The sequence below is a fragment of the Phocoena sinus genome, chromosome 20 (assembly GCF_008692025.1).
Source record: "Phocoena sinus isolate mPhoSin1 chromosome 20, mPhoSin1.pri, whole genome shotgun sequence".
Lineage (NCBI taxonomy): Eukaryota > Metazoa > Chordata > Mammalia > Artiodactyla > Phocoenidae > Phocoena > Phocoena sinus.
The window spans coordinates 25,873,288-25,945,376 of NC_045782.1; the positions used below are offsets into that span (position 1 = coordinate 25,873,288).

At 39.7% G+C, this 72,089-nt stretch overlaps 1 protein-coding gene and 1 long non-coding RNA gene across 5 annotated transcripts; both read left to right on the plus strand.

Annotated features, from left to right (window-relative positions):
- Nucleotides 1–7,933: 7,933 nt before the first annotated feature.
- Nucleotides 7,934–35,522, plus strand: PCTP (phosphatidylcholine transfer protein). Of its 4 annotated transcripts, XR_004347668.1 has the most exons (7): nt 7,958–8,123; nt 21,009–21,126; nt 29,016–29,888; nt 31,683–31,828; nt 32,063–32,216; nt 33,098–33,165; nt 34,280–35,522. XR_004347668.1 is itself a non-coding variant. In XM_032617666.1 (6 exons), exons 1-6 carry the CDS (start codon nt 7,983–7,985, stop codon nt 34,343–34,345), a joined length of 642 nt encoding a protein of 213 aa, XP_032473557.1. In that variant the 5' UTR covers nt 7,934–7,982; the 3' UTR covers nt 34,346–35,522. The 4 variants fall into 4 exon arrangements, 2 of the variants coding, with proteins under 2 accessions (XP_032473557.1, XP_032473556.1); XM_032617666.1 differs by lacking the exon at nt 31,683–31,828 and having other exon boundaries at nt 7,934–8,123; nt 21,012–21,126; nt 29,016–29,095; nt 32,045–32,216; XM_032617665.1 differs by lacking the exon at nt 31,683–31,828 and having other exon boundaries at nt 7,936–8,123; nt 29,016–29,095; nt 32,045–32,216.
- Nucleotides 35,523–38,374: 2,852 nt separating this feature from the next.
- Nucleotides 38,375–46,251, plus strand: LOC116745761. The gene is made up of 3 exons (XR_004347547.1): nt 38,375–39,082; nt 39,516–39,585; nt 43,425–46,251. It is a non-coding gene; the product is annotated as an uncharacterized LOC116745761 (long non-coding RNA).
- Nucleotides 46,252–72,089: the final 25,838 nt, after the last annotated feature.

Below are 72,089 nucleotides of genomic sequence, written 5' to 3' on the forward strand. Positions count from 1 at the left end.
GCGAAGAGCATAGTCTACAATCTCAGTCAGGCTTTGGATCCAAACGTGAGTGCTCCACTTTAAGAGAGGAACCCATATTTATGCTGATTCATATGGAGGTGCAGCCCTGCAGTCTGGAGATCACAACCCAGCTGAAACCCTAGACGTGGTCTGAAACATCCTAGTGCTGAACTTGGATCCCCTGTGGTGATTTGTGTATTACGAAGGGACTTCGTAATACAATACTTTCAGCTAGTCTCTGGAATCCCCTTACTGGAAGGAAGGTGGTTGATGATTTTATTCTCTGATCACTTCCAGTAGTCTAACAAACCTAGTTTTGTGAATTATCATTTTCATTTAATAAAGTTCACACAAAGCATGTTTTAACAGGAAAAACTATAAACTCATCTTTCATAACACCTAATTTGTATGTCATTATATTTATATTAACAGGCAAAATACACTAGGGACACTTGGTCTTCATGGGTCTGTGACAACATGATTTGACTAACTGGATAACCAAGTTATTATTCAACGTATTACCTCTTTGTACCTCAATTCTATCAGCTGTAAAAGTGGTGGACTAGATAATACATGACATACATAAAATACTTTCTTTAATTAATTGTGTTCATGTGGACTGCAAGCTAAAGATAAGAATTTGCATCTCGTGTATCTTTTCTACAATAGCTGTTATAGCCATGGAAGCATAAAAGTTCATACTTAAGGAGAATTCAGGTATTGTCTTTAATTTATTCTGTTACCTATTTATATAGTCACTTGTTTGATAAATATTGATCAATATTCAATAAATACCTATCAAACAAATGAGTACATAAATAAATTAACAAAAGAATAAACTACGGGTGATATCTAAATCCTTTTTCAGTATTAAATTTTATAGTTTTATGGCTATAATGTTTCATTAAAGTCTTTTAGGAATGAAAACCTTGTTTACAGACCTAATTGGGTTAGAAGTTAGGTTCACTGCTTCATGTCTATAGATCCTGTATCAGTAATGGGTGATCCAGACATGAGAGATAGGTTCTAGAATCCAACAAAACTAAATCCAAACCTCAGCTTTGCCTTTGACCTACCCATGTGACTGTGGACAAGTTACTTCACTTCTCTAAACTTCAGTTTCTTCATGTAAAATCTGGAGAGTATAATAGAACTGATTTCAAAACTGGTATTGTAAAGATTAAATGAAAACCCTTAGCATATTTTCTGTTATAAAGAGTACTCAGGAGACTTAATCTATTATGAACCAACTTACAAGTGAATATTTTATGAGTTTTGGAGCTTGGTCAGCTTCATCACCCTCTTTTGCTTCTCCATTGCCCTAGCAAGATAAAGCTCTTGAGCATTTTAATAGAGGCAGACATTCAACAGTACAAGTTGAGTAGAATAGAACTAAATTGATTTGGATGGCCCTTGAAACAGATTAACAACAGCTCAGCTATAGAATTTAGAGTTAACTACTGAGATAATACACTTCATAAGGGTTTTACTTTCACTTTACAGAGAGCTTTCATTTGTATTATTATATTTATATCACTGTTAAGTAAACAGGTTTAAAAAATTGAAGTGATTTGCCAGGTTCTTAAAGACCAGAACCAAGATTTTTTATTGCAAAGCTAGTTTTTGTGACCAGGATTCTATCTTGGGAATCCACAAATCAAATTAGTTCTGTACTGTGAAACACATCTCTAGGGAAAGTGAGAAGTTCTGATCTTTACACAGATGTTTTATCCATGATACCATATATTTCATTCACCTTTCAGTTACTTGGGGCCTAGTAGCTTTTACTAGTGAATAAGAACAGATATTCTTTTAATCCCCTAATTAAAAACAAAACCCAAAACACTGATCAATCACAATAGGTAATGCCTAACTTTGTCCCCTGTGCAAAGTTAGGCATTTGTGAACATTCATTATTCATTCATTTTTCATAGTATCTCAGAATGGTGTTTTTCTTCTGCTATTGTTAATGGCAATTATAGTATTACACCTTTATTAGAATTATTTCCTTTATTTGCTTAAATTACACAAACTTCAAATATACAGAAAAGTGTACAGAATAACATTCATGAATCCATCACCCAGTGTATACATTACTATTGTGCCTTATTTGCCTCATACATTTTTAAAGAAATAAAATGTTACAGTTACTGTTGAAGTTAACAGGAATTCTTCCCATTCACATTCACAGTTTTTAGGGCATGTGTATTGTCCGTAAACACTATAAAGTATCTTACTCTGTACGTCCTTCTACAACTTGCTGTCTTCATTCATCAGTGTTTTCAAGAATTATCCATAATTTACAAGTAGATTATTTTTTAATTTCAAAAGCTATACAATGAATAAACCACAATTTATTGATATTTATTTTCTGCTTGGTAGATCATTATGTTTTATCAAAAAACTGTTTTGCCACTAAAACAATGTGCATTGTTATGCAATATTAGCAGTTGTCTCAGGTGTACTAATAGATGTGGAACTGCTGGGCCAGACGGTACGTGTATCCTCAAATTTAATAGGTCTTTTCAAGTTGTTTTTCAAACTATCATTTAAATTTTAACCAGAATACTTTGTCAGAGCTATCATTTCTCTCTATATCCACCAACACCTAATTTTTAAGTTTTTGCCAATTTAACGTAAATGAAATGATGTAATTTATTTTGCACTTCTCCAGTTACTCTGGAAGTTAAGCAACTTTTCATGTGTTCTTATGCTATTTGGGTTTTCTCACTGTTCATATTTTCAATTTCGTTATCTGGGTTTTTCTCACTGATTCCTAGTTCTGTGTATATCATCAATATTGATCCTTGGTTGGCTTTGTGAGTAACAAGTGTCTTCTACAAATCTATGTGTTGGATTTTAATTTATTTATAGTATATAGCTGAACAGGAGTTCTTGCTTTTTAATGTAGACAAAAATCAGTCAAGAGTAAATGCAGATAAGAACACTCTAGGTACTTCAAGCAGAAAGGAATTTGATGCAGGGAATTAATTGCTGGCTAAGTTCCTAGAATAAGTGTGTATTTGTTTTGTTTTGTTTTCAAATATATGGGGGGGGGCAGGGATTGGCTATTTTTGTTTCCTTTTTATTCCTTTCTTTTATATTTTACATTGTCATCAGAGAATGATATAGATTCTTTCCTGTTGGTTGAAAACATCCTTTGTGGCTTATGGAATCATCAGTTTTAATAAATGTTTTATGAGAGTTTGTAATTGGGTTCTATAAATGCCCTTTATATCAGATATATGAATTATATACTCAAATCTTTCATATCTTTACCAATTTTTTTGTCTACTTGATCAATCCATTTCCTAGTAAAGAGCCTTAAAATCGTCCACTGATTGTAAATTTGATGATTTTTCCTTGTACAGTGAGCCCTTCACATCCATGGGTTTCCTCGATTTAACCAATCACAAATTGAAAACATAAAAAAATTCCAGAAAGTTCCAAAAAGCAAAGCTTGAAAAGGCTACACACAGGCAACTCTTTATGTAGCATTTACATTGTATTAGGTATTATAAGTAATCTAGAGATGATTTAAAGTACATGTGAGGATGTGCATAGGTTATACACAAATATTATACCAATCCATATAAGGGATGTGAGTATCTGCAGATTTTGGTATCCTCAGGGGTCCTGGAATCAATCCCCCCAAATACTGAGGGAAGACTGCACAGGTAACATCTTTTGCCTTATGTATTTGAGACCATGTTGTGAAATGAATATAAATTTAGGCATTCAGAACTCCTGAAGAGTTGTGTCCTTTGTCCTTTAATTCATGAACTTCTTTCTACTAATTCTTTTCTTGCCTTAAAGTCTGTTTTGTCTGATATTTTTACAGCCACATCAGCTTTCTTTTGTTTAAGGCTTACTTGTGTATATTTTGCATACATTTACCTCTACATTTTCTGTGTAATTGTATTTTAGTTATGTCTCATATAAACACATATAGCTGGGTTTTCGCAAAATTTCTATTTTGAATAATTTCAAATATGAAGAAAATTTGAAGGAAAAGAATAGAAAATATTGCTACCCTTACCTAAATTTATCAGTTGTTCATATTTTGTCACTTTTGCATTTCTATATAGATTACACAATTTTTAACTAACCAATTTGAATGTAAATTGCAGGTATCATGCTACTTCACTCCTGAATTGAACGATTTATACAAAATTGCATAAATTACATTGTATATATATATATATATATATATATATATATATCACATACATATGCACACAAGTTCATATACACATATGTTAATCATTTAAAAGTGTATTGCTGAGTAGTACTTGGTTGGTGGATATATCACAATTTGTTTTATCAATTCACCCATTGAAGGACATTTGAGTTGTTTCCAGTTTTTGGCTATTACAAATTAAGATGCTATGAACATTTCTGTCTATATGAACAATGCCATTTTTTTTTCTCTTGGATAAATAACTAGGAATGGAATGGCTAGATTGTATGGTAAGTGTATGTTTTTTTTTTTAACATCTTTATTGGAGTATAATTGCTTTACAATGTTGAGTTAGTTTCTGCTGTACAACAAGGTGAATCAGCTATATGTATATATATATCCCAATAGCCCCTCCCTCTTGCCTCTCCCTCCCACCCTCCCTATCCCACCCCTCCAGGTGATCACAAAGCACCGAGCTGATCTCCCTGTGCTATGCGGCTGCTTCCCACTAGCTATCTATTTTACATTTGGTAGTGTATATATGTCAGTGCTACTCTCTCACTTCGTCCCAGTGTACCCTTCCCCCTTCTGTGTATGTTTAACTTTTAAAGAAATTGTCAGTTTTCCACAGTGTTTGTCCCATTTCCATTCCCATCAGCAATGCAGGAGAGTTCTATTTCTTCCACATCCTTGCCAACACTTACTTTGGTCAATCTTTCTAATTTCAGCTCTCTAAAAGGTGCATATTTATATCTCATATGTGATTTTAATTTATACTACCCTGATGATGAATGATGCTGAGTATCTTTTCATGTCCTTATTGCCATCAGTATATATTCTTGGTGAAATGTCTGTTTAAATCTTTTGCCCATTTTTATTTGTTTGCTTGCTTTCTTATTGTTGCCTTTTGAGAATTTATTCCATTAAATTTTAGCATGCACAGAAGACAATTAATCAATATCTCTTACCCACTTTCTAAAGAAAACTCTGACTTTGTCCTCCCCTGTTTATGTTTTTTGCTGTTTAGAATTTTAGTTTCTCTTTGTTTCCATATGTCCATTTATCTACCTATCTCCCCACCCATACACCTCACCTCTTAACCTCTCTGTTCTCTTCTTGGGGAACTCCAGTCATAAATGTTTTACCTTTTCAATGTGTCCTTCATGTCTCTTAGTTAATCTTTCATGTTTTCCATTTCTTTATATTTCTGTGTTGCTTTCTGGGGAATTTCCTCATAGCCACCTTCTTATTTCCCTCTTGAACTGTGGTAGGACAACTACTTTACCTCCTCTTTTACATTTCTAATTGTAGTGACTGTTAATAGTTTTTATTTGTAAAAGGTGGTTTGCTTCTTTTGGTTCTTTTTCACATTCATTTATCTTTTTCTTAGTGTTCTATTTTCTAGACCTTCTTTTACCTCTTATATTATCACAAATACATGTTGAATAATTACTCTCATATTGGTCTGTTATCTGTGGTTCTTTGGTTCTGATAATCCTGTTTGCACATCTGCTAACTCTCTGACATGGAGAGCTGTTCCCTCAGGTCTTTGTAACTCACTTTTTGTACATGCATCTTCTTGTGGGTGTTGTTTACTCTTGGATAATTGCACGTGTCCTAGCAGTGAAAGTGTCACTGGTTTTGATTCTCGCAGGGTCCCAGGCGTTTCAATGGTCCTTTGTGTTAATTTATCTCCTTGTGGCTCCCATTCAGTTGCAGGTAATGTAAATTTAAATTCCATTTCTGGCATAGGCTTGGGGTGTGGTTTCTTCCAGTTGCCTTTTTGTTTCTTTCTACCTAAGGCTTCGGGAAAAGCATGAGTTTCCTTGAGCGCTCCATGGTCTACAAGCTGGGGATTTTCTGGTTTCATGGAATGGAAGGGGCAGCTCTTAGGGGATCCAGGCTCCACGAAGAAGTCCCTGGTCCAGCTTCCCACCAGCTATGGCCCAGCACCACATCTTTAGTCCACGTGTGAGTACTAGAACCACAACCCCAGCCCTTAGAACGTTTGTCTGTTGGGATTTTAGGAAGCCCCAAATATATTATTCCTCACCTGCCATGTTGCTGGAAGTTCCTCTAAAGAGTGTTTTTCACAAAGGAAAGAGGCTGGCTTATTATAATAGACACGTCCTAAAGGAGAACAGGTCTTTCTGGACACCCTTCCAACCCTTTACCAGATTTTTGCCACAAAATAAAAATTATTTCCTAATATGACTCTTTCCTTCATTAGCTCTAGTAAAATAAGCATGGTTGTAAATATCAACATACCCAAATGTATATACATTTTACCTTCTGAGTTTAGTAGGTAAGCACACGTTTAAACACATGTAATAAACACAATTTAAACTTCCTGCCTTATATCTTTCATAATGCCATTTATACTCTCATGCTTTTCTTCATTAATCAACTGCTATAAAGTGATAAAGCTGCAGCCTCATCAAAGCCCACCTTTAAAATGGAATTCCTTGACGATATATGAAAATACTTCATAGTCAATGGTTTTTGAAGAAATTCCTTTTTTTAAGCAATTAAACTTTAGTTTAAATATTTTTTTATAAAGAGGACCAAACTTAAGAGTCTTAAGAGTCTCTAACCTCTTGTGCATTTAGTGTAGGGAACTACCCCATCCCTCCTCCCATCCTCATAAAACAGAACAGAACGAGCCTTGAACTGAATACAGCAGTAATTTACCTACGCTGCCAAGTCTAATCATTTTCTCTTCTTGCAAACTGGCATAAATGCAGAGTTTGCCATCAACTTCAAGGCTTTCTTTCAAGTAGAGAAGAAGAAACATTTCAATATATAAATGTAAAACAAGTGGACATTTTAATGAACATTTACTTTGATAGGCAAACTTTGATAGGCAAACATGTTCTATGCTTATTTTATGTGGTTACCTCTTCAATTCTAACTGGTTGTACAATTTTACCCCATTTCACAGATTAGGAAACATGGGTTGCCAGAGTTTACTGGCACCCATGTACTGTTACACTGGTTGATGTTTAAGCTGTCTACTTTATCCAAACCAAAATGCAGCCTGGTGGTAAGAAATATAGCAACATCAAAGGGACTTGAGGGAAGAAAAAGGTCTTTGAGTTGCAAAAGATCAAAATTATGCAACCAGCAGAAATCTTGGGTGGACACCATGATACCTTTTTAGATCATCTTCCACCATCCAGGGGGCAAAATACCATTATGGATTAGGTTTCTTAATCCTTTTTGTGAGATGGACCCTTTGGCCTTCTGGGGAATCCCATGGACCTCGTCTCAGAAAAATGTTTTAAAGTGCATAACAGAACGAATGTAATATTGTTCTAGCATCTGACCCCTGAGATTTTCAAGCATCTCTGCTCTGTCCATCTTACCTCCATATCTACCGAACCACTCAGAGATCTTCCCTAGCCTTCTTCAGAGAAGGTAAAGGAGAGACAGCCAAGCAGGTTTGGTGGGTATGGTGTTGGGGAAGAGATGCTTCTGAGATGACATGTCTTCCTTTTCTCTTCTGTCTAGAAGCCTCCCCATTTCCTAGCCTCTCCAGCTTTCCCCAGATCAAGTCCAAAGTTTCTCCAGTCTTCTTTCTTTCCCGTCCTTCCGCAGCTCTCGCGCTGCGGAAACCTTCTCTAGGCCTGCCCCTCACTGGCCCCGCCTCCTCTTCGCCTCTTCCTCCCAAGTCCCGCCTTCTCCCAATCACTTTTCGGTTCCCTGCCAATTACGCTGGGCCACCCTCTCGCCCCGCCCCCGAACACGAACCTAGCCTGTCCTTGGCCTTCCAGGCAGGTTGAGAAGCAGCTACTGCGGAAGGATGGACCTTGGGGCCGGCGGCTTCTCTGAGGAGCAGTTCCGGGAAGCCTTCGCTGAGCTTCAGCAGCCCGCACTTTCCGGGGCCGACTGGGAGCTGCTGGTGGAGACCTTCGGTATCAGCATCTACCGGCTGCTGGACCAGGTAGCTGTAGGCCCGCTGGAGGAGCACGGGGCGACAGCTTACTGGGTTCCCCTGCCCGCGGAGAGTGCGGGGCTGTATCCGGAAGTGCGGACCTCGCGGGTCTTCTGGAACCCAGAGGAGCTAGCTCTGGGGGTGCCTCCCGCCGACTTTGCCCCCTGCTGGTCGCGGGGAGTGGGCAGGTCATCAGAATTTAGGCTCAGGTCTGAGGCCCGACAGGGCAAGTCGTTTGTTACAACTTACTGATAGAGTTAAAAGGTGGGTCTGCTGATTCTTAGCTCCGTGCACTTGCCTGCAAGGGACGTGGAGCCCCGCTCCCGGGTGGATGTCAGTGGTGTCTGTGTGGTGGGAAGTATTTTAGGATTGAATACAGGTAGAAAAGAGACTGGACTTTTCAGAGAGTGGATGTGCAGGGTGATACGTGTGGGGACAGGAGTGTTGCTGAGAAGGGACCTACTGTCATCTCTAGTCATTTTACTGACTTGCTTCGTTTGGATGCTCCCCACTTCCTTGTAAATTGGACTTAATAACTTGTCTGAAGCCTCCCGGGAGAAAGATTAAAAGGGTAGGAGGAATGGAGTTGGGGGCCTGCCTGGAGGGTTTTGGAGCCCCGTGGAATGATGGCCAGTCATCAGTTGCTCTGTGTGCGGGTAGCTGCATGGCAAGTAGCTTAAAAGTCACCTTTAGACAAGGTAAGTGAAGTTGAGGTTTCCTGGCAGAGGATCAGAAGATTAGAGTGTTAGAGAAGGAAGAAGCTCTGAATGTCTGTGAGTACCAGGGTCACTGGGTACAACAGGATGAACAGGAAGCTTAGTAAGGAGCAGGCAGAATTAATTTCTTAGTGTCATTTCAGCAGTTACCTTGTTGCAAAAATGGACATGTTTTCGGACAACATCCTTTTATCTTCTGACCATTTCATTTTCCGCACCAGCCATGCCCAGTCATTTGCCAAGTGTTGTCAGTTCACTGCTCAGATGTATCTGATGTCTGGTCCATTTCCCTTCCCTTTCTTTCCTTTACCTTTGCTACTCTGAGTGGCACCTCTTACCTAGAATTGCAGTGACCTCCAAACTAGTTTCTTGGCCTTCCACCTCTCTGATCCCTTCCGTCCTACACACTACAGTCCAATCCAGCACCTGAAGGAGAGGTTGTGATCTTATCACTCTCCTTCCAGTGGCCCTGTTGATTGCAGAATTAACAATAATAATACCTACAGTAATAGCTAACACATTGCATGCTTTCTTAGGCTCCCGGCATTGTTTAAGTGCTTTGCAGGCATTGACTTAATGCTCACATCAACCGCATGTTGTAAGTTCCTATGTATGTATATGTAAGGTACTATGACTATCACCTTTTTACCAATTTGGTAATGGATATGTGGAAAGGTTAAGTTGATTGCTCAAGACTCAGACTGGGATTGGAACTCAGCTATCTAGCTCCAGACCTGTGTGTAAATATGCTCCTGCACTGACTCTGAAAGAGGGCAAGTGCTGCCAGGTGGGCTGTGCACGTGGTACTAGGCTGGTCCCAACTCACATCTCCAGCTTTACCTCCCATGACTTGTCCATACCCCTCCTGTCCTCCAGTCAACCCTGACTGCTCCCCTCACCTCTCCCCAAGGGCTTGTGCTCTTTTGATTTTGTGCCTTTTATCGCACAACATCCACTGCCTGAGCTGAGACAGAGTGACTGGCATTGTATTATGTATTGTTTCCATTGTGTATTGTTATGTAGCAGGTCCCATCTCCCTCCTGTGGGGAGGATGTGAGTGGTATTCAGAATAGTTCCTATCCCTACCAACTGTAAGTCTTATTTCCACCTGTTCTGGGTGTGAGGGCAGTCATGGTACATTGACAGGTCTTTCCGGAGAAGTTTCGTAAGTTGGAGGCTGTACGATTCCCAGAGCTGTGCCCTTGAGCCTCAATAGCTAGGATGGAGGGCCACCTTTATCTCCATCTGTATTAAATGTCAAGAGGCCCTGTTGTGTTGGGTACAAGCCCTTCTTCTTTCTTTCTTCCTTTCCTTTCTTTCTTTCTTTCTTTTCTCTTTCTTTCTTTCTTTTTAACCAGTTGCCAAGTGATGCTGAAGCTCCTGGTCCACAGACCATACTTTGAGAACCACTGATATATGGGGAGCATCTTGCATGGTGCTCAAGGGGGTTCTGACATTGAGAGGCAGGAGAGGGCCCTAGAGATGAGAAGCAGTGGGAACTGAAAGGTAAGGGTGAGAAAAAGGAGTATCTTAAGACAAAAGCAATGCCCACTTTAAGACTCACTCTCCCTGATTTTTAAATTAGTGGTCACTTGGGAGTGAATGTGGTCCCCTGAACAGTGTTGAGAAGTTCCGCTGGAGAGAAAGGCCGTGGGTTACTTACAAATGCTTTCCCAGGGATCTGCAGTCAGATCTCGCTGGAGCTTTAGGCTGGTTACCATGCCAGTAGACATTGTGAACTGTCAATAGATGGTGTGAAACTGGTGTGCAGAGGCTCATATCACTGATTTAGACCAAGAAAGTGTTGGACTGAAAAGATCTGGCTGAGCGCTTGACTTCTTATGTTTTTAAGCCAAGCGTCTGGCACTGTGAGAAGGGACTGCCTTTGTCCTCTCATAGGTCTTCTAATCAATGAGTTTGGTAAGGAGCAGACAGTACTTTCCTAGGGACTGTTCTTTCCTATATTGTTGACCTTCTAAAATACTGAGAGCTTGGATTTACTGGGAAAACTCTGTGGTTAGCCAGGCTGGACTGAGAGAAAGTTTGGTCTTTCTGAGGGACAGAGATTTAACTGCCATGAGAACAGATTTACCTCGATGGATGAGAAGCTTCCACTCCCATTCCCCAGGTGGGATCATAATCCAGTTTGCATCATGGGCTTCTTTACTTCCAGATGATAGGACTCTTCTGCTCCCTTCTCCCACCCTTCTGCCTCTCTCTTAAGGGAGGAGTAGGTACCAGTGTGATTGATGGAACAATTGTTGCACCCAGGACACTTACAGAGCCATATTTACTCATGGGTAGGGCCACCATGTCTTAAAGCTGAACATCATGTGTTGCCTCCTTCTACTTCCTGCCGCTGATCGAGGCTAACTCTCTGTCTCTGTCTGTCTCTTTCTCTGTCTCTCTCCTGTTTCATCTTTCCTGAGCATACAACTGGATGGACATGTCAGAGCCTCAGTTCTCCCTCTCCTCACTTGTCTCTCAGGTTGAGGGTGTGGTATGAGGCAGTATGAAGATGCTGGTCCCAAGATTTAGATTTGGGGGAATGAAGGGAGAGGGATGAGTAGGATCCCCTTCTTCCGTCTCCAGGTATAAGTCGAACTTTGTGCTCCACAGCTGCCTTTGGGCTGTTTGAATGTGTCCTAGTGAGAAGAAACCTCCAGAATATTGGTTCATGACCCATTCAAGCAGTCTTTCAGGACCTATTGTGTGCCTGCATTTTGCTAAGCCCTGGTGATGCCTGATGAATAAGACAAAGTTCATGCCTTCCAGAAGCTTTAAGACAATAAAACAGACACTTTTTTTTGCTGTGTAGATCTGAGCGCCTGACCTATACCATTTTTCTTCTGCCTGAAAAGCTTCTTTTAACATTCCTTCTAGAGGAGGTCTGCTAGTGATGAACTCCCTCAGTTTTTTTTTTTTTTTTTTTGCGGTACGCAGTCCTCTCACTGTTGAGGCCTCTCCCGCTGCGGAGCACAGGCTCTGGACGCGCAGGCTCAGTGGCCATGGCTCACGGGCCCAGCCGCTCCGCGGCACGTGGGATCTTCCCAGACCGGGGCACGAACCCGTGTCCCCAGCATTGGCAGGCGGACTCTCAATCACTGCGCCACCAGGGAAGCCCCGTCAGTTTTTATTTGTCTGAAAAAGTTTTTATTTCTTCTTCACTCTTGAAGGACAGTTTCATTGGATATAGAATTCTAGTCAGTAACTTATTTCTTTCAAAATATTATATATTTCACTCCACCCTCTTTTTGCAGGGTGGATTCTCAGGAGATGTCTGTTGTAATTCTCATCTGTATTCCTCTGTAGGTAAAGTGCTCCCCCATCCCTCCTGCTACAGCATCTTTCAAGATTTTCTTTTTCTCTTTGGTTTTCTGAGTTTGAATATGATTTATTTAAGACTTTTCGGTGTTTCTTTTGTATGGTGTGCTCAAGATTGGCAGATTTACTTTGAAGGGTGGTCTGAGCTTAGATGGTAAACCGCCATGTGATTCAAAATAAAATATAGTATATTTGGGGCTTATGATGCAAAGATTTCTCTTTTGCATGTGGAATTGCAGTACAACTCTAGTAATTCAGAGTTTTCCTGGGGTGTATGTTTTAGAAGTGGTGGTGGCAATGGTCTCAAGCAGGGACTGTGAATTTTTTTATGTAAAGAGCCAAATAGAAAATATTTTAGGCTTTACAGGCTAAGAGGCAAAATGGAGGTAATTTTGTATTGACTTATATAACCACTTAAAAATGTAAAAACCATTTTTAGCTTGTGGACTGTGAAAAATAGTCAGCATGACAGATTTAGCAACCCTGGTCTAATGTACAGTTTTGATGCCTAATTGCTCTGTCACTTTAGGATTTATGAACCTAAGACCCTAACTGGGTCTCTGCTTCCCAATCTACAAGCTGGAGATAATTCCTGTCCTGAAATTTGTACAGGGATCCAATGAGAGGATACATTTTGAAGCACCTTGTAAATTGAATGGTGTTTGGTTGTGAGATATACCAAGGGTGATCTATGTCCTGATATACCCACCACAGACCCGGTTTACACTTGTCCTGGTGAAAAATTTTATAACACCTCTCTCACTCAAAAGTGTTCTGGTTGGAATGATAAATTATATGGTCACCCTAATGCTATATGCACCCTGAGGGCTTATTAATTTATCTAATGACATGTTGGGAGAGGTCAGTGACTATTTGAGGCAGGATCATAGACTTTGAACTCTGCGGTCACATCGCTGGCTTCAAGTCCAGGTTCTGTTGCAACTAATGAACTTCAAGTTCATTAGTTGTGTGACCTTGGGTGGGTTTCATAACCTTTTGTTTTTATTTTAATAGCTTTTTTGAGGTATCATTTAAGTACCACAAAATTTACTCATTTTAAGTGTACAGTTCACTGATTTTTAGTAAATTTATGGAGTCATGCAGCCTTCCCCAAGCCTAATTTTAGAACAGGTGTGTTACCCCCAAAGAAACCTCCTGCCCATTTGCAGTCATCCCCTGTTCCCATTGCCAATCTCAGACAACCACCAAGCTACTTCCTGTCTCTACAGACTTAACTTTTCCAGGAATTTCTCAGAACTTCTTTAAACCTCAGTTTTGTTGTCTGTAAAATGAGTTTACCAATGGTCCACACCTCATATTTTCATTGCGTAGCTTAAATGGGATGACCCCTGTAATGCAGTCAGCCCAGGGCCTGGTATTCAGTAAGTACTCAACAAGCGTTAGCTATCAGTGTTATCTTACCTAGCTATCTGCAGTCCTTCAGGATTAAACATGCCATGTGTTCTTGGAGAGACCTCAAATATTGAACCCGATTTAGTCAGCTGTCTTTCTTCATACAGTCTTCTTCATACACACTGCCCAGTGGCAGCTATAGCTTTGACATCTGCCATTAGGAGTGATTCTTGTTGGTGAAAAATGCTTACTTTTCATACCTTGTGAGCCTGTTACTTGCCACAGAGGGCTGGAGTTGGACAGTTTCCACAGTGGTAGATTGGAGAGGTGTCCTAGGGCCTGAGGAATGGAAATGAGCTCTTCTATGAGAGGCAAAGAAAATTCAGTGCACACTCGAGGGTGCATTTATAGGATTAGAGAGATGTGATTCAACAAGGCTGTCTTGTAGTTAGTGATGTAAATGTGGATAAACACCATAATTGAAGAGAATGAGTGATGCCTTTCTGCAGGTGAAGTGTCAGGGTTTAGGGACAGTGGGGATTACTCCTCTGTGGGATTACTCCTGTGTGGGAATTGCAAATGTGAAACACAAACATTATGACCTTTTGACATTTCTCAGATGTAAACACATTAGCGCTACAGAATTTATTCTGCTTAGGACAAATAAGTGAAATGTTGGCAGCAATGTTTCTCAAAATATTTTAACTCTGTGAATGCAATTTAAAAAATTGAAATTTTTTAAAAATGCATTTGAATTACAATTGGTAAGAAATGTAATGGCTTGATTTTTAGACTAGTAAGCCAGAATAACAGAACATCTCAAAAATTAGTTATGACAGTAGCAAATTGCTAAAGCGTGCCTCCACACCCCTTCCGCTTCTTCACTGATAAAGTAGAGATAATGAGATGCTTATTTCATAGGGTTATTATGAGTATTAATCTCCAAGTACAGTGCCCAGCTTACAGCAGGTGCTGCATAGATGTTAGTTCCTGTAAAATGTGCATTACATTACAGTTCTAAATTATCAGTTCTTTAATCTGGAAGAAGGAGATCATTATTACACCTACCTTATTAGTACTTACTAAGTACTTATTACATACTGGGCACCACAGTAAGAGCTTTAGATGGATTATCTAATTTAATCCTCATAATCATTCCCCTAGGTAGAAACTCTTATTAGACCCACTTTGCAGCTGAGGAAAGCAAGGCTAGTAGGTGGAAGAGCTTAGACCATACCTGGGTTGTGACTCCAAGCCCATTCTATAAATACCATGCTGTATTTCCTGGCACGGGAGTTTTGAGATGACTCTGAAATACTATATGGAAAAATACCACAGCCCTAGCTCATTGAAAGTGATAATATTTATCCTTTCTCCATTTCTGCCTTTTCCTTTTTCCTTGTCTCAGTGCCCCAGAAGCAGCATCTAAAAGATACCTCTTCTGGCTGTTGGAGGCCTATTGGACAAACACACCAGGCTGAAGGACTCATGGGAACATCTCAGTGGGAGGTCCATCCTGGGTGGTCTGGTGCAGGAACACTGGCTTGGGGACTGGAAGGGACAGTTTCCCATCCACGCTTGGCCACCAAGAGTCATCAGTTGACTCTTGGAGAGTCACTGTCACCTTTTCCATAAGGGTCTAAGGCCCCTTCCAGCTCTAAGAGCTTGTGTTGTCTTTACTGAAATTATTAGCTTGTCATTTGGAACAGTGGCTTGGAGCAAATGTGCAGAGAGAATAGAGCTAAATTAGAAGACTTTGTGGGAAGAAGAAGGGGCTGGTGTCACCCTCTTTCTGGCTGTCCCAAGTGTTAACTGTAGGACTCAGGCAACTAATGTAGTGTTTTTGAGCTTCATTTCCTCATGTAAAGGTGGAGATGACACCAATGCCCCTATTGATACCACAGGGCTATGACATAATGAATATAAAACTGAAAACTGCACTGTGTTTAGAGAAACAAATGCTAGTGTTATTGAAAGAACTTACAGCAGGTCCGAGTGATTGGAAGACTTCAAATGCATAATACATGATTGTTGCAGTGACTGCTGACAGATCACCAAAGGAAATACATTCCAAGCTGAAAAACCAAGTATAGGACTATGCCTGATTGTTTTCTCAGGGCCAAGAACATAGTGGGTCCATAAATTTTTTCTGAGTTACATAGTGGAAGGAGATGGAACTTTCTATGATAGTGTGTGTGAGGTTTCAGATATCTGTGCAAAATTAAATATGCTTCAAGTTAGTCCATTAATGGTGTCCATTATCTCTTCTCTTCCTTGACAATTCATTTTAGTAATGCTTATGTATTTCTGTACTATTTTAATGTTTTACACATAGTCATATTTGCTTGTAATGTTTTGTCAGTCTACTTTTCTACTTAAAATAATGTTAAAGCAAAAACAAACCTGGACTTAGGGTTGGGGGTTATTGCAGAAGGGGGAATACTTTGACCATAAGATCCACGAGTATCTCAGAAGTGAGGCAGAAAGGTCTTTCTTTTATAGAGAGAAGTCAGCAAGGCTAGAAGCCATGTATGGGCAAGTGAGATGAAGGTTGCCTGACTGGAGAAGAGAACAGAGAATATCTTACCCTGAGGCCAGTCCGTTATCAGGAGGTGCTGGATGCTGACTCAGGCTGAGGCTGGGCCAAAGTTTAGGGTCTGGAGGAAGGAGAGGTGCTTAACTAGCTTGGTTAACAAGTATTTTGTTCCAATTGATCAGTGGAATAAGCAGTTTAGCTAATCATTTACAGGGCAATGAAAGGGAATTTAGATGCTCTATGTCTGGCCTTGTGACAGGTAAACAAGGGGCATGTATGTGAGTCTCATCTAAGTCATGAGGGGAAAGGTGGTTCTTTTGTGATAAGCTGTTTTCTGGAACCCAAAGGGTGGGAGATTTTCTTAACTTCTGCTGTTTTCTGGGATGACAGAACTCAAGTACAATTCTTAGTAAGAGCTACCTGTAATAATTAGGATTGCTTTTAGCTGCAAGTAACAGAAAACTGGATTAACAATGACTTAAGCAAAGAGGGGTTTATTTTTCTCACCTAACAAGTAGTTCAGAGGTCAGCAGTTGCTGGCATTGGTTTAGCTGATCAACGACCTTAATAAAACTCTGAATATTTTCACTCTGCTTTCTCATGTTTGTTGTCTTTTAGTCACAAAATAGCTGCTGCAGCTCCAGAAATATATACATTCAAAACAAGAGGGAGGTGTCTTATGGCTATTAACCTCTATGTGTATAGGAGACCAGGAAAGTTTTTAGCTGTGCACATGGCCATAGGGGTTCTCTTAGTAAGAAAGAGAGTATATGCTATAATGAATCTTCTGTTTCTTCTGGGAATTATATTCTACACATGATATTGACTGATTCTCTACCATTGAATAATTCCTTTACCATGTCAAGTATAGGAAATTAAATATCCTATACAGGGAGCATTAGAAGATCATGCAGTGTGTTTTACTTTAGATTAAAAAAAGTGAGCCTTTCTTAGAAGTGGTTTTCTGGAGGACCTTCAGGAAAAGCCAAGAACCTCTTCAGTAAACTTGTTTGGAGTCATTTATTGAAATGTTAGTATGTTTGGAAACATATCTGCAACAAATGTTGTACAGGAATTATATCTCTAATTTGAAAGAGACTAAATACTGAAGTTTTATGTGGGCAATACTAGAAACATTGCCCAAATAAAACTAAGGTTTATTTTCTTTTTCTATTAAATTGTTTGTACAAACAATGGTACCTAATCCTGAGAAGATACTTCTTTGCTACTGGTGAGACTATAAATAGGTAAAAATTTTTCTTAAAGGTTTAGAAAAAGTTAAAAGAGCATTAAAATGTTAATGTCCTTTACCCTAAAATTTATCTCTAAGGAAGAATTTGCTTTCCTTGTGAAAATGTTAGAATTATGAACCAAGTTTGTCCATACAGAATCATTTTTCCAGCAATGCTCATAATTGTGAAAATATATGGAAACAGAAATAACTTATAAGAATAATTAAATTAGTTGTTATTGCTCCATAGTTTCAAATTAATATAGTTAAAAATAGGAATACAAGTTGTTTATCCATCTTACTCCCATTTTATAACACATAGAAGTATTTATTTACTCAAAAAACATGTCAAATATTACCAGTGGGTACTTGTGGATTATGGAATTTCACATCATTTTAATTTTCTTTATTATTTTTGGCATCTTCTAACTTTCCTTAATGAATATGAATTATTTCTATAATTATAAAAAATTCACTTTATTTTGTAAAAGATATAATGAAAATGTGAGTATGTTTGCTGAGACCCTCTTTTGAAAGAAATAAGGGGTGAAAAAGTGCTTTGATCCAAGAATTTGGGTGGGGTTGCTCAGAGCCTGAAAAGAACATTTTATTGATAGCCTAGAAAAGGTGTCACAAAGCATTTTGTCCTCTGGAGTTCTGGCATTTCTCAGTTCTGCCACGAAGGAAGTGTTTAAAGGAAGTTGTCCCAATAGTTCATTCTTTTGTATTCAGGTTAATCCCATCTTTCTATTTTTCTCTTCCTAGAGAGCTTTCTGTTTTTCTTTTCTGTGATATGTACAAGACTGAGGTTACTAGGGCTGAAACTATATTCAGAGGGATGGGAACCAGTTCTAGAAAACTGTCTTGATTCATTCAGATAACCAAAGGTAACTCATGTGGAGTTGGGGAGATCATTATCTCTACACATAATTATCCCTTTTGCTTAGTATGTGTAGAAAATGGGGACCCAGTACTCCTGAACGGAAGCTAATTGTCCCTCTCCTAAGACATTAAAATGTGTGTGGGTGTAGATGTGTGGTGTGTACAATCCCTCACTATCTTTCCATCTGTGAACTGGAGGGGAGGGGACAGGAAGGGAAGGAGATGTTTCTCTTGAGTCCTGCCTTTCCTATGGGGCATCCATGGTACAGCATATAAGGAGGTCAGACCTACTAGTTTGTCATTTGCTGGTTGGAAACCCTTGGTATAAAGCCACATACTTTTGGAACTGAAACATCCTTATGAATTCAGTTTCAATTTTACCTTCCATATCCTGCCAGGTACTTTCATATACATCTGAGATTCCTAAACTGGGATATGCTTATCCCTGGGTTATGCCACCTGAGTCAGGGGACAATTGAAGCCTCAGGATCTCTAGAAAGATTCCCCATGTTTACCCCTTGACCTCAGGTAAGTACCTGGAACGGTGTTTAAGAAGATGGGTTCATTCATGTTTGATTAGCCAATCAGATTGCGTTAGCACATGGAAATATGAATACATATAAAAGCTTCATTTTTGTTTGTTTGTTTGCTTTTGCACTGAAATTAAGAGGCATTGATTTAATTTTAACAATAGAGCCTTTAGACAAGGTGAGGTTCAGGAATTGTTAGCTGCAATTGTATGGAGAGTGAAGCGTGTAGTGTCACCAACTCCAGCCCAGAACCCTCACAGAATATGGCTTAACATGAAAACAAGGAAAATCTCTTGTACTTAGGAATCTAGATATGGTCTTTTACTGAATAAAAGGGACTAGTATGATTTGAGGCTGGTGTGTTGCCCCCTTTTCATACTTTTATACACAAGTCTTTTATAGGGACTTCCCTGTCAGTCCAGTGGTTAAGACTTCACCTTCCAATGCAGTGGGTGAGGGTTCAGTCCCTGGTTGGGGAGCTAAGATCCCACATACCTTGTGGCGAAAACCCCAAAACATAAAACAGAAGCAATATTGTTACAAACTCAATAAAGACTTTAAAAAAAAGTCACTTATAGAAAAATTCTGTCTTGGAATTGGTAAAACAATGTGTTGGGTTTCATTGCGCCCCATGGATATCTAAAACAGTAGTCTGAACCCTGAATGCTAGCTACCTATATGATACCCCTACATGGATGTTTAATAAGCCTCTCAAACTCAACTTGCTCAAGGTAGAACTCTTGGTTACCCTGCAGCCCACAAATCACCTCCTCTGCAAGTTTCCTCTGTCTTAGAAAATGGATCTCCCATCAACCTGGTTGTTTAAGCAAGTGTTATAAGAATTATCCTCAACTTTTGTTTTCTCTGTCCCCACGGCCAGTCTGTCAGCAATTCCTGTTGACATTACTTCCAAAATGTGTCCCTAAATCACTGACTTCTCCCCATCACTGTTGTTACCTTCCTGTCTAATCACCATCATCTCTTTTCTGGACCATAGCACTGGTCTTCTAACTCAGGGGTCCCCAGTCCCCGGGCCACGGACTGGTGCTGGTCTGTGGCCTGTTAGGAACCGCACTGCACAGCAGGAGGTGAGTGGCATGTAAGCGAGCAAAGCTTCATCTGTATTTACAGCCACTCCCCATCGCTCGCATTACCACCTGAGCTCCACCTTCTGTCAGATCAGCAGTGGCGTTAGAATCCCATAGGAGCGCAAACCCTGCTGTGCATTGCTCACATGAGGGATCTAGGTTGCGTGCTTCTCATGAGAATCTAATGCCTGATGATCTGAGGTGGAGCTGAGGCCGTGATGCTGGCTCTGGGGAGTGGCTGCAAATACAGATTATCATTAGCAGAGAGGTTTGACTACACAGAGACCAAAATAAATCAATTGCTTGCAGACTCATTTCAAAACCCTATCAGTGAATGGCAAGTGAAAACAAGCTCATGGCTCTCACTGATTCTGCAATATGGTGAATTATATAATTATTTCATTAAATATTGCAATGTAATAATAATAGAAATAAAGTGCACGATAAATGTAATGCACTTGAATCATCCCGAAACCATCTTCCACCCTGGTCCGTGGAAAAATTGTCTGCCACGAAACCGGTCCCTAGTGCCAAAAACGTTGGGGACCGCTGTTCTAACCCATCTCCTTGCTCCCTTATGATCTACTTTCTACCAAGAAGCAAGAATCATCTTTTAAAAGTCATCGCCTATTTAAAGTCATTCCCATATTTAAAATTATTTGTTGGTTTTCCAGAGCAGTTATAAAAATATTTTCACCCCTTTACCCTGGTTTACAAAGCCCTTTGGGCATGACCTCTACTACCTCTCTGACCTCAGCCCTTACCACTCTCCCCCATCACAGTTCTCTGGATCCCCTGACTTTCTGTTCTGTGAGTAAGGCAAACCGTCGGGCCCCCTCCCAACCAGAAGTGGGCTTTCCTCATCTTCCCATGGCTGGATCCTTCTAATATTTAGAAGAAACCGTTCTGATAAATCCCTCATAGAGACATTTCCTGAACACCCGATGATATAGGACACACCACCAGCCCACCAAAACTAGACACCATTTATCACATAACCCTCTTTTATCCTACTTAAATTACCTGGATAGCATATAGCTGTCACCACCTCCAATGCCTAAGGCCAAATATAAGACCCACGAGAGCAGGTTCCTCATCTGCTTTTTCACTATTGTTTCACTAAGACCAAGAGGAGGTGCTCAATAATGGTGCTGCATGAACAGCTGTTTTTCATATGCTGTGTAATCTCAACCTGAGAATCAATAGGTTGTTTCTATCTGTTCTGTTTTTATAGCAGACTGGACTGTATGAGTATAAGGTCTTTGGCTTTCTGGAGGATTGCTCACCGGATCTACTTGCAGATGTCTTTATGGACTTAGACTATAGAAAACAGTGGGACCAATATGTTAAAGGTGAGTGACACAATTTAACAAAACCAGTTAGAAAGTAGAATCTAATGTTATTTATTCTAGCCAGCAGTAAGCAAAAGGTTTAATTTTTACTATGTTTCATTTTTAATTTTGGCATATATGTCTTAAAGTTCTAGGTTAAAATGTGACTTTGCTAATCTTAGGATTTGCTCCTTGCATACTATTAGAGTCACTCTCCAGTTTGCTCTGAGGGCTGCTTTGTTCTTATTATAAGTTCGTTGTCATCTCATAAACCTAGGTGGTCATGGAAAGCTTCTTGGAGGAGGTGGTACCCAAGCTTTGTTTTAGAGGTTGAATCAGAGTTTTATAAATGGCAAGAATACCTATATGTGAAGAGGTGAGAGGGTGAGGGGGTGAGTGGTTAAAGGGCATTTGAGGTCTAGGAATAGCATGAGTAAAGTGAGGAAGGCATGAAACAACATGAAATATTAAAAAATTGTGAGCAGTTGGGTGCTATTGAGTTGCTGGGGTAGCAGAATCTGGAACTAGGGTGGGAGGAGGGTCCAGAGCCCCAAGGGCCTAGGCTGGCCACCTGGCTACACTTCTTAGATTTTCACTAGAATTGAGGGAGAGTTATGAGAAGCATTAGATAGGGGCTCTTCCTACCACTTAGAGTGGGGAGTGGCCTCTGCCATCCCAGTGACAGCAGCATAGATACGCAGCAGCTAGCCCAGGGACACAGAAACCCTGACATACCCTTGCTGTGGTCAGGAATCTTAGTCGCAAGTAACCAAGCACTAACAAATGCCAGTGTAAGAAAAGGAGAAAGCGTTTTTTTTTTTGTTGTTGTTGTTCATGGAATTTAAAAGTGCATAGTTGTCTGGCTTCCAGGTCAGCTACATCCAATACTTTATATCTCCAGCTTGACTGTGTTTTCTTCTGTGTTGATCTCATTCTCAGGCAGATTCTTATGTCATGGCAAAGTTGCCACCAGAGGTTGCAGGCTTACATTCTAACCATGTACGTAACCCCAGAGGAATAGGAACTTTCCTACTGATGCAGCCAGAGTCCCAGGGTTGGCTCTCATAGCCTCAATATGGATCATATACTTACTTCCTTGGGACATTTATCATGGTTTTGGGTCACTTAGTGCTATCAAATAGCCTTCCTACCTAGGGGGAATTGTGATGCCACTTATTCAAGGGAGCAGCCACAAGTTCTCTGTCCATCCCTCTAGCAGACATTGTTCAGTCGTGTGCTGTAGACATTGGAAGAGCATCTGATGTGTGGTACTTGGCATCAGCATTCCACACTATGGAGTACAGTCCAGAGACAGCAGTAGTTTGGCTTCTCTGGAGCCATCCTGAGGTTCTAACCTAACTCTGGTCCTCCTAGGTCTTCTGTAAACTGCATGAGAGCCTTTAATAAAACACTTTTTGGCCTAAACTTGCTAGAGTGGCAAGCCAAGACTCTGTCCACACATGCCTTCCCTAACTAATCACCTTGGCCGTGTCTGGCTCAATATCCCACCCCTATAATTAATGCCGAGTCAGTTCTGCTTAAACTGCGTAGTGAAGGAGAAAAAGGAGAATGAGATGCTGGTCCAAGAAGAGGAGCGCCAAAGCTGAGCAGGCAAAGCAACAGATGTCTACTCCTTCCCTTCCTTTCAAGGGCATCTTCAGCCTCCTGTACCAGTGGGCTGGCAAGCTCTTTACCCCATGGTCTGCTTCTAATAGATTTCATTTTTTCAAAAGGTAAATTAATTAACACATTGCCACAGTTAGTATCTCCTCAAGGGACTCTCTTGGTTCCTTCAGCAGCCTTGGTGTAGCGCCTTCTCTAAATGCTTAGTTAGAAGCTTCCTGCACAGCTTGCGGACAGAGGCTGCACACTTCATAGCATTCCTTTGCTATCTCCCTACAAGAGCTGATGCTATATGCGCTATATGCATGGTGGATATTAAGGAGATTTGGTCCCTGTAGCTGTGGTATAAAGCAACATAGGAGAGAGGAAAGAAAGTTAGGATTAGCACAGTTAAGCAGCTTTCTAGCTGTTTAGAAAGGACACTGCCCTCTCTGGAAACTTTGTTTCCCAATTGAACACACTAGACTAGGTCGCTCAGTCCCAGGACACCTGTAATATGTCAAGAAATCTAAAAGGTTGGGGGGCGGGGGGCGTAAGGACACAACAGTAAAATATTTGCTACTCTAGTGACATCTGGTGGTTTCCCTGATTTTTTTTTTTTTTTTTGCAGTATGCGGGCCTCTCACTGTGGCAGCCTCTCCCGTTGCGGAGCACAGGCTCTGGACGCGCAGGCTCAGCGGCCATGGCTCACGGGCCTAGCCGCTCTGTGGTATGTGGGATCTTCCCAGACCGGGGCACAAACCCGTGTCCCCTGCATCGGCAGGCAGACTCTCAACCACTGCACCACCAGGGAAGCCCGGTTTCCCTGATTTTTAAACCTGAAAATTTATTTTTTAATGCCTAATTTTATTTCACTGAATTTTTTTGAGAGCGTTGTTTGTGCTATATAATGAACAATTTTTGCTGGGTTCTTTTATTTTTACTCTGTTTTTATATCTACTAGACTCTGCCCCTGGGCAGCAGACTTTCAGTGGTAGTAAACCTGACTTTTTCTAGAATTCTGTGCCTTATGAGTGAGTGGCTTAGCATCCCTACAGGATCATCATAACAAAGCTTCTTGCTTATTTTTTATTTCTTCTGAATTTTTGAATTTTATTTTATTTATTTTTTTATACAGCAGGTCCTTACTACCTATCCATTTTATATATATTAGTGTATACATGTCAATCCCAATCTCCAATTCATCACAGCACCACCCCCCCACCACCACTTTCCCCTCTTGGTGCCCACACATTTGTTCTCTCCATCTGTGTCTCTATTTCTGCCCTGCAAACCAGTTCATCTGTACTATTTTTCTAGGTTCCACATATATGCATTAACATACGATATTTATTTTTCTCTTTCTGACTTACTTCACTCTGTATGACAGTCTCTAGATCCATCCACATCTCTACAGATGACCCAATTTTGTTCCTTTTTATGGCTGAGTAATATTCCATTGTATATATATATATATATATATATACCACATCTTCTCTATCCATTTGCCTGTCAGTGGGCATTTAGGTTGCTTCCATGACCTGGCTATTGTAAATAGTGCTGCAGTGAACATTGGGGTGCATGTGTCTTTTTGAATTATGGTTTTCTCTGGGTATATGCCCAGTAGTGGGATTGCTGGGTCATATGGTAATTCTATTTTTAGTTTTAAAAGGAACCTCCATACTGTTCTCCATAGTGGCTGTATCAATTTACAATCCCACCAATAGTGCAAGGGGGTTCCCTTTTCTCCACACCCTCTCCAGCACTTGTTGTTTGTAGATTTTCTGATGATGCCAATTCAAACTGGTGTGAGGTGATATCTCATTGTAGTTTTGATTTGCATTTCTCTAATAATTAGTGATGTTGAGCAGTTTTTCATGTGCTTCTTGGCCATCTGTATGTCTTCTTTGGAGAAATGTCTATTTAGGTCTTCTGCCCATTTTTTGATTGGGTTGTTTGTTTTTCTAATATTTAGCTGCATGAGCTGTTTATATATTTTGGAGATTAATCCTGTGTCCGTTGATTCATTTGCAAATATTTTCTCCCCTTCTGAGGGTTGTCTTTTCGTCTTGTTTGTAGTTTCCTTTGCTGTGCAAAAGCTTTTAAGTTTCATTAGGACCCATTTGTTTATTTTTGCTTTTATTCCCATTACTCTAGGAGGCGGATCAAAAAAGATCTTGCTGTGATTTATATCAAAGAGTGTTCTTCCTCTGTTTTCCGCTAAGAGTTTTATAGCATCTGGTCTTACATTTATGTCTCTAATCCATTTTGAGTTTATTTTTGTGTATGGTGTTAGGGAGTGTTCTGATTTCATTCTTTTACATGTAGCTGTCCAGTTTTCCCAGCACCACTTATTGAAGAGACTGTCTTTTCTCCATTATATATCCTTGCCTCCTTTGTCATAGATTAGGTGACTCTTGGTGCATGGGTTTATTTCTGGGCTTTCTATACTGTTCCATTGATCTGTATTTCTGTTTTTGTGCCAGTACCATACTGTCTTGATGACTACCTTTGTAGTGTAGCCTGAAGTCAGGGAGTCTGATTCCTCCACCTCCGTTTTTTTCCCTCAAGACTGCTTTGGCTATTCGGGGTCTTTTGTGTGTCCATACAAATTTTAAGACTTTTTGTTCTAGTTCTGTAAAAAAATGCCATTGGTAATTTGATAGGGATTGCACTGAATCTGTAGATTGCTTTGGGTAGTATAGTCATTTTCACAATATTCATTCTTCCTATCCAAGAACATGGTATATCTCTCCATCTGTTTGTGTCATCTTTAATTTCTTTCATCAGTGTCTTGTAGTTTTCTGCATACAGGTCTCTTGTCTCCCTAGGTAGGTTATTTCTAGGTAATTTATTCTTTTTGTTGCAGTGATAAATGGGAGTATTTCCTTAATTTCTCTTTCAGATTTTTCATCATTAGTGGATAGGAATGCAAGAGACTTCTGTGCATTAATTTTGTATCCTGCAACTTTACCAAATTCATTGATTAGCTCTTGTAGTTTTCTGGTGGCATCTTTAGGATTCTCTACATATCGTATCACGTCATCTGCAAACAGTGACAATTTTACTTCTTTTCTGATTTGGATTCATTTTATTTCTTTTTCTTCTCTGATTGCTATGGCTAGGACTTCCAAAACCATCTTGAATCATAGTGATGAGAGTGGACATCCTTGTCTTGTTCCTGATCTTAGATGAAATGCTTTCAGTTTTTCACCATTGAGAATGATGTTTGCTGTGGGTTTTGTCGTATAAGGCGTTTATTATGTTGAGCTAGGTTTGCTCTTTGCCCACTTTCTGGAGAGTTTTGATCATAAATGGGCATTGAAGTTTGTCAAAAACTTTTTCTGCATCTATTGAGATGATTATATGGTTTTCATTCTTCAGTTTGTTAGTATGGTGTATAACATTGATTGATTTGTGTATATTGAAGAATCCTTGCATCCCTGGGATAAATCCCACTTGACCATGGTGTGTGATCCTTTGAATGTGTTGTTGGATTCTGTTTGCTAGAATTTTGTTGAGGATTTTTGCATCTACGTTCATCAGTGATATTGGTGTGTAATTTTCTTTTTTTGCAGTATCTTTCTCTGGTTTTGGTATCAGGGTGATGGTGGCCTCCTAGAATGAGTGTGGGAGCGTTCCTCCCTCTGTTATATTTTGTAAGAGTTTGAGAAGGATAGGTGTTATCTCTTTTCTAAATATTTGATAGAATTTGCCTGTGAAGCCATCTGGTCCTGGACTTTTGTTTGTTGCAAGATTTTTAATCACAGTTTCAATTTCATTACTTGTGATTGGTCTGTTCATATTTTCTATTTCTTCCTGGTTCAGTCATGGAAGGATATACCTTTCTAAGAATTTGTCCATTTCTTCCAGGTTGTCCATTTTATTGGCATAAAGTTGCTTGTAGTAGTCTTTTAGGATGCTTTGTATTTCTGCAGTGTCTGTTGTAACTTCTTTTTCATTTCCAATTTTATTGATTTGAGTCCTCTCCCTCTTTTTCTTGATGAGTCTGGCTAATGGTTTATCAATTTTGTTTATCTTCTCAAAGAACCAGCTTTTAGTTTTATTGATCCTTACTATTGTTTTCTTTGTTTCTATTTCATTTATTTCTGCTCTGATCTTTATGATTTCTTTCCTTCTGCTAACTTATGGTTTTGTTTGTTCTTCTTTCTCAAGTTCCTTTAGGTATAAGGTTAGATTGTTTATTTGAGACTTTTCTTATTTCATGTGGTTGGCGTGTATTGCTAAAAGCTTCCTTCTTAGAACTGCTTTTGCTGCTTCCCACAGGTTTTGGATCATCGTTTTGTTGTTGTAATTTGTTTCCAGATATTTTTTGCTTTCCGCTTTGATTTCCTCAGTGATCTCTTGGTTATTTAGTAGCATATTGTTTAACCTCCATGTGTTTGTGTTTTTTTATGTTTTTTTCCCTGTAATTGGTTTCTAATCTTATAGCGTTGTGGTCTGAAAAGATGCTTGATATGATTTCAGTTTCTTACATTTACTGGGCTTGATTTGTGACCCAAGATGTGATCTATCCTGGAAAATGTTCCGTGTGCACTTGAGAAGAAAGTGTAATCTTCTGTTTTTGTATGGAATGTCCTATGAATATCAGTTAAATCTATCTGGTCTATTGTGTCATTTAAAGCTTGTGTTTTTTCCTTATTAATTTTCTGTTTGGATGATCTGTCCATTGGTTTAAGTGAGGTGTTAAAGTCCCCCACTATTATTGTGTTACTGTCGATTTCCTCTTTTATAGCTGTTAGCAGTTGCCTTATGTATTGAGGTGCTCCTATGTTGGGTGCATATATATTTATAATTGTTATATCTTCTTTTGGGTTGATCCCTTGATCATTATGTAGTGTCCTTCCTGGTCACTTGTAGCATTCTTTATTTTAAAGTCTATTTTATCTGATATGAGTATTGCTACTCCAGCTTTCTTTTGATTTCCATTTGCATGGAATATCTTTTTCCATCCCCTCACTTTCAGTCTGTATGTGTCCCAAGGTCTGAAGTGGGTCTCTTATAGACAGCATATATATAGGTCTTGTTTTTTTATCCATTCAGCAAGCCTGTGTCTTCTGATTGGAGCATTTAATCCATTCATGTTTAAGGTAATTGTCAATATGTGTGTTCCTATTACCATTTTCTTAATTGTTATTGGTTTGTTTTTGTAGGTCCTTTTCTTCTCTTGTGTTTCCCTCTTAGAGAAGTTCCTTTAGCATTTGTTGTAGAGCTTGTTTGGTGGTGCTGAATTCTCTTAGCTTTCACTTGTTTGTAAAGCTTTTGATTTCTCCATCAAATGTAAATGAGATCCTTGCTGGGTAGAGTAATCTTGGTTGTAGGTTCCTCCTTTTCAACACTTTAAATATATCATGCCACTCCCTTCTGGCTTGTAGAGTTTCTGCTGAGAAATCAGCTGTTAACCTTATGGATGTTCCCTTGTATGTTATTTGTCATTTTTCCCTTGGTGCTTTCAATAATTTTTCTTTGTCTTTAATTTTTGTCAATTTGATTACTATGTGTCTCGATGTGTTTTTCCTTGGGCTTATCCTGCCTAGGACTCTCTGTGCTTCCTGGACTTTGGTGGCTATTTCCTTTCCCAGGTTAGGGGAGTTTTTGACTGTAATCTCTTCATATATTTTCTTGGGTCCTTTCTCTGTCTCTTCTCCTTCTGGGACTGCTATAATGTAATGTTGTTGTGTTTAATGTTGTCCCAGAGGTCTCTTAGACTGTCTTCATTTCTTTTGATTCTTTTTTCTTTATTCTGTTCTGTGGCAGTGAATTCCACCATTCTGTCTTCCTGGTCACTTATCCGTTCTTCTGCCTCAGTTATTCTGCTATTGACTCCTTCTAGAGTATTTTTCATTTCAGTTATTGTATTGTTCATCTCTGTTTGTTTGTTCTTTAATTCTTCTAGGTCTTTGTTAAACATTTCTTGCATCTTCTCGATCTTTGCCTCCATTCTTTTCCGAGGTCCTGGATCATCTTCACTATCATTATTCTGAATTCTTTTTCTGGAAGATTTCCTATCTCCACTTCATTTAGTTGTTTTTCTGGGGTTTTATCTTGTTCCTTCATCTGGTACATAGTCCTCTGCCTTTTCACCTTGTCTATCTTTCTGTGAATGTGGTTTTTGTTCCACAGGCTGCAGGATTGTAGTTCATCTTGTTTCTTCTGTCTGACTTCTGGTGGATGAGGCTATCTAAGAGGCTTGTGCAAGTTTCCTGATGGAAGGCAAAGCTTCTTGTTAATAGACACCAAAGAGGCTTCTAGATGCAATAACTTCTTCTTTTTCTTTTTTGTTTTAGAACTTTATGAAAAAGAATGCAATGGAGAAGCAGTGGTGTACTGGGAAGTCAAGTACCCTTTTCCCATGTCTAACAGAGATGTATCCTTTCCAAAAGCACACCAATACTCAGCTTTTGAAGTGTTTCTGTGCCCCATGGCCATCATCCAATGGTGTTATGTCCAGCAGGTGTGGACAGTATTGTCTTTGACTCTTGCAGAGACATCTGCTACAGCTGTTGCTTCCTTTGTGGCTTTCAGATTTCCAGGCCTGACCACATGGAGCATCTGTAATTGTGGTCACGGGAGGGCAGCTCAAACTCTCCTGAAAAGTTTTCTAGGAAATCCTTGTGCCAGAGAAATGGGGACCTGAAAACAACTTTTCATAAAGAGTATTCAATACACTCTCTCAATCTATAGGAGAGGAAGTAGGGACCCAGAGAGGCAATGTGACAGAGGCTCACAGGTGGTTAGCAGCACACTGGGGGCTGGGACTCAGGCCCCACATTTCCAGTTCCCTCCACCTCCCTTCCTCCGCGAATAATGGATCTGGACACTGTGTGTATGTTTCTTCCCCTCAGTTTCCTTGATTACGATATGAAGCATTTGAATGGATGTGAGAAGTCTTAGCTGACACTCCAAGGCTCTATGAGGCCCCCTTAAGGCCAGCATGGGGGTTTTGATGGACATTTGCTGGGTGGGCAGATGGGGTAGAATATAGGTGGGGACAGGTAAGATTTCCACTCCACTGTTCTCTTCAATCATAGCAGCTGAATGTTTTACACACTGAATTTTCATAAATAATCCTTTTAACAAAGGGTCCATGGAATTAAAAAGAAAACTTGGAAACCACTGAACTGGATGATGGCTGGAATCTTTTCTAGGTCTAACGTTCTGTAAGTCTGTATGTTCCTAAATGTTCTTTAGAAAGAGAGGGGGCATGGGGGTGGTTTGTGGGTATTGTTTCTGTGTGTTTTGTGTGTATGTGTCGGCCCTGGCCCAGCTAGATTACAGATTCCATAGGGATTATTTCTGGCACAATTCCCACAGACTGCTAAATACAGGTGGTAGGTATTTCAAGAAATTGTGGTTACTTAATCCCTTAGATTTTATGTTGTTTTCTCTCCTCCTGCCAACAACTGTGCAGGGTAGGAGCCATCATCCGCATCAGTCAGGGAAGGAAACTGAGGCAAAGGGAAGTTCAGAACCCTGCTCAGTTTCTCATCAGTTTCTCACCACTAGTGGGCAACAGAGGCAGGCCCAGGTCCAGCTGTTACCCGAGAAGGTGATCTGGACCAGGGCAATACCACTTTCTGACCTCATGTGGATACTGCTGGGGGCTGTTCTCAGGAGTGGACACTTGGTGCTCCTTGAAGTTTGGTTTCATTGTCTTTCTAGTGCCGCACAGTCCCGTAATGAGTTTCTCAGTCCTTGTATATACACATATGTCTCTCCAACAAGGGCTATTCAATTTTTAGATTAGAGAACAGTGTAATGGAAAAGAACATTAGTTTTGGAGGGAAAGATCCCAGGTTAAGTGTGCGCTCATTTCCTGGTTTGGTCTGTGACCTTGGATAATGCCCTTCACTTCTCTGGGCCTCAGTAAACTATTGGCTCTCCACTCATAGACTGTGTGCCATGCTGGACCTTCCAACCCTTCAAAGAACTCTGTTAAATGGCAGTCAATATATCAAGTTAATTTTTCCTCAGTGGAGTGTCAGGTGATGTCCATCACATGAGCTAAGCAAGGTGTGGGACCATGTTTGCTGTGAGGAAAAAATAAAAGACTTCGGAGAGAGGAAATCCAGAGCTAAAGCAACTTCATTCCTTCCCTAAAACATTCAAGAGCTTTACTCATCAGTGCATAGAGAGTGGGGGCAATAGACCATCCTGCAGGTGCCTGGGGGAGGGGCAGCCCACCGTGGGTGCTGTAGAGCCTCCGAGCTGGCCTGGGGCTGTGGTCGCGGCTGTTGCAGTAAGTGTAACTGTGTTGTACTTACAGTGATTGTTTGGATTATTTTAGGCTTTAATTCCTTCTCCTGTGAAACCTAAAATTCTACTATTGGAAAGTCTAATGAACACATTAAAGAGCTGAGCCCTCTGTAGCTATGAAAATCTCACCAGGTTTTGGAGCCTAATCGTGGTTCAAATTCAGGTTCCATCACTTCAGCTGGGCTATGGGATCTTCAGCAAGTTTCTTTACTTCTCTGAGCCTCAATTTGGTCATTTGTAAGATGGGGATACTTATGCTGAACTCACAGGGACTTTCTCAGGATCAAAATTGATGCTAACTCTAAAGCACACGATGCACGTACATGGTAAGACTCAATAAGTGGTGACTCTTGTTGTTTCTTAAAATCAAATCATCTTCCCTATAATAGTGCCACAGACATAGTGGTTATTCTATAAGTGTTTATTGAGTTGAAATGGCTTCGTGATTCTTGGTGAACCAGAATCAACAAGGGCATCTGCCTACTAAATATTCAGGTATTCATGTGTCTTCCTATTATCTCCAGGTGTAAGTAACCCTTCCTGACCATCCTCTGTGCATAGTGGTCAGTGATTAGGGCTTAGGGAGAGGACAAAGAGCAATGGCTCCATTGTTTACTGAGGGCTGCTTCTGCTCTAGTCTCTCTCTAGAGCCCACACCAAGTCTGCCTGCAGGGCAGTGGTACCCTCTTTTCTTTCAGAGGGAAACCAATCTCAGAAAAGTTGAGTAACCAAACCAGGATCACATAGCTGATACGTGACCAGTTCTCTGAAATCTCATTGCCATCTTGGAGAAACGAGGAGTGGGTTCCCCACATAACTAAAAGCAGCAGGGAACCATTCACAGGTGGGTAATACATGCTCTCAAATAAGAACACCAGTTGGGAGGAGCTATGGTTTTGCAGGGCAGGTAGGCAGATAGGGCAGGAAGTGAAGTAACAGTGCAAGGGAGCAAATACCAAGTGGAGGAACAGAATTATCTCCCTCTGCTTCTGGCTTGTGGGCTTTCCTTCTGCTCATCTGAGGTGTTGGCCTTGATGTTGTGCCTTGACTGGTGGTGTGGTACGTCTATGTGCGGCAGCGGCGAGAGCTGGACCATGAAGGACAGAAGATCCACGTGATCCTGGCCCAGAGCACCTCCATGCCACAGTTTCCAGAGAAGTCGGGCGTGATTCGGGTGAAGCAGTACAAGCAGAGCCTGGCGATCCAGAGCGATGGCAAGAGGGGGAGCAAAGGTAAAAAGAGGGCACGTGTTGGCGCACCAGCCAGGGCCACCGATGTAAGGCCACGCTGGCTGCAAGGCACATAAAATGCAGGATGCTTATTCCCTGAGGTCAGAGACTTAGGCATGGGTGCAAAAGAAACAAGGGAGACTCAATTCACCACAGAAGCTTGGCTACAACGCAGCGTGGATGTTTAAATCTGATCAATTCATTCTTTATTGACTCTTGCATCGTCCAGATGAAATCAGAACATCCAAGGGAATCAAAATGTTTAGAAACTCAGTTCAGGCTGGTCCTGTCCATGCACATGCTGGCCAAGGCGGGGCACGAGGGCTGGTGGGACCATCTCTGAGGAGGCAGCTCCTGCTCGGCAAAAACCCAGGGACTCAGGACCTGCCTGCCTTGAGTTCCAGCCTCTGGAGAGAGGCTGGGAGGGGTCCATGCGGCCACCTGCTGGACTGGAATCAGTGTGGCCTTGAGGCTGTGGCAAAATCTGAACTTAGTTGTGACGTGTGTTAGATCTGCCACCTTGGGCATGTCACCCCACTCTTCTGAGTCTCCATTTTATCATTTATAAACTGGGGTTCAATTTTATCAGCTCCTGAGGACTGAGATGATTAGTGAGAGAAATAATAAAATGAGAGACTATATCCAAGTCTAGCACTTGCCAGGAGTTTAATAAATATCAGCAGAATGTGCTTTGGCTGTTTTCAGAATGTTTACATGTAAGTCTCCCGTAAGGCAAGGCAGAGGGCCGAGTCCACTTGAATTCCGTGTTACCTCCCTCCTTACTTTCTGGACCTGGATATGAATGTGGAATGTTTGCAGGGTTTGTTATTGTATCTTTCTAACATGTTTCTTCCTTTTGAATTGTCTTTTCTTTCCCTCCCTAGTTTTCATGTATTACTTCGATAACCCAGGTGGCCAAATTCCGTCCTGGCTCATTAACTGGGCTGCCAAGGTGAGATCCCAGGAGGCAGGAGGGGAAGTGTGTGTGACAAATGTTGGGGCTGTCAGGCTGAAGAGATGTGCTGTCTCAGGCCTCATGAAGCTCTTTTATGAGACAGCTCTGTTGAGTGACTATGATTAGGACTGGGGTTACCAATACCCAGCACAGAGGCTGGGACAAAAGTCAAATAATCTTTACCTGAAATGTCAGTCCTCCCTGCTTTGCTCTGAGACCCCGCACCAGGATCACAATAGATCGCAATAGGGACAGTGGTGCTTGTGGATCCTCTATCTGCTTATGGAGGAGTTAGACAGGCCAACCTGGCCCAGGAGACACCAGCCATGTCCAAGCCTGGGGAAGCCTTCAGGTTTTTTTATGGTTATTTTGTTTTTCTGTAAGGAGAGGGAACCACAGTGGTACCCAGATCACTAGAAATTGCCTAGGACCTGGAATCATGCTGACCATTCAGTCTGCTTTATAAGGCCCTACTTACTGGCTGGAAGGCTCACCAGTTCCCTGGGAGAGTGAAAAAGCACATAGGTTTTGAGTCAAACATGATATTTTGAATCCTGGCCTTGTTTCTGACCGTGTAATCTAGGGAAGCCATCAATTTCTTCCCTCTTAAAAATAGAGATGGATATCCCCACCCTGTAGAGAAGGAGTAAATAGAACTATGTTTGGAGAAAGTCTTGAACAATGTTCAACACTAACTAAAGAATGGCATATCCTGCCTCTCGCCCCCAATCCTTACCATTTTCTAATTCTGTAAAGCAAGTCCTTTCTCTAACTTCTTTGGAAGAATCCCACAGCCTAACCCAATCTCATTTTTGGGTTTTATTTTTCTTTTGAAAAAATGGTGTCTTAGAAATATCTTAGCTTCTTATCAGCAAAAGTTAAAATATACAACAAGGTCTTATAACAGTGGCCCCTGCGGTTCAGCCTTACCTGTGCCCTGCATCTTACCTTTTGTCATCATCGGTTGGAACGCTCTGTGGAAATCTGCTCGTGGGCCCTATTGTCATATTTATTACTCCCAAAGCCATCTTCCTTTACCTTTGCCACATCCTGAAGAATTAGGAATAATCCCTGTGAGGACATAGAAGTGACAGTCTCCTTTCCTTTGCAGAAAGGAGTTCCTAACTTCTTGAAAGACATGACGAAAGCCTGTCAGAACTATCACAAGAAAACCTAAGGGAGGGAATTGGGAGCCTTGTGTCCATGGAATGATGTCTCCGGAAGTGCCACAGCCACCAGCGCTCAGCCTGCCTGTCACGTTTTTGTCCTCAGAGGCCTGCACGCTCTCCAGCAGGTTGTCCCCAAGTGTGTTTGCCTGACACCCGGCTTCCTTTCCCACTCTTCCTTCCCCAGGAACTGCTGCCTTCTTCCACTGTTGAATGTGGGTCAGATTAGGGAAACTTTTGCTTGTTTATTTTTAAAAAGAGGAGTCCTCAGTAAGGAACACAGTCAATCCATTGTGCCACTCTAGGGAGATCTTGGGTGGAGGACTGACAACACCATCTAAGAGTGACTGATCCTGGCAAGCTGGCTCCTTCCCACATGTGATTTCTTGCAACCCAGTGGGGTGATTTCCTGCTGAAGTTGCATTTTCTTCAGAACTGACGCTCAGTGCACCAAGACTGGAAGATTCATGTCCATTTGCCTTATGCTTTGCTGCCTTGATTTGAGATGATAATCCACTGTCTCTCCCGATTCCTGCTTGTGGAGGATCATGAGCTGTTTTGATTTTAAACCATTTTGAAAAACGTTGCAGGCCTGACTAAGTGTATAGTGTGATAACAGTTTTTTCTCATCACCCATGTCTGGGTTTTTCTCTTTCCCATATGCCCCTGGGGAAGGCTGTCCGTACCTCACTAACTCTGCACTTTACTGGACACTGAGACATCACGACTGCTCTGGCAGTTACCAGAAGCCAACCTACTTTGCACACAGCATTGAGATAAAGTGTCTTTTTATGCAATTTCCCTTCTAGAATGTTTGGAGATGTTGAAAGGATAAGAGTTCACAGCCAGGGAAATATTAATTAGTGGTGTGGTTGACTCTACACCTTTTTCTTAGGAATTCTACCTAAGTTATCCACCTCTCCCACCACCAGAAGACTTTCCGTTTCCTACTTTTCTCTTGAATTTTGGAGGGAAAGATACTCTGTGGACAAAGGCACAGCCTTATAATCTCAGGGAAAAATTTTAACCACTGTATGTGGCGGTACCAAACATTGATTAAGGGGCATAAAAATTCGGGATGCAAAGCCAGAAGCAGGGTATTTATTAAAATGGGATACTCCAGACTCTGTAATTTCTCTCTGGAAAGGGAAGTGCATTGAATACCAAATAAATACAGAGTGACTTATACTTGTCCTGTCTGCAGTCTCCTTCCTGCCTTGTTCCTTCTGTGAGAATAAGTCTGTTAGGTCTCTTTGATTTGCAAGTCACATCCAACCTAACTCATGGACTTGAAGGAATTTTAGGCTCACTTACATGCAAGGCCAGGTGTCGAGTGGTCTCAGTAGGTGTTGATACGGGTGCTCAAACTGGCATTAGGAATCAGCTCTGTTCTTCTTTAAGGTTTCTTTGATTTGGGGCCGTGTTTGGTGGCAGGATTGCTGCTAATAGCAAATGGTAGGCCTGCATCTTCTCAGGTTCCTGCTGAGTCAAAAAAAGACAGCATTTCTTTCCAGTAGATCCTGAACCATCCCATGATTTCCTCTAAACCATGTGTCAATCCCTGCCCCAGTCACCGTGGTCATATGGATAGAATTATGCAAATTAGCAATTCATAACTGTGTCATTAAAATATCACTATTAGTAATGTAGCTGGAATTTAATTTTTGGTAAGGTAAATCTAAATGTCTCATGTAATAGAGGTCAAGTTGACATTTTATGTATAAAGTAATTGAAAGACAAACACTAGGATTATAGTCTTTGAGCAGAGAACCTGCATGAAATGGTGTCAGGCGAACTGTACCTTTTACAGTGTTTGATAATCTGGTAAGAGCACTGAGTATACTAAGAATACTGAGTTTCTAGGTAAGGCAGTTTAAGAAAAGTCACTAAGCTTGCTATAATTAGTAGGGTTAAGACGCTTTGGCATTCATGCTTGCTTATTCAGAGAAGACATTGATATAGGTTACGTGGGAAGCTGAGAACCCCTGAGCCAATATTAAATGCAAGGGGCCCAAAATATGTAGAACTGGTGCTCTGGAAGCTGCACTGGATTCTTCAAGGCCTGTCTCTGTGCAGGGGCTGAAAGTATCATTTGGAATTTGAAAGTTATAAGTGTATTGTCATTCCTCTAGCTCTTTGTTTCACTTATTTTCTCATGTCTGTCTCTCTGAATAGACAAGAAGGTCTTTTTGGATAGAAACCCTTCTTTCACTTTGATTTCTGGCCCTCAAATGATAACTAAATGAGTGCATTTAATGATTTGGGGAAGACTGACCGAGTGACACACACCCAGAAGGCAAAACTTATCCAGATATCGAAGTTTAATTTGATTACATTAAATACGACTTGAATAATTTAGTTCTGGCCAAATTGTTTCCCCAAGTCATCAGTTTAGGGGTTCCTGATTCCTGAGGATCTCATTGTTCTTTCCTTGAAAGCACTCAGGTCCTTTGTTAAGGGGTGGCTTTGTTGGTGTGGCTGTGGGTTATACTTCCCTGTTATGGAAATGGCACAGTCTGGACTGAGTCCAGCTGAGATTAGTCAGGATTTCAGGATTCTCATGACGAAAGTAGCACGACTGTTGGTGCTAAATTTTTTCCACAGGCAAATTATTCACGCTGCATAACAGTTCAAAGTTAATGACCACCTTGGAACTGAGGGATTCCAGCAGAGGGTCATGTCCTTGAAAACATTCCTATTTCACAGTGAGGGTCCTGGCCTGGCTCCCTGGCTGAGATTCCTCGCCCAGAATCCCCACCTCTACTGCCTGCCCTTCAATCCTCCTGCTTCCCAGCTGGGTTTGAAAGAGAGAGAAAGCAGGCAGAGCCCATTTGGTTCTCATGTTTCTGGTAGCACCACCCAGTCGGCTCAGAGAATTATCTTTAAAAGTTTTAAGATGTGTGTTCACTTCACAGATATTTCTTAATGGTCTGGTGTCCATCTAGCAAGGGGACAGGCATGGCAGTTCCTGGGATGAGTGAGACAGACTTGGTGTTCGCTCTCATGGGGCTTATCCAGTGAAGAAGACACAACGGACAAGCTGTTGAAAAGGTGATGAGTTGTGAGAAAGGGCAAGTAGAGGGGGCTAGAATCTAAACCTGGGGGCACTAACCAACTTTGAGGGGTCAGGGGAGAACGTGTTGGAGTTGACTGGGTGAAGGTTGGAGAAGAAAACTATTCCACATGGAAGGAACCGTTTCCATAAAGTCCCTCAAGCAGGAAAGCCAGTCATGTTGGAGGAACTACCAGAGGCCAGTAGGTCTGAGCAATGAAAGTGGAAGAAGGCATCTCACATGTGGCTGAAGAAGGGGGCCATCAGTTCATGGGAGATCCTGAGAGGTATGGCAAGGATTTTGGACTTTATGCTCAGAGCAGCAGTAAGCTATGAAGGGTTTTAGGCTGAGCAGTGACCAGATAAGACATATTCATTCCTAACAGCTGCTTATTCTCCCATGGTTCTTCACCATCTCCAGTATCCCTCCAGCACCATCATGGGGGTGCTCTCCAAGGTGCTGTATGCCTCGTGGCTCTGAATCATCCCCACTGTCAGGCTGCACACTGAGTAGCCCACACCCAAACCTAGTTTCTAAGGTTGAGCATCAGCCTCTGAAGTTTAAGGGGAGTAAAAGAGGTTCAGGGAACACCCATGGACACAGCCCCCTTCTTTCCTTGCCCACACTGTTGTCAATATGCCCTCCTGTGTGACTGCACCATGCAGCCCATCAGAACAGAGCCACTACAGGAGCCAGAAATGTCAGAGAAAAGGAAAAGGCATACAAAATGTAAGCAGGTCTGCCTTCCCCAAAGTTTATTTTACTATACTGCTCCCCAACTAAAAGGAAGAATATATATTTTTTTCTTGAGAATATAGAAACACTTTATTTGTTTAGGTTCTCAGAGTTTAGAACCAGTATAATGGAAGGACTTCAGAAAAATTATATTGCTAATCTGTTTATATGTATTTTTGTGTGTGTCTGCTTGGACACATATAATATGTGCTCCATTTCATAAGGTATGATAATGGAACAACAACTAGGCAGCATGTTATGTGAGTGGCTTTGCAAGTTCTCTACATGATGTGCCAGGCTCAGTGCTAGGCAGTGGAGTTCCTAAAGGTGAACAAATTCTTCCCTTAGGTAATTAGCAGACTACAGAGGACATGGAATATGTGCACAGTTTATGAGAATGAGATCTCCACCTTATGTAAGGAAAATATGTAATACTTTCAGAGTCTATGGCTAACTGCTCTTAAAAACAGGACAACAGGCCCCAAATGGAGTCACTTATGCTAAGCCCCACATCCCAAACCAAGACTTAATTACAGTTTTGGCTCTCCCAAAAATGGAATCTCAAACCAGTCTATCAGGAATTGCCTGATCAGCACTAGTTAATCTGCCTGATAGACCCCTGTCCTCCCCTAAACGAAAGTAATGTTGCAATAACCAACCTTCTTTTTACCTAATATAACTTCCTTGTTTCTGCTTCCTTCTGCCTACAAAATTCTCTCATTTTGTACATTCCCTTCGAGCTCCTTTCTATCTCCTAGGAGGGATGCTGTCCAATCGAATTAATTTTTGCTTAAACAAGCTCTTAAAAAATTTAATATGCCTCAGTTTATCTTTTAACAGCTCTGGTGTGAGAAGAGGGAACTTAAGGAGACCCCCCCAAAGGCCCCAAGAAGCAAAAGCAACCAGACTTGGTTACCTGCTGAGCCCTTGAACTCTGCTTTCCCGGTGCCTCTGGAGGTGGTGAGTAAGTCTCTCTCAGATTGTAGCTCTGCAGCTTTTCCTTGAGTTTCCAGATTTTATTAGAGCATTTTTTTTTCTTGACTGAGTCCAGAAACTCACCAAAATCAGATTATCTGACTTAGAAACCAGACTTGGTCTGCAATTTGACTGGGTCCAGCTTAGAAACTGGACTGAGGCTAGAGTCAGACTGGGTCTGACTTAAGTTGTTCTGAGTCCGCTTGGGACCTCAGCTGAATAAAATATTGTTTTAGGGCTGGACAAATAGGCTCACCTTACCAAAGATAATCTTGAATCACAGTGGCCACAGTGGAGAACTTTTAACCTAGATAATATTATCATTTTTATCATAGAAAAAAAGGGGTCTCAGCCAAATATTCATCATAAAGCATAGAGGGAAAATGATTTTTCCTCCTCTAAAATTTTTGGTGACCAGGATGGGACCAGCTGGGACACCCTACTCACTGCAGACAGGATCCTAGGAAAACTGGCAGAAGCCATCAAAGGTAAGAATTCTTACCAAAGTCAGCTCTGTCATCTCTGTCTCCATCTGTGGTGCCTGGTTAACAGAGGAAGGTAAAATTCCACTTTCTCCCTTCCTTTCCAAATTCAGATTGGAAGGCAGAAAACATTTATAAGAATTAGATCTTTAAATTGTGAATTTGCTTTTGAGTACACATTGGTTGTAGATCCCTTCTTTCCCAAGGACAGCCATTGCCTTCTTGTTTGTCTAGCTTTTGTCCTGAGAACTTGGCTTGGCAACAGCCAAGTTGGGGTCCCCAAAAATTTTGGCTGGGAAGAAATGTGGGTTGCACTGCATGTGCGGCCAGGGTCCTACCCCTGTTGTCTGCTTTCATGGGAATTGTCTGAGGCTTTCTTTCTTTTGGTTATCTTTGGGAGTGTCTCTGGATCTTGGGAGGATAATATTTTTTGCACTCTTTGGGAATGCCTCTTGTCCTCATGGGGTTGTTCAGTACTGCTAGGAATATGTACTGTTTGTCCAGCTGAAACCTGATAAGATATTCAAAAGGAATTTTTTTTTTTTTTTAGTAGCTCTATGGTAGGAAATTGGCCAAATTGGAATTTGACATTCAGAGCCTGATGGGACCTTTTTTTAGGCTTTCTCCTCTAAGCTAAAATGAAACTATATAGCCAGAGTGAAAGAAATATTCTGAAGGCTTTGTGGAAGGATTTACTAAAACACTCCACAGACACACAGCTCTAAATCTAGAACATAGGATCTTTTGATTTCCATCTTAGTTGAAGGTCTTCTCCCTGATGTAAAGAAGGGAATTGAGGATAGTATAGTTGGATGGGTGGGACGGCCTCTGTATCATTCAGGTTGCTACCCAATTCTTTGAGGAATTAAAGACAACTGTACTTGTCTTACAAATCAAGCCTTTGTAAGAACAAAAGTGAAGATATAGAAATAATTCAAAGCCCTCTTTTCCTTTCTACCAATGCCCAAATGTACCCTTTTGATCTCAGAAGGTTTGCAGATACTGTAAACCTTCTGGACTTAAGGAACAAAAGCCTTTGGTGCAGCTTCCATTCTTTCTTTGTGCCTTTGAGATATAAATATTCTACATAGTCTTCTCTAGGAAGCAAGGGAATTCTTATCAGAAGGAGAAAAAAAAGAGAAAAGACTATTTTTAAAATTAGAACTATGAAAAATCTTAAAAGTGTCTTTTACAAATATTATTAAAAAGCTATCTGAGCAGGTAGACTTAATTTATTCCATCTGCCAGAAACACAATGGACCCAACTGTTCTTTTATAAACTAGTGAGTTTCATATTATCATATCTGCTTCATGGCTAAAATTTTTAAATGAAAGCTAGAAGATCTCTGTTTGCCTCTTTATGTTTTTGTGTATCTGTATATGTTTGCTATAGATAGTAATTTTTTTGTACCTCTGAATGGTATTTCCAAAATTATTTTTTAAAGGCTCTAGTTAATTGGCTTAAAGATGAACAAGCATTATATAAATCAAGTATACTGTCAGAAATATAGACTAATCCATAAGTTTTTCCACATTCAAGAGATCTAGGATAATATTTGGTATACTAATACTTTTAGTATAAACAGGTTTAATAGAAGTCAAATAAGATCTTATTATATCTGTTGCAAATATTTCAGCAAGAAAAATAACTCAGTATGATGACATTTTTATGTTTTTATAAGTAAGTTAAGTGTGAATGAGATAAGAGCTTTTGGGTGAACTCCTTAGGAATAATTATATTTTAGGAATATCTACTTAAAAATAATCTCTCTGACCACAAGGACCTACTATATAGCACAGGGAACTATACTCAATACCTTGTAATAACCTATAATGGAAGAGAAGGTAAAAAAAGAATATATATATATATATATATATAATATGTATGTGTATATATATGTGTATATTTTATATATATACATATACATATCTGTATATATAGACATATATAACTGAATCACTTTGCTGTACACCTGAAACTAGCACATTATAAATCAACTACATTTCAATAAAAAAATTTAAAAATCTCTCCAGATTCTGGTAACTTGAAGTTTAGATTTGTGCTAAATTAAGTTAAAAGATGAAAGTTTATTGAATAGTTAGGTCATTCCCAAATCAAACAGGATACTGAAACATTAATTACTGAATATTGGCTTCCTTTTACCAAGAAACTAAAGGGATTTAGGACTATCAATAAATATGTTCGGTTCCACACAGATATTTTCTATAAGAAAGCACGATTTTAGAAATTATTACTGTTATTTATGTTTGCCAATCTACAGAATGTTAATGTAGAAGTTCATAATTGCTTACTTCTTAGTTTTCACTAGAAATTAAGGTTTTTAAGAGTTGAGTATTTGAATTTAAACATGTAATTAAAGCTACTCGAAATAATACGGGAAAAATTTCAGTATACAGTAGCAAAGTAGGATGTGTGTTTTCAGTAAAAGAAGGTATGAGGAATAGAACTGCATTTTGTTAAGGGAAAAGAAAGTAATTTTGTCTTAGAGATAGTTGTTTCTGGATGGAAAAAAAGAACAAACTAATATGGATACCAATATGGATACAGAAAGTTATGGAAAGTTTATGGAAAAGGAACCGTAAGAAAAGAATTTTGTGCCTGGTCAGGATTGGGTAAGTTTAGAATAAATTTAACTGAATAAATTTTAAAAAGTAAGCTGGTGCAAAACCAGAATTTTTTTTTTCTCTTTTAAGAGGTCAGTTTTCGTAACATATTGATCTGCTTTTGATAACAGATTGTAAAGTTTATTTTACCTTTAATGAGTAATCTGTTATAACTTTCTGTATTTGCCTTTGAAATCTTTTGTTATCACTTTGGTTAAGTGAATAACTATTGATTCACAGTGCCCTATGATCCTATTTGACCACATGTTTTGAAAATTTTTGATATTTTTGATAACAAATTTCCCAAATCAAATTTTAATGTAGTTCCTTTGACCTCTAGCCAACTTTGGGATGCTTCAAAGGACCCTTGAAACATCCCAAAGAGAGCTATAAACTAATTAGGTTTATTTAGTATGTTAAATTACATGGGAAGCATTGTCAAATGAGTAATAAATCTTCTTAGGTTATACTGTATGAGTCAATGTTATTAATTTTTTAATAATTAATATTCTAGAAATTATATGGAATTCCTAAAAATCGGATATGTCCTGGTAAAATGTTATCAGTCATAATTTTAGTCATTATTTTAAAATATTGTATGTCGCAGCAGTAATCAAGTTTCTATGTCAATTGCATTGTAAGCAAGTCTTTTTTTTTTCCTTTTGGTTGCACCAGGTCTTAGTTGTGGCAGGCAGGCTCCTTTAGTTGCAGCTCAAGGGCTCCTTTAGTTGTGGCTCACTGGCTCCTTAGTTGTGGCACATGGGCTCCTTATACGTGGCATGTGAAGTCTTAGGTGCGGCGTGCATGTGGGATCTAGTTCCCTGGTCAGGGATTGAACCCAGGCCCCCTGCATTGGGAGCACGGAGTCTTAACCACTGCACCAACAGGGAAGTCTCTGTAAGCAGCTCTTTAACCATGCCTTCTGTGGTCTTTCATCATTCATAGACAGTTATTGTTTTACTCTGATGTTTTGCAAAAATGCTTCCTCTTCGAGAAGCTCCTTAGCAAGGACATTTTGACAAGTACAGGTTTCTGAAAACTTTTAGATCATACTGCTGAACTGGGTAAGAAATTAAGAATTCTAATGGTAAACCTGATGGCGTCATAAAACTGTTAATGAAAAGGATTTGTTATATAGGACTGTGTGAACTGGTGAATATGTTTATAATTTTTATGGTTTCTGTCTAAAATATTAGTAGCTTTTAATCTGTGTTTTCCAGATATAAGGAAACCCTTCCCTTCAAGCTAATTATGAGTTACAGCAACTTGGTAAATTATATGTTTGTAAGCAGAATTGAAACATTTATCTTTGCTCTACTTGATTCCTCCAGAGACTGGAAACTCTTCGGTTGCCAGCAACTTTAAAAATCAGGTAAATTAGGAAAGCCATCTCCTAGCAGGTGCAGAAATCTCAAAGTATTTTGGGGACCTTGAAAAGGGAGGAGTTCACCCAAATATGTAGATAACTCAGGTGAAATCATTGACAGGCCTTTGCCATGGCTTTCCTGGCCTTGAGACGCCTTTTAAAAATTCAATCCGAGGTGCCAAATAATACGTTCCAGCAAAGCCAATTTCAAATGAGCCTGTTTGATTAATTACACTTCTGTAAATCATCAGGCCGAGATTTTTGAAGCCAGGATTATTTAGCAAACAAATTAGTCTTAATTTGGCTATATTTGGTAGAAATGAGGGTAATTTTAGAGAGAAAAAGATCATGTTTCTGCGGAGAGTAAATTCAAGTTTTGTTAATTGAGGTCTATATTTACTAAGAGCCACTTCCCAAATAGCTCCTTATTACTATATTCTTGTAAATTTTAGCTGAATCACTAAAAGGACACTCTAGTTTGTTTCTGAAGTTTTTCTCATTAATCCATCTTTGGATGAAGATCATATGCCCCATGACCTGCAACCAGGAGATTATGCATACTGGAGAAGACATCATTTAAGACTGTCTCCAACCTAGATGGTAGGACCCTTATCAGGTCCTCTTCACTAGCTCATGCACAGTGAACCTGAAGGGAATTGACTCTTGGATTAATATTTCCACTTAAAAAGGGCCCCTGAAATGGACTGGCCTATACAGAGCACTGCTGACCTCAAAATCACCTTAAAACAATGCTCAAACCGAGGAGAAACTACCAGACCACGATGGTAAGAAGAAGACATCTAAAGTAGACATCTAAAGTAGACAGCTGATCCAAGATGCCAAACCCGGCCTGTATACCAGTTACTTTGATAATTGCTTACACTTGCTTATGACCTAAACGTATTTCACAATCTTAAGCAGAGTTAAAATTAATTGTTGAGTTTATGGTCAATTACCTATATCCAGTACTTCTGGTTACCTTGGTGGATTTCTCCACTCCAAGGCTCTAATTGGATGGCCCTTAGGAAATTATTCTAGAAGAAAGAAGTTATAGTTCTGTTTGGGCCACTATTGATATTACTGGATGGGACTCCCTCACTTGGTCAATCAATCATAGTTGCTCTGACCCTTGCCATAAATATAAAAGGCCCCCCTTATGTTGGGAACAATTCAACCATACTAAGGGTAGCCAGGCTAAATAATACAAGGAAATGTGTCTGGGTGCCTTATGAACAATGCCAGTATATCATTTCCTTTAAAGGTAAGGATTGGTATAGAACAGATTAAGTCAGATGACCTAGGGGTATACTGTGTGGATCCTAACAGAAGTTCTTGGCTTAAATTCTTACTTATAACCTTACAAATACTACTAGCTATATTACTTATATTCTACCTATTTTGTAAGATTGTTGTTTCTTTCCTTACTAAATATGTGACTGAGCCTCTGATAAAATAATAAGAAGGTGACTTAAGGCTGTTGACCAGATATATAGTTCTATACAAGATCAGTGATGGTAATAGTGTAACTTTAGATATGGAAAGAAGCATCAAGAGGGAATAATTTCCTGGACTATAACAGACTAGTAAATCAGTGGTCCAGAGAATTTTGGCTATAGTTAATAGGGCCTAGTCCAGTAATAGCACACTGAGTGGCCTATCAGTGAGATCTTTGCCTGGGACAAAATGATGAAATGCCTCCCAAACCATGGTCGAATTTATGACCATGAGAGGGCACTGCCAACTAAAAATTGTCACTTGCCATCTGTCACTACAAGTATGATATCACTAGCCAATGCAGTCACTGACTTTTGACGCATCCTGAAAAGAGTTCATGGTGGAGATCAGGAATGAGGTACTCCGTGCTCTGGAAGGATCTGGCAGAACAGGTCTTCAGATAGTTAGTTATTTTCAGGAGAAGATTTTATGAACCTGATTTCTTGCTTCTTCCTATATCTAGAAAATATCTAGAAAATCACTAAAATCATTAAAGGAGATGTCTGCTCCTCATGACTAGCAGCAACCTTCTTGTGACTGGCAGCAACCCTCTGCCAAAATGTGTACTTGATTGCATGTATCCCCCTTCACTAAAATCACATATATACTGACCTCCCTCCACCTCTTTAGAGCAGTTCCTCAGAGATATCTGAGAGGCTTCTCCTGGGCTACAGTCCTCATTTTGCCCCAAAGAAAACTTAACTCACAACTCTCACATTGTGCATTGTTTTTCAGTCGACACCTTCAAACTAAAAATTTAAAATAAAATGTCTTCATTTTTAACAAGCAGCTCTACCACCAGTCTCTGATATCCTATGTCATTCAATGCAGCCGTTGCATCTAAGGTCTCATGAGGGTTGGGTCAAAGACAACTCCAAGGTTTTCTGCATTCCTACAATTCTCCTTTCAATGGAGGATCATTTTGAAAAACACATGTAAAGGAGTGTGACTTTGTGTAAGCCATGGTGTGCTGCATTGTGCTCTAGCACTAAAAGAAAAACAAGATTCACAGTAAAGGTTTGTGCCCACTTATCAAAAAAAGAAAAGCTAGTTTTAGTTTAGTCAGTTTAATTAAAACAGGCATATCTTTAGAGTTTTCAACATTAAATACTTTTATCTTGTGTTTGCTAAAAGTCAAATAAGTTCATGTTACTTCTATTACAGAATTTGTCAGGAAGAAAGATAACAAGCTGATGGTTAGCTGTTTAATAGCTCTTGAAATTTTCATGAGTGATCTAAACATAATTGTTATGAAGAAGGAAATTACATAGATGTAAATAAGATAAAAGTATATAAATAAAGTTTTCAACAACAGTTATGTTCAGTGCTATGTCTACTTAAAAATAGTTTCCAGGGCTTCCCTGGTGGCTCAGTGGTTGAGAGTCCGCCTGCTGATGCAGGGGACAAGGGTTTGTGCCCCAGTCTGGGAAGATCCCACATGCCGCAGAGCGGCTGGGCCCGTGAGCCATGGCCGCTGAGCCTGCGTGTCCAGAGCCTGTGCTCCGCAACGGGGGAGGCCACAACAGTGAGAGGCAAGTGTACCGCAAAAAAAAAAAAAAAAAGTTTCCAAAATCTTTTTGGGACTTCTCAGGCTACATAATCGTGTGAGCCAATTCCTTGTGCTAAATGTTGAATTTGGACAGAAATTTGACAAAACGGGTGGGGGATTTCCTTTGAAACTTGGGGAGGTAAACGGAATAGCTTGAGTCAAAGCACAAGGGAGGTAATAGCTAATAATAGCAAAGATTTATTGACCACTTTCTAAATGCCAGGCACAGTCTGAGCACTTCACACACATTAGATTGATTCATCCTCCCACTTCTATACATACAAAGACTCCCAGAGGACATGGAACTTTGTCTTGTTCCCAGCTATACACTCAATATAGTGAACACACAATATTCAAGCTCTCTGCTAAAGGAATGAATGAATCAATGGTGGAGCAGCAATCCTAAAGCTCCAGGATCTCAATTTGAACCTATGCCAAAAAGCTGGATATAAAAATTTATGCTTTATCTTGTGTTCCACCTATTTCTTAACAAAAGAGTGAGCTTTTGGACAAATGAATTTTTAACTGCTAGAATTGTTTTGTCGTTCAGTTATATTTTTGCTTAATCTTACTGCTTAAAAATTTAAAAAAATGTTTTTTGCTTCTCCATTCTGTTTGAACACTTTTGGAGGACTTATACAGACTGTCTAGAAGTCCACACAGTAGGAAGGTATTATTGATGTAGCTGCTGGAGGGGAGAGAGGCAGGGGGCAAACAGGGTAAGAAGAGAAGTGCTTTTCATTTGCAGGCCAAGAACCTGGAAGTTAAGAAAACCTGATTCCCCCAGGGACAGATATGGAGGTTGGTGGGGGTGAGGGTAGCACCCCAAACCCATTTTCTCTTATCTATTTCACCTGATTCCTCTCTAGTGGTTCATAAACTGAGAAAAAAGTCAATGGAAACCAAGCAGGATGAAAAGGGTACTTAGAGCTCAGTGAAAGGCACACAGAAACTTTTGTTCTATGTCAAACAGCTTAGGAAGGGCTGGGTCTGTTTCTAAGTGGTCGTGGATTCTGTTTACCAATGAATGTGGAGTTTCATGTCAGGAACAGTCAATAATACTCTTCATTAGGAGCCTTATTTCAGGATGGTGTTGAATAATTGCTGGATTGCTGAAAGTGTCCAAGTAGGAGCTCTCCTTCCACTACACTGCTTGGCTCCTGTCCCCTTCCAGCCACTTCAAGCTCTTGTAAACAGCGTTCATTTTCCATCACAAGCGAGGAAATGTGACTGTGAAGCCAAGGTGCCAGGTCCCTGGAGAGGGCCTGCCAGGGAGTCCGTTTGCTCACATCTCATTTTAGTTTGTAACTTGCTGGCGGGGTTGAATAATCACTGAAGCTCCATGTCTTCCCATCCTATTCTGTTCCACTAACTTATGAAACACCCAGCAACCCGCTGGAGGACTAGCAGATCAACCAGATGTTTCCTGAGCAAAGACAGCACACACAGCATCTCATGAGAGGGGAGGGCTGGCGGGCACTCACCCCCTCTGACATCACTGGGTGAGGTAGCCTGCAGGAGAATTTCAAAGCAGAGCAGTTTGGCCAGGGAAGAGCTCAGTTGGCAGCTCTGTGCTGGGATTAACTGACCCGGATAACTAGGGAGAGGGAATTAACAAGTGTGTTTATTATCTGGGAGGAATTAGACCCTGCACTCCCTGATTATCCATGGGCACTAGGAGACCCTCCCCCATGGCTCCCCATGCACAGTCAGGATCACAAGTTCACCATGTTGTTTCTCATCCCAGCCTCTTGTTTTCCTGACTTTGCCTGAGGTTGATGTGGGACAAGCTCAACTGATTGCAAAGAACAGCAATGAAATACTAATAATTATTAATAATAAATCAACTAATTCTTCTCCCCCAAAAACATAGGGGAGATCAAATCCTAAAAAATCTGATTTCAAATCATCTCCCTATAGATCACTGGCTTGTCAGATTCAGGGTGTTAAAAACCAATAAGATAACATAATTTTTTTTTTTTTTTTTTTTTTTTTTTGCGGTATGTGGGCCTCTCACTGTTGTGGCCTCCCCCGTTACGGAGCACAGGCTCCAGACGCGCAGGCTCAGCGGCCATGGCTCATGGTCCCAGCCGCTCCACGGCATGTGGGATCTTCCTGGACCGGGGCACGAACCCGTGTCCCCTGCATCGGCAGGCGGACTCTCAACCACTGCGCCACCAGGGAAGCCCAATAACATAATTTTTTAATATAGGGAATATAGGTATGGAATTGGCAGCTTCCCTTTAGAAAGGTCATTAAGAGTAAATCATAACAAACAAATAAATAAACAAGTAGAATGCATGTACCATTTGCTGTCACTGTGATCTCATAAATGAAAGGTTAATTCAACCTCCTTGACTCAAATCCCTCCAAGAAATTTTCTTCACACTCATCAAATCCAAACTTCTGAGACCTGAAAAGTGCCATATGATCTAGGATCTGACCCCTGCCTACTTTATAAGCTCCACCTCCTCCTCTTTTTATTCCTCTCCAGCCTTTTCTCTGTCAAACAAGCCCTGGTCTTTGCATTTGCTGTTCCCAACATCTGCAGTGCTCTTCCCCCAGATCTGTGGACAGCGGCCTCCTGTGGTGGGCAGCTTTCTAACTGGACTCCCAGGGACCTACCTCCTGGGATTCATGTCTGTGTAATCCCCTCCCTTGTGTGTGAGCTGGACCTAGTGACTTGCCTCTAAAGAACAGACAAGAAAAGACCTGCTGTAAAGAAGAGCAAAAGCAATGGGATGTCATCCAGAGATCAGGTTATGAAGGACTCTGATGTCCTTCTTACTCACTCTCTCTCTGTGGCTCTTCTCACTTGCTCTGATGAAGCAAGTTGCCATTTGTGAGCTGCTCTCTGCAGAGACTGATGTGACAAAGAACAGAGGGTGGTCACTTGACCAGTAGCCAGTTAGGAGCTGAGACCCTCCATCCAACAGGTTGGGAGGAACTGAGTCCTGCCAACAACCTCTTGAGTAAGACTGCAGAGGATCCTTCCCTGTCCTCATCGGCTTTGCAAGGACTGCAGTCCCAGAGGTCACCTTGACTGCAGCCTCGTGAGAGACACTGAGCCAGACACCGGGACCAACTCAGCCACACCTAGGGCCCAGACACACTGAAACCCAGAGATAATAAGTGTTGGTACATTTGGTACAGGAGTGATAGTTGACTAATTCTCTACCTCACTTCACTCAGGTCTCTGCTCAAATGTCTCCTAACTCACCTTCTAAACCAACCAATCCCACAAAACTGATCACACATTATCGTCTCTCCCCTTACCCATCTGAATTTTTCATTCTGGAAATTTTCACCACTTACATTTATATTATATATTTATTTATTAGCTGGCTTCCCTACTAGAGTGAATATTCACAGAACACCATGTATGTATGTCATTTTGCTGGTGAAAAAAATGATTGTATATTTGCACTTGTGGTGCTCAGGTTTATTTGAAAAATACTTATTGTAGGGCTACTTTATACCAGATCCAGTGACATAGGTTATTTATCCCTGTTCCCTGGTATCTGGGTCAATTAACTTAGTCTCGGCTAATTATTTTTTTTTCTTGTTATTGTCATTAAATTACTCTGTTTTGATAATGCACCTTTCTATACCTTTAACTGAGTATTTAATTAAAATGTCAATATTTTTTCAAGGCCAGAGCTTGTACGTGCTTGACTGAAGTCCAGCGTAGGGTGAACATAATTATTTGAAAAGTTCTTATTTCACACTCTGCTGAAGTCTAACTTCCTGGTACTTTCCTCTATTGGCCTTAGCTTTGCTTTTAGAATTAATAAATAACATAACTATTTTGTTTCCACCAGCCCAGTTCGAATCATTCCATTAACTCTATTTCTTTGGGTGTAAGTTCTGCTTGTTGAATTTATTGTCTTTTTTACATTGTAGACTTTTCTTGCATGTTTGATGTTTCCTCATTTGGTGTTCACCTTTGCCGTTGAGATTCCAATTCAACTTTATGCTTCCTTAGAGGAGGTGTGAGAGCTACTGCTGAGGTTCACTGTCCCCCGGTTTCCAGTGGGAGCGAGCGGGCCCATGGTGCCATTAGCCAGGCCTCCAGGGACCGTCTCCTGAATCATCTGACCTAGGAACTGCCTTGTGTATCTGCCTGAAGCTCCCACAATCACTCTTCTGATCTCAAGGCAGATTCCTCTACCCCTGGTGTATGTGTGTGTGTGGTCTACAGTGGTTAATTGGCCCGACTACTTTCCTACTCTCTTGAGAGATGCCAGAGATAGACAACCTCTGAGCGTGGATCATCTGTACTGTTTCCCATCTTTACAACTGCGTTCTTCCACAGGAGTCCTGACCTCTAGCTTTCTTTCAAGTTTATCTCATATGTTTGCTGTCTGTTCCTGGGCCACAAAGTATAACAATTCTTATGTGGAAATCCTTATGCTTTAGTTCTTATGTATGTGTTTAGGTTCATATATTTTACATATTTAAAATATAAAATATGACTTATTTATATTAGTATGTATACATATGTATATGTATATGCAGTCAGCTTAGCTGCCATTTTGAAACCAGTATCTCTACTTCTTTTCTTTCAGCCCTTCAAATATTTGGAGATCATTATCACATTCTCCCTTATTCTCTCCTTCTTAGTCTAAAAATATCATGTTCCTCTAACAATTCTAATCTCCAATAATTTTCTGACTTTTTATCACCATAAACTCCTTTCTCTATTCCAGTAGACACATAAGATTCATTCAATAGCACTAGGTAGATCGCAGTGTGAGAGGAATACTCAGAGTACAATGGGACTATTACTTCTTGTAATGTATATATTTTTTTCTGTACTGGTAAGTCTGGTTTATCTTTTTAACCACATATTTATACTACTGGCTCCTCATAATCCATTTCCTTTCCATTCCTCTTCCACAGTTTAAATACATAAACTCTGCCAAGCAACAGCTGCCCCTCCTCTACTTGTGTAATTGATCACTAACTAATATGAAAGACTTCACATTAGTCTACTGAGTTTTACCATGTTCATTTTAAGTTCTCCACACCCTCTTGAAGTGTGTCAGGCTATTCAGAAAGAGTAGCTTCAGTTTATTCTTTACTAGATTGACTATCCTCTGATATATTGATCCCAGGAGATTTGTTTCCTTCCATCTATGGAACATGTTTTCCTCTCATTAACTTTTCAGAGAGCATACTATATTATCTTCTTTAGCTGAATCCCATTTTTACTCACTGGGATTGTGTCATCCGTTCATTCAATAAAGATTTATCAAGGGCCAACTCCGTGCCAAGAGTCACACTGGGCATTGGCTACACAGAGAGAAACAAACGTGGTTCTTGACTTCATGGAACTTATGGTATAATATTCACAGTTGTATAATTGTTTGTAGACTTAATATTATAATTGGTAGTTTTTATATACTCAGAAGTTTATTTCTTTTTAAAGTACCAATCTTGACAAAGGAAAAACAGTGCAGTGTTAACTGTAGAATCTAGGTGGTCGATAGATGGATGTTCACTGTACATTTCTTTCTACTTTTCTGTATATTTGATAATAAAGTTTTGGGATAGATTTTGCCTATCCTTCACAATCTGTATTTCTTTTATAGAAATATAGCTATAGATAGCTTTACTTGCTTTTATGAACTTCCAGATATCACAGCCTTGATTGCACAGGGTTCCTGGGAGAAACAGTAACGTAACAGAAAGAACACGCACAGTGAAGATGGACTAGGACTCAAATTCGGAGCCCAGCACCTGCTGGCTCTGTGCCTCCTGACAAGTCACTTAATGTCTCTGAGCCTCGATTTTCCTCATCCCTTAAATGGGATAATAATATTCACACCCTAAGTTGTTGTGAAAAGTAAATAAAATTATGTACATAGTCAGTTAGTATATTTAAAATGCATCGGCCCCTCTTCCACTACTTTCTTCACTTAGCCACCTTGCACATAACCATTATTTCCTTCCTTAAAATCTGAATTAAGTGATTAATACCCGTTCATCTTTCTTTAACTTTTGAAGAATAAAATTCTTAGAAACTCACATCCATAACATATTATTAGATGTTTTTGTCTAGCAAATAATGGTGTCAGAAGAAGTGAATTCATCCATCACCCTCAAATTTCTTTTTGTTCAGGTATGGGATTGATGTTAAGGAAATGCCATTCATATCCAGACCAAGGGGTCTGAAATTGCTTTATTGCCAATGGTTGTCTTGATTTAGCATGTTTATGCTATTGTCTGTATGTCCTAATTCCTCTGTCTACAGTGTTATCTTTTCTTTACGAAACTGCAGAAGCCTTGCCCTTCTTCAGAACAAGTTCAATGCTCCAGTAACATCTTCCTGAATCCCTTCCTCCAGGTTTTACTCATGATATTTCCTCTGTATCATGTCATATCTCAAAATATCTTACATCATTTACTACTAGATGGTAAGCACAATGCAGCCAGAGGAAAGCACTCTTCTATCTTTCTATTCCCAGAGTACAAGACTGGGAACAGCCAGTAGGCACTTGTTAGAGATAATTCATGGAAGCCTGTGTGGATAAATGACTAGAGTTCATTGTCCTTGGGCATCAGAGTTCATCCTCTAAGAAATGAGAGAGATAGCCAGGTGCCATAAAAAGTGTATTTAAGCACTAAAATGCTATGATTCTTAGATGTTGTATTATGCTACTCAAATGCAGTAGACTTTTAAAAAAATTATTCCAAGTATTAATCTTAATGCCAGAGCTTTCTGTATGGTCAGAAGCTTCTTGATTTTTTAAGCAACTGGGATTTGGATGCTTATGCCCCTTTCTCTGACTCTTTGCCTGTAATTGCACCAAGGATATGGCTGAGTTGATATATCTGTCATTCCTGACATATCCCCTACTCCAAACAAACAAAAATTCTTCTCTTCATCTCTTTCACTTCCATATCCCAGATTACCTGGCTTAGAACACCCTTTCTGTCCTGACCTTGAAGAAGTTTGAGTGGATTCATGTATCCTGGACGCTGCTGGGTCTCTACATAAGTGTTAAGATGATGCTGGCTTTCAGACTTTCAGACGCTTTAATCCTCCAGTGGCTGCTGCGTCCAGTTGCTTGGAAGACATTGAAATTCTACCCTATAATATTGTGATCTTCCACTAATTATTGGGGAGAATCAGCAACACTCAGGGAAGATGAGGAAGCATGTCAGGGAAGTGCAAAACCTCATATTTCACCCGTCACTCCTCACCCTTTAAGTTCCAGCCATGCTGAACGTATTTAATATGCTCAATGCTCTACACTGTTATTCAATAATTTCCCTGTACTTCACACACTCTTCAAATCCTCTCTACCTTTTTTGTCTGCTAAAGCTTATTTGTCCTCTGAGTCTCAGCTGAAAATATCACCTCCTACAGGAGTCTCCTGATTCTCCTATTATAACGCTTACTACACTGTTTGGCAATTGTCTGATTATTGTGTGTTCTCTTCACTTACCTGTAAGATTCATATGGAAGAATATGCCATCTTTCTTGTTTATTGTTGTAGCCCTAAAACTTAGTACAGTGCCTGACATATAGTAGTTGCTCCTGTATCTACTGAATTAATGAATGTAGGAATCCCTGCTCTCATGGGGATTGAAATGTTATAGGATACACAAGATAAGCACACAAATAACCAGTATATTTATGCCTCTTCTTTACAATTGCCAAGGAATCTGTGGAGTTAGTGTTTTTCTCTTTTTACAGAAAGGAAAATTTAGGCTTAGAAGTTATATAACTTCCCAAGATGACTCTACAGGTAGAAAGTGGCAGAAATGGATTTAAACTCTAGTCTTCTGATAGCCAATTAAGTGCTCCCTACATAATGTTGCAACAATATGAAGCAAGTGTTACAAAATTTTACTTCATTTCATAAATGGGAGAATTCACTCCTAGATAAGATGACATTTGAGCTTGAATCTGAAAGATGAATCAGCTTTTTTAAAAAGAATTATTTTCAATTATGAAAACATAATCAAACAACCCTTATGTGTTATAATAAATTCAACTAATACAGACATATTTAATGCAAAAGTCAAAGTTCACCTTACTCTTGCTTTAATTACATTCCTAAAATATAGCCGTCATAAACCATACCTGTGTATATAGACATGATATGGTGGTTTTGTTTTATTTGTTTTAAAAGGAATCACACTGTAATTACTGTTCTGCAGCCTCTTTCTTTTTAACTTCAATACCACTTGGACAAACTTCCATCTGGTATATTTATACTTACCTGCTGTACTTTTAACTGCTGCATTTCATTTCTTTGTAGGAATGATCTATAATTTGTTTAACCAATCTCCTGTTGTAGGCATTTAAGTGGCTTCTTGTTTTCTCTTCTACAAATATTTCTGCAGTAATTCTCTAGTATATATATATCCCACTTTCATTAAAGATTTTCTGTCCATCAATTCCTAAAACTAGGATTTCTTGTGTCATGGGTTATAATCCTTTTAAATTGTGAAGAAAACTGACAAAAATACACAGAATGCAAAAAGTTGGAAGTGGGAAGACAAAAAACATTCAAGGTGGGGAATGTCACATAAACAAATGTACCGAGAAGCCTAAATCACAATCCTTTATTTCTTCCAAGAAGTTTCAGCATTTTGACCCTTTGTGTGAGCTCGAATGACAAATTCCAGCTCCTTCCAAGTGACCACAAGCTATTTGTCAGTCTCTTTTTATGCTCCCCCTGTCCTTTCAGTGATGAACTCCCTAGAGATTAAACATTCTCATTATTAATCTTAACACTAGACTCCCTGAGAACCAAAGTTTGCTGCCTTTTTTTTTTTTAATCTTTATTGGAGTATAATTGCTTCACAATACCGTGTTAGTTTCTGTTGCACAACAAAGCGAATCAGCCATATGCATACACGTGTCCCCATATCCCCTCCCTCTTGAGCCTCCCTCCCACCCTCCCTATCCCACCCCTCTAGGTCATCGCAAAGCACCGAGCTGATCTCCCTGTGCTATGCTGCTGCTTCCCACCAGCCAACTATTTTCTTAATGACTCCTCACTACACACAGACCCCTCATTGTGCTATTCACAATTTCCAGATGAAACCAAAAGCTTGATTCAACTGTAGTCAAAGAAAAAGAATTCTGCACAATTCTACAAACATACACACACTAACACTCCACTTTCCACCAGCACCAGAAACTTAAAATTGAATGATCATGGCATGTGATGTTTCCAAAGAGCTACTCCCTTGCCTTCAGTTTTATTAAAGGTGCAAACGTGCAGTTGCATTTAATGGTGTTTACTTGGAAGGATGCGATGTTTACCCTTGGAAACGTATTATGCATCTCTCACCTTACAGTGAACAAACGGGCGTTGTAATTTCATGTAGTCTAACTGCTTGCTTAAATTTATGTCTGCACTCAAATGAGAAAAATCCTTCAGTATCAGTCATCTTTGAAACCAAGGGACTTATTCATAGAGCATGTGGGGCTCTATTCATAAATGATTTATGTCTTTGCATAAAAGGGAGTGGAGGTTGTGTGTGTGTGTGTGCTGCTCAGAGAACCATCAACTGCCTCTCCTGAGTAATTTACACAAGATCAATATTTATCAAAGTGAGCCAAGAATTGTGCCATACTCCCTGAGTTCTAAATACTACCTTTATAGTTCCTTTATCCATAGAAGGGAGCACGACAAATTGAAATGTTTGCACAAAACCTACTTAAAGTTGTTCTCACTTGGTTTCTGTTGCTTTAGATGCAATGTGATGCTTTGGCTGAAACTGCAGATTTCTGTCATGGATGTTGCTTATGACTAACACATAGTAGATATTCAAAAACGTACTTGTTGAGTAAATGAGTAAAGAGAAATAAGCAAACATTGTTGTCACTGTTCACAAAGGGGAAAGAGGGTTGCTCGCTGAATGTATTATTTTAATATATCTTAACTAAGCACCTGCTAGGCATTTTGCATTGAATAGGACACAGTTGTTACTTGGAATAATATTCTAGCCATATGTGTCAGTAATTAAAAACATAATCGTGAAAAATGCTATATTCTCTACTAAAGGTTAAAAATGTCTTCTGGAGATCCAGAGGAAGGATCAACTAATTCTGCTCAGAGAAGTTTAGGAAAGATTAAGAGTCTGTAGGAGTTAAACAGGCTTGTGGTGAATGGGAAAGGGAATTTTAGGAGGAAGTAATGGCATGAACAAAAGAAACATGAAAGACCTTCAGATTGCATAAATGGGATGTGTTGCCATGAGCGATTAGAGGACTTGTGTCAGTAATGACAAGTCTGAACTTTTCTATTAGAATTGGATTATAAAAGGCCTTACACACTCAACCAGTGAGCTGTTACTTGTTCTGTAAGCAAGATAAGACTCATAGATTTTTAAACATGGAAGTGACATAATCAGATTTCCTGCAGTGATATATCTCTGATGGCACAATCTATACTATCTACATACCATCTGGTGGAGAAGGATAGAGAGGAGAGGACAAATGGGATTCCACTTGCTTCTCAAGTCTACTAGTGTCTCTATGGAATGCTGCTTTGAGAAGGACTTCAGAACTGCATCTGGACTCAGCAGGAAAGTCTCCAGTAATAAAGAAGTAATGCTTGTCATTAGTGTAAGAAGGAAAAGAAGAGAAAGTGGCAGCAGGCATAACCTAACCATTTGCCATTCCTGAATTAGAAGGATGTTGGGAAAGTCTAGGTGAGAAATCCTAAATCCTAATTTATGGCAATCTCAGTGTGTAAGTGGGAGATGACAGGAGCATATTTAAATATTTTATACTATATATATACTAAATACATTAAACATGCTAATAAACATTATATATATATATATATATATATATATATATATATATACTCCTACATATAGAGGACTTCATGAATCATGTGAGTTTTAAGATAAAAGAATAGAGGATAACTTTATAAAGTTTGTAGTTTAAGACAGGATCCTGGGAAAAGCAGCCATCGTTAATTAGAAAGGAAATACAAGCAGGAAAGTAAGTTGAGAGTGGTAAGGAAGTGAAAAGGAAGGTGATGACTTCATTATTGGGCATAATAATCTCTAGGTGCACAGAGGATATCCAGAGAGAGGTGCTCAGTAAAGTGTTTGAAGTCTGGGGTTGAAGCCCAGATGAATGTTCTGGAATAGATATATAATTCTATTTCTAGAATCTTGGGATTCTTCAGAATATGAGCAGCATTGCACGCACTACATGGATATTATCTCTCAATAAGAAATCCTGATGAACACCAACATTTAGATAATGGACAGAAGACAAGGAAGATCCATGTGGATTATTTAAAACATCCACATATAGTATTTATAACTTGAGAAAAATATGTAATTGTCTCTCAACTTTTCATTATTACCCACATGGAGAAACAAAAGGGATTTTTATTTTTGACCCTGAAGGACTAGCTTGTTTCAGACCAACTGTCTTGCAGAGAATAATGGGAAAAGGTAGATTAAATTTTTTACAGTCTTGTTGAAAACATGGGAAACCTACAGAGAAAGTGGTGATTTAGGGGCTAAAAATATCCAGGGATAAGTGCAAATAGATGAGCTTGATATTAAGGCTTTACATTTCCTCTTGAGGTTTTTGCTAACTTATAAGTCAAAGCAAAGAAGCTGAGGAGCTAAGCAGAGTTCAGGCAGTCTTATGGAGGCTGTGAAGCAAAATATAGAATTCAGAACCTCCCAAGGAACAGATGCTTCGTAAATACCACAGATTTTCAGATGGTACCAGGACCAGGACTAGAGTGAAGAAAATTAGGTGTGTATGGTACAAAGTTTTAGGATGAACTCACTTGTTAAATCCTGTACCCTGCATGCCTCACCCCATCCTGACTCTTTGAGGACACTTGAAGTGCTATCTACAAGTAGTAAACAAAATCTGGAGTTAGTTCATCCTTCACAAAGGCCAGTTCTAAAAGAGATCAATCCATAATTGTACCATGACCTGCCTCTACTATAGTTGCCTGATAGAGGTAAAATTTTATCCTCTCTGTAGGAAAAGAATATCATCTAGAAACTCATATTAAACTATATTTTTTCTGACAAGATGCCTTTCAAGAAATTTACTAGGTATGTAAGGATATAAAATGAAATGCTTAAAAAACAATAATAAAAACAGGCAAAAGTGGCAGACCCATAGGAAATTCAGACCTTGATTTATAAGATGTAAACTTGGGACAGACCTTCAAGATGGCGGAGGAGTAAGATGTGGAGATCACCTTCCTCCCCACAAATACATCAGAAATACATCTACATGCGGAACAACTCCTACAGAACACCTACTGAATGCTGGCAGAAGACCTCAGACTTCCCAAAAGGCAAGAAACTCCCCACGTACCCAGGTAGGGCAAAAGAAAAAAGAAAAACAGAGACAAAAGAGTAGGGACAGGACCTGCACCTCTGGGAGGGAGCTGTGGAGGAGGAAAGATTTCCACACACTAGGAAGCCCCTTCACTGGTGGAGATTGGGTGTTGGGGGAGAAGTTTTGGAGCCACAGAGGAGAGAGCAGCAACAAGGGTGTAGAGGGCAAAGTGGAGAGATTCCCGCACAGAGGATTGGTGCTGACCAGGACTCACCAGCCTGAGAGGCTTGTCTACTCACCTGGTGGGGTGGGCGGGGGCTGGGAGCTGAGGCTCTGACTCCAGAGGTCAGATCCCAGGGAGACTACTGGGGATGGCTGCGTGAACACAGCCTGAAGGGGGCTAGTGCACCACAGCTACCTGGGAGGGAGTCCAAGAAAAAGTCTGGAACTGCCTAAGAGGCAAGAGACCATAGTTTTGGGGTGTATGAAGAGAAGGGATACAGAGTACCACCTAAACGAGCTCCAGTGATGGATGTGAGCCACGGCTATCAGCGCGGACACCAGAGACAGACATGAAACACTAAGACTGCGGTGGCAGCCACCAAGAAGCCTGTGTGCAAGCACAGGTCACTATCCACACCTCCCTGCACGGGAGCCAGGGTCCTGTGATCCAGGGACAACTTCCCTGGGAGAACACATGGCACGCCTCATGCTGTTGCAACGTCACTCCGGCCTTGCCTGCCACAGGCTCACCCACATTCAGCACCCCTCCCTCGCCCTGGCCTGAGTGAACCAGAGCCCCCTAATCAGCTGCTCCTTTAACCCCATCCTGTCTGGGCAGGAAGAGATGCCCTCAGGTGACCTACATGCAGAGGCGGGGTCAATCCAAAGCTGAACCCCACGAGCTGTGTGAACAAAGAAGAGAAAGGGAAATTTCTCCCAGCAGCCTCAGCAGCAGCAGATTAACTCTCCACAATCAACTTGATGTACCCTGCATCTGTGGAATAACTGAATAGAAAATAAATCATCCCAAAATTGAGCCAGTGGACTTTGGGAGCAACTGTAGACTTGGAGTTTGCTCCATGTGGCTGAAAGGGTCTTGGTGCTCTGGCTGGGTGTCACGCCTGTGCCGCTGAGATGGGAGAGCTGATTTCAGGACATTGGTCCACCAGAAACCTCCGAGCTTTGTGTAATATCAAATGGCAAAAGCTCTCACAGAGATCTCCATCTCAATGCTAAGACCCAGCTCCACTCAACAAACAGCAAGCTAGAGTGCTGGACACCCTATGCCAAACAACTAGCAAGAAAGGAACACAACCCCATCCATTAGCACAGAGTCTGCCTAAAATCGTAATAAGGTCACAGAAACCCCCAAACAGAGCAGCAGATGTGGTCCTGCCCACCAGAAAGACAAGATCCAGCCTCATCCTCCACAATACAGGCGCTAGTCCCCTCCACCAGGAAGCCTACACAACCCACTGAACCAACCAGAGCCACTGGGGGCAGACACCAAAAACAATGCGAACTATGAACCTGAAGCCTGCGAAAAGGAGACCCAAAACACAGTAAGTTAAGCAAAATGAGAAGATAGAGAAACACACAGCAGTTGAAGGAGCAAGGTAAAAACCCACCAGACCAAACAAATGAAGAGGAAATAGGCAGTCTACCTGAAAAACAATTCAGAGTAATGATAGTAAAAGTCATCCAAAATCTTGGAAAGAGAGTGGAGAAAATATAAGAAACGTTTAACAAGGACCTAGAAGAACTAAAGGGAAACAAACAATGATGAACAACACAATAAATGAAATTAAAAATTTTCTAGAAGGTATCAATAGCAGAATAACTGAGGCAGAAGAACGGATAAGCGACCTAGAAGATAAAACAGTGGAAATAACTACCACAGAGCAGAATAAAGAAAAAAGAATGAAAAGATGTGAGGACAGTCTCAGAGACCTCTGGGACAACATTAAACATACCAACATTCAAATTATAGGGGTTCCAGAAGAGGAAGAGAAAAAGAAAGGGACTGAGAAAATATTTGAAGACATTATAGTTGAAAACTTCCCTAATATGAGAAAGAAAATACCAAGTCCAGGAAGCACAGAGATTCCTGTACAGGATAAATCCAAAGAGAAACATGCCAGGACTATTTTTTTTTTTTTTTTTTTTTTTAGGTATGCGGGCCTCTCACTGTTGTGGCCTCTCCTGTTGCATAGCACAGGCTCTGGATGCGCAGGCTCAGTGGCCGTGGCTCAGGGGCCCAGCTGCTCTGCAGCATGTGGGATCTTCCTGGACCAGGGCACAAACCCATGTCCCCTGCATCGGCAGGCGGACTCTCAACCACTGTGCCACCAGGGAAGCCCAGCCAGGACATATATTTTTTTTTTTTTTTTTTTTTTTTTTTTTTGGCGGTACGCAGGCCTCTCACTGTTGTGGCCTCTCCCGTTGTGGAGCACAGGCTCCAGACACGCAGGCTCAGCGGCCATGGCTCATGGGCCCAGCCGCTCCGCGGCATGTGGGATCTTCCCAGACCGGGGCACGAACCCGTGTCCCCTGCATCGGCAGGCAGACTCTCAACCACTGCGCCACCAGGGAAGCCCCCAGGACATATATTAATCAAACTATCAAAAATTAAATACAAAGAAAAAATATTAAAAGCAGCAAGGGAAAAACAACAACTAACATAGAAGAGAAACCCCATTAGGTTAAAAGCTGATCTTTCAGCAGAAATTCTGCAAGCCAGAAGGGAGTGGCAGGACATATTTACAGTGATGAAAGGGAAAAACCTACAACCAAGATTACTCTACCCAGCAAGGATCTCATTCAGATTCGACAGAGAAATTCAGGCTTTTACAGTCAAGCCAAAGCTAAGAGAATTAAGCACCACCAAACCAGCTTTACAACAAATGCTAAAGGAAATTCTCTATGCAGGAAACAGAAGGAAAAACACCTTCAATAACAAACCCAAACAATTAAGAAAATGGCAATAGGAACATACATATCGACAACTACCTTAATTGTAAATGGATTAAATGCTCCAACCAAAAGACATAGACTGGCTGAAGGGATACAAAAACAAGAACCTTATATATGCTGTCTAAAAGAGACCCACTTCAAACCTAGGGACACAAACAGACTGAAAGTGAGGGGATGGAAAAAGATATTCCATGCAAATGGAAATCAGAAGAAAGCTGGAGTAGTAATTCTCATATCAGACAAAATAGACTTTCAAATAAAGACTATTACCAGAGACAAAGAAAGACCCTTGATAATGATCAAGGGATCAATCCAAGAAGAAGATATAACAATTGTAAATATTTATGCACCCAATATAGGAGCACCTCAATATATAAGGCAAATGCTAACAGCCTTAAAAGGGGAAATCAATAGCAACTCAATAATAGTAGGGGACATTAACACCCCAGTTTCACCAGTGGACGGATCATCCAAAATGAAAATTAATAAGGAAACACAAGCTTTAAATGACACAATAAACAGGATGGACTTTATTGATCTTTATAGGACATTCCATCCAAAAGCAACAGAATACACTTTCTTCTCAAGTGCTCTTGGGACATCCTCGAGGATAGATCATATCTTAGGTCACAAATCAAACCTTGGTAAATTTAAGAAAATTGAAATCATATCAAGTATCTATTTCAAAGCACAACACTATGAGACTAGATGTCAATTAGAGGAAAAAATACAAACACATAGAGGCTAAACAATACACCACTAAAACCAAGAGATCACTGAAGAAATCAAAGAGGAAATCAAAAATTACCTAGAAACAAATGACAATGAAAACATGATAACCCAAAACCGATGGGATGCAGCAAAAGCAGTTCTAAGATGGAAGTTTATAGCAATACAATCCTACATTAAGAAACAAGAACCATCTCAAATAAACAACCTAACCTTACTCCTAAAGCAATTAGAAAAAGAAGAACAAAAGATCCCCAAAGTTAGTAGAAGGAAAGAAAACATAAAGATCAGATCAGAAATAAATGAAAAAGAAATGAAAGAAACAATAGCAAAGATCAATAAAACTAAAAGCTAGTTCCGTGAGAAGATAAACAAAATTGATAAACCACTAGCCAGACTAATCAAGCAAAAAAGGGAGAAGACTCAAATCAATAGAATTAGAATTGGAAAGGGATAAGTAACAACTGACACTGCAGAAATACAAAGGATCATGAGGGATCACTGCAAGCAGCTATATGTCAATAAAATGGGCAACCTGGAAGAAATGGACAAATTCTTAGAAAAGCACAACCTACCAAGCCTGAACGAGGAAGAAATAGAAAATATAAACAGACCAATCACAATAACTGAAATTGAGACTGTGATTAATAATATTCAAACAAACAAAAGCCCAGTACCAGAAGGCTTCACATGCGAATTCTATCAAACATTTAGAGAAGAGCTAACACCTATCCTTCTCAAACTTTCCAAAATATATCGGGGGGAGGAACACTCCCAAACTCATTCTACGAGGCAACCATCATCCTGATACCACAACCAGGCAAAGATGTCACAAAGAAACAAAACTACAGACCAATATCACTGATGAACATAGATGCAAAAATCCTCAACAAAATACTAGCAAACAGAATCCAACAGCACATTAAAAGGATCATACACCATGATCAAGTGGGGTTTATCCCAGGAATGCAAGGATTCTTCAACATATGCAAATCAATCAATGTGATATGCCATATTAACAAATTGAAGGAGAAAAACCATATGATCATCTCAATAGGTGCAGAAAAATTCAACACCCATTTATAATAAAAGCCCTCCAGAAAGTAGGCATAGAGGGAACTTACCTCAAAATAATAAAGACCATATATGACAAACCCAGAGCCAACACCATCCTCAATGGTGAAAAACTGAAACCATTTCCACTAAGATGAGGAACAAGACAAGGTTGCCCACTCTCACCACTCTTATTCAACATAGTTTTGGAAGTTTTAGCCACAGCAGAGAAGAAAAGGAAAGAAAAGGAATCCAACTTGGAAAAGAAGGAGTAAAGCTTTCACTGTTTTCAGATGACATGATACTATACATAGGGAATCCTAAAGAAGCTACCAGAAAACTACTAGAGATAATCAATGAATTTGATAAAGTAGCAGGATATAAAATTAATGCACAGAAATCTCTTTCATTTGTATACACTAAAAATGAATATCTGAAAGAGATATTAAGGGAACACTCCCATTTACCATTGCAACAAAAAGAATAAAATACCTAGGAATAAACCTACCTAAGGAGACAAAAAAACCTGTATGCATTAAACTATAAGACACTGATGAAAGAAATTAACAGATGTAGATATATACCATGTTCTTGGATTTGAAGAGTCAATATGGTTCAAATGACTATACTACCCAAAGCTATCTAAAGATTCAATGCCATCCCTATCAAACTACCAATGGCATTTTTCACAGAACTAGAACAAAAAATTTCACAATTTGTATGGAAACACAGAAGACCCTGAATAGCCAAAGCAATTTTGAGAAAGAAAAATGGAGCTGGAGGAATCAGGCTCCCTGACTTCAGACTATACTACAAAGCTACAGTAATCAAGACAGTATGGTACTGGCACAAAAACAGAAAGATCAGTGGAACAGGATAGAAAGCCCAGAGATAAACCCACACACCTATGGTCACCTTATTTTTGATAAAGGAGGCAAGAATATACAATGGAGAAAAGACAGCCTCTTCAATAAGTGGTTCTGGGAAAACTGGACAGCTACATGTAAAAAAATGAAATTAGAACACTCCCTAACACCATACAAAAAAATAAACTCAAAATGGATTAAATACCTAAATGTAAGGCCAGACACTATTAAACTCTTAGAGGAAAACATAGGCAGAACACTGTATGACATAAATCACGGCAAGATCCTTTTTGACCCACCTCCTAGAGAAAGGGAAATAAAACCAAAAATAAACAAATGGGACCTAATGAAACTTAAAAGCTTTTGCATGGCAAAGGAAACCCTAAACAAGACCAAAAGACCATCCTCAGAATTGGAGAAAATATTTGCAAATGAAGTAACTGACAAAGGATTAATCTCCAAAATTTACAAGCAGTCATGCAGCTCAATATCAAAAAAACAACCCCATCCAAAAATGGGCAGAAGACCTAAAAAGACATTTCTCCAAAGAAGATATACAGATTGCCAACAAACACGTGAAAGGACGCTCAACATCACTAATCATTAGAGAAATGCAAGTCAAAACTTCAATGAGGTATCACATCACACTAGTCAGAATGGCCATCATCAAAAAATCTACAAACAGTAAATGCTGGAGAGGGTGTGGAGAAAAAGGAACCCTCTTGCACTCTTGGTGGGAATGTAAATTGATACAGCTATGGAGAACAGTATGGAGTTTCCTTAAAAAACTAAAAATAGAACTATCATACGACCCAACAATCTCACTACTGGACATATACCCTGAGGAAACCATAATTAAAATAGAGTCATGTACCACAATGTTCATTGCAGCTATATTTACAATAGCCAGGACATGGAAGCAATCTAAGTTTCCATCGACAGGTGAATGTATAAAGGAGATATGGCACATATATAGAATGGAATATTAGCCATAAAAAGAAACAAAATTGAGTTATTTGTAGTGAGGTGGATGGACCTAGAGTCTGTCATACAGAGTGAAGTAAGTCAGAAAGAGAAAAACAAATACCATATGCTAACACATATATATATATATGGACTCTAAAAAAATAAAATAATAAGTTTCTGAAGAACCTGGGGCAGTGCCAGAATAAAGATGCAGATGTAGATAATGGACTTGAGGACATGGGGAGGGGGAAGGGTAAGTTGGCAGAAAGTGAGAGAGTGGCATGGACATATATACACGAACAGATATAAAATAGATACCTAGTTCGGAAGCAGCCACATAACACAAGGAGGTCAGCTCAGTGCTTTGTGACCACTTAGAGTGGTGGGATAGGGCTGGTGGGAGGGAGATGCAAGAGGGAAGAGATATGGGGATATATGTATATGTATAGTTGATTCACTTTGTTATAAAGCAGAGACTAACACACCATTGTAAAGCAATTATACTCCAAAAAAGATGTAAAAAAAAACCTTTAAAAAATCTAAAAAAAAATAAAGATGTAGATTTTACAAAAACTATTGAAATGTAGATAATTTACAGTATCGTTTAAGTTTCAGGTGCACAGCACAGAAATTCAGTCATATATATATAACGTATAAGGGAGAAGAACCTGAAAAAGAATATATATTGATATGATTTGCATTTCTTTAATAATTAGCGATATTTAGCATCTTTTCATGTGCCTTTTGGACATCTGTATATCTTCTTTGGAGAAATGTCTCTTTAGGTCTTCTGCTCATTTTTGGATTTGGTTGTTTGTTTGTTTGTTTTTGCTATTTAGCTGCATGAGCTGAGTGTATATTTTGGAAATTAATGCCTTGTCATTCCCATCGTTTGCAAATATTTTCTCCCATTCTGTAGGCTGTCTGTTTATTTTGTTTATGTTTTCCTTTGCTGTGCAAAAGCTTTTAAGTTTAATTAAGTCCCATTTGTTTATTTTTGTTTTTATTTCCATTGCTCTAGGAGATGGATGCAAAACGGTATTTTTGTGATTTATTTCAAAGGGTGTCTCGCCTGTGTTTTCCTCTAGTAGTTTTATAGTATCTAGTCTTAATTGTAGGGCTTTAATCCATTTTGAATTTATTTTTATGTATGGTGTCAGAAAATGTTTTAATTTTATTCTTTTTCATGTAGCTGTCCAGTTTTCCGAGCACCACCTATTGAAAAGACTGTCTTTTCTTCATTGTATATTCTTGCTTCTCTTGTCATAGTTTAATTGACCGGTGGTCAGTGGGTTTATTTCTGGGCTTTCTATCCTCTTCCATTGATCTATATTTCTGTTTTTCCTCCAGTACCACACTATTTGGATGACTGTAGCTTTGTAGTATAGTCTGAAGTCAGGTAGCCTGATTCCTCCAGCTTCATTTTTCTATCTCAAGATTGCTTTGGATATTCAGGGTCTTTTGTGTTTCCATACAAATTTAAAAAATAATTTTGTTCCAGTTCTGCGAAAGATTTGGACTTTTTTTTTTTTTTTTTTGGTGATACGCAGGCCTTTCACCACTGTGGCCTCTCCCATTGTGGAGTGCAGGCTCCGGACACGCAGGCTCAGCGGCCATGGCTCATGGGCCCAGCCGCTCCACGGCATGTGGGATCCCCCTGGACCAGGGCACGAACCCATGTCCCCTGCATCAGCAGGCGGACTCTCAACCACTGTGCCACCAGGGAAGCCCAGATTTGGGCTCTTAAAAAACTAGAATTTACATGTCAAAATATTAGACAAGAAGATGAATATTAGATTTAAAAAAATTAACTGAGACCTAGAAGGTGTTTAAAAAATCAAATAAAATCATGGAACCGAGAAAATAAAAACTGAAATTAACAACTCAAGATGAGATCCTAACTACAGAGTAAACACAAGTGAGGGTAGAATTAATGCATGTGAAAATAAGTCTACTGGAAATCTACAGATATAATCATGAAGATAACAGAAGAATGGAAAGTACAGAAGCGTCTAGAAAGATATGGATGAAGATGAAACATCACAATAAAAAAAGTCTAAAATATGTGTAATTATGATACCATAAGACTGAGAAAAGATAGTTAGGCAGAAGCAATATGTGAAGATATACTGGTGGAAAAACTTCTAAAATTGCTGAAGGACATCAAAATTTAAGAAATGTTACAAGATTTAAGAAATGTTACAAACACTAAGGAGGAAAAAATATAAAAAAAACCATTTTAATTCATCATAATATTAAATGATGAAACAAAATAAAATATTAAAAGCAGTCAAAGGGAATAAAATGATACTCTAGCTTAAAAAAAATTCCTAAGGCCTGTGGCTGACTTTTCATCTGAAATGATGGAAGCCAGAGATAATTGAATGGCATTTTCAAAATATTGTAAGAATAAAACCCTGCCAATCTAGAATTCTACACACCGAAAAATATTCTGCAGAAACATTGACATAATAAAAACATTTTCTAAAAGCACAATCCAAGGGAATTCATCAGACACATAGTAGATATAATATTAAAAGTATATCTTTGCATAGAGGAAAATTGACTGCAGAATAAAAAATGGAAATGCAGAAAAGAACAAGTAGCAAACAGATTATATTTGTGTTTCAATCTAAAAGAATGTTGACTGTATAAATAATGTCATATGGAGTTTAAACTATCATTAATTAAAATAAATTACAACATAGCACAAAAGAGAGTGAGGGTAAATAGTTTTAATTTTTTGCATTATTTTAACATAATAAAAATTTACATTTACATTAGACTTTAGTGAATCATGTATTCCTGTTTTATTATCAAGTATTTATATTAAAGAACTTGTTAAATAATGTATAATTAACAATCTAATAGAGGGAGGAAATGGAACAGTAATGAATGAATGGAATGAATGAAATGAAAAGATACATAGACATTTATTTAGTCCCAGGTATGTCTGTAATTACTTGAAATGTAAATGGATTAAATATTCAAACAAGTGGACAAAGATTTTCAGACTAAGAAAAAACCCCAACTATATGCTGCTTATAAAAGACACAGTTTAAATATAGAAAGGTTGAAAGTAAAAGCCTAAATAAAGAATGATGGCATATCTATAGGAATATCATACAAACTAGACCTTAAGGCAAAATCATTGATAGAGATTTTTTTCAAGGCATTTCATGGTGATAAAGGGTCAATTCACCAGAAAGAGAGCACAATCCTAAATTTTCATGCACTCAATAATATCACTTCAAAATTTATAAGGATAAAAATGAGAGAAGTAGAAGGAGAAATAGACAAACCCAGCATCATATCGGGAGGCTTTAATATATCTCTTTCAGGAGGTGAAAAACAAGCAGGCACCTTTAGTAATAATATAGATCTGCACTATACAATTAGGAAATTTACTGCCAGATTTGATTGTGTTTGGTTGTGCTTTAGAGACAGCATATAAGAAGTCCAGCTCTGCTTGCGCACTCTCTCTCTCTCCCCACCCTCTCTGTCTCTCCGTGATTTTACTGAAATCTCTTTGGTCCCACTGGAGAGAGTAATACATCGGAAGCATAAAAACATTTTTATTCTCCTCCAAATGAAGGCAAGCAGGCCACTGTGTTTCTAGGGAAGGGGCTCTCCTTAACATTCTAGAAGGGTAAATAGAAACCAAGTGCTTGGATTCTTTTTCAAAAGGCCATTAACTTCTTTATAATAGACCACTGAGTTCTATTATTAGAAAACAGAAGAACAATGAGAGCTTTTGGATTCAGAAAGGCAAGTGAGAAAGAAGAAAGAAGGGACTGGAACTCAAACATCTGGATACCTGGATGCCATACCTGAGAGGGACCCCCTAAGGAGAGTGCAGAGGCAGTACACCAGGAGAAGGATCTTATCACAGGATTATCCTGGAACTACTGGTTCATCCTGGCTCCCAAGGGCCTTTTGTGTGCATCTCTTCCCAACTCTAAGTTAAGTAACATCACATTAGTAGCTTAAAATCACCTGTGGTAGGAATATTCACACCACAGAAATGGCAAATGTTACAAATCAGAACGTTTTTTGAGGGAAGCTATTTTATAGACACTTACCACTATACCACTACCTGGGGACTACTGTCTGATACCCAGGGACTACAGAGGACCAGGAAAAGAACTCCATCCTCTTGGTCACATGACTATTTGCCAGGGTAAGTCGCCTGTTGGAAACACAACCCACTGGGGAATCTGACTCCATTACTGGAATTCAGCCACTACTTTATTTAGTCATTGTGTAATTGGAAACATCATTCTGTCTGTGCCCACAGTGGACCCCAGTCTATTATTCTGTCTGCAAAAGGGTAGGAAACAACACCCAACCCTATGGAGATAAATCCCTTCAGTACTTGAAAGTTCTTTCATGTCTCAAGTGGATCTCTGTACACCTACTGAGGGCAGTGGGGATTAAGAAATCAAGGCTCCTACCTCAACCTGAGGATGGACAGGAACCTGTGAACATACTCTGACTTTTGGATGGGAGTGTGGATATCACTACTACAGTCTTTGTGTTTGTGGGAGTAATATCAAAGAGTCTATTCCCTTTCATATATTTAAAGGCACAAGAAAATGTTGTCAGGTTCATCATAAAAAATAGGCTTGTGAAAGAGACAGAGATTCCCCAGCTGAGTCCTGGGAAGTAGTGACCTTTTATATGCCTAAGTTCCACACAGGTCATGGATGAATGTTAATCTGTTAATGACTCAGGAGGTATTTGGTGCACTTTCCGCTGTATTCAAAATGAAATTTACATACATGTACAGGAAAACAAGGCATAGCAGAACATGTGAAGAATAGCCATGAGAGGAACAGTAACTTTGGTGGCAGAAGTCCCTTCTTTATTTCCAGGACTTTTCTTTGATGAAGGAGTTAGGTTATAACGGAGTCTACAAAAGTGATCCAGGAAACATAGTCTAATTCTTAGGGCAATAAAATCATGCTGAGGGGTTATGGTGTTTTTTTTTTTTTTTTATCATCAGCATCATCACCATGACTGCTATTTGGAAACAACTGGGTTTATAACAGCTGTGTTCATGAAAGGCTGAGAGCTCTCAAATGTTCATAGAACTAATACAACTCAAGAGATTTCTACTGGCAGAAACTAGTCATCAGCATTCTGGGGTGCCCTAGTTTCTCCATTCCTTTCTCACTTGGGGCCTGAGAAGACTGATAATAAGTATCAGAACCGTACCTACAATTTTGGTTGAAGATGGAGTCTCTTCTTTTCCTTCCCATCTTCTCTGGGCATAAAGGATTCTTCCTTGGATCCTTACTGTCTTTCTCTTTGTAAGCTTAAGAGAACCCTATCTTGTACAAGATAGTAAATCTCTGACTGATACCCCATCCATGTTGATAAAATGCACTGTAAGAGATTTGACTGTCCTTGTTGTTAAACCACGTGCATGAAGCCAGTGATTAACTGAGCAATAAGCATACAGCTGAATTTTATAAAAGCAAACATCCCAACCTGGAGAGATTGGTGAAATGTGCTTGCTTTTTCACTTTCAATCATCTTCCAGCATTCTCAGGAGTTAAGACCCTGGAGTAGAGGAGAGTCAAGACAATTGTGACGTGCACAGCAATTATGTTGAATTCAATTTATTCCATTTGAAAATTCTATTTTTCAACCCCCTCTGAGTAAAATAAATTCCAACATTTTAAAGCTATTTATAACATTCTTTTTTTTTTATCAGGAATCAGTTTTATATCCCTTATCTTATTATAACCTCTTAAAATGCTAAGAGGAAATAAAGTAGATATTAATGATAACGATAATTACAGTGTTGCTGACAGTATTGGTTTTAATAATGATGATGACACTTCCTAAGTTCTAGGTCTTGTGATAGTTTCTTGACATATATCATTTAATGTTTCCAGCAGCCTTATGAAGTAGAGAACTAAAACCTAGATATGTGAGGATTTGTCTGATGTCATGCAGTCCATAAGTACTAGAACACATTTTGGAATCAAAGTCTTTTGTCTTCTGGCTCAGGCTCTTTTATGTACTCCTGTATTTATTGCCAAATCTGATGCATAAAATGCCCTTCCTTCTCCTTAAGTGATGCACCTCACCTCTCTCAGAACTTGGATTAACCTTATGTCCTCTGAGAAGCATTCCCTGCTTTTTATCAGCCATGTAGTTTTAGGAAAAACTGTTTAACATGAATTTACTCATCCATAAAAAGCAGGTAAAAGTACTTGTCTTAAGAGTTGCTGCAAAAATCAAATGGGTCAACTTAGAAAAGTCTGGCCACTAGCACACACCCTCCAGATTGTGGTTTATTTATCTATACTGGCTGCTAGAATTTTATGCTTTATCCTAATCATGAGGAGTGCAAGCGACAAAAAGAGAGTCATGTTAACCCAAGGCTCACAGAATTTGGATGTCAGCACATTATTCCAGATCACTCATACTAGCCAACAAGTTGTAATATTTTCCTTCTGTACAGAGCTCTTAACAGCATTGCACTGGACCTTGGTCCTGCTACCACTAATGGAGAATAAAATTTCCTAAAGGAAGATGTCCAAAGAGAAGGGGAAAAGAGAGAACTCTGAGAAGTCA

Excerpts from the sequence above, each read along its gene's own strand:
- PCTP (XM_032617665.1), top strand. The coding sequence starts at position 7,983 with ATGGACCTTGGGGCCGGCGGCTTCTCTGAGGAGCAGTTCCGGGAAGCC. Across the intron at positions 29,096-32,044 it reads TTCCCATGTCTAACAGAGAT|TACGTCTATGTGCGGCAGCG; the intron begins GTATCCTTTCCA and ends CTGGTGGTGTGG. Across the intron at positions 33,166-34,279 it reads TCATTAACTGGGCTGCCAAG|AAAGGAGTTCCTAACTTCTT; the intron begins GTGAGATCCCAG and ends TTTCCTTTGCAG.